This window comes from Mytilus edulis, chromosome 3 (genome assembly GCF_963676685.1).
Source record: "Mytilus edulis chromosome 3, xbMytEdul2.2, whole genome shotgun sequence".
NCBI classification, from domain to species: Eukaryota; Metazoa; Mollusca; class Bivalvia; order Mytilida; family Mytilidae; genus Mytilus; species Mytilus edulis.
Genome location: NC_092346.1, coordinates 5570676 through 5642764, shown reverse-complemented (window position 1 = coordinate 5642764; position 72089 = coordinate 5570676). Strand labels below are relative to the sequence as shown.

At 32.3% G+C, this 72089-nt stretch overlaps 3 protein-coding genes across 3 annotated transcripts; 2 read left to right on the top strand and 1 right to left on the bottom strand.

Moving 5' to 3' along the window:
- The first annotated feature begins 796 nt into the window (after positions 1-796).
- LOC139514743 (uncharacterized) lies at positions 797-2470 on the top strand. Its single transcript, XM_071304383.1, has one exon. It carries the CDS (start codon positions 797-799, stop codon positions 2468-2470), a length of 1674 nt encoding a protein of 557 aa, XP_071160484.1.
- A 16120-nt stretch (positions 2471-18590) lies between these two features.
- On the bottom strand, positions 18591-37462 carry LOC139514126 (equilibrative nucleoside transporter 3-like). Its single transcript, XM_071302876.1, has 14 exons — positions 37186-37462; positions 33840-33921; positions 32824-32984; positions 31826-31923; positions 31100-31150; positions 30208-30293; positions 29728-29874; positions 28279-28309; positions 26910-27073; positions 26489-26594; positions 24352-24437; positions 23038-23240; positions 20410-22038; positions 18591-19466 (listed from the first exon to the last, which is right to left on the bottom strand). Exons 1-13 carry the CDS (start codon positions 37233-37235, stop codon positions 21927-21929), a joined length of 1377 nt encoding a protein of 458 aa, XP_071158977.1. The 5' UTR covers positions 37236-37462; the 3' UTR covers positions 18591-19466; positions 20410-21926.
- Positions 37455-55444, top strand: LOC139514125 (WD repeat-containing protein 43-like). Its single transcript, XM_071302874.1, has 17 exons — positions 37455-37677; positions 38316-38459; positions 39368-39489; positions 39851-39968; positions 41836-41963; positions 42479-42578; positions 44814-44878; positions 45400-45562; positions 46133-46219; positions 46813-46929; positions 47443-47577; positions 49991-50109; positions 50466-50529; positions 51043-51156; positions 51794-51863; positions 52098-52156; positions 52643-55444. Exons 1-17 carry the CDS (start codon positions 37468-37470, stop codon positions 52790-52792), a joined length of 1965 nt encoding a protein of 654 aa, XP_071158975.1. The 5' UTR covers positions 37455-37467; the 3' UTR covers positions 52793-55444.
- The last annotated feature ends 16645 nt before the right edge of the window (positions 55445-72089 follow it).

Sequence of the window (72089 nt, the reverse complement as noted above, 5' to 3'; positions counted from 1 at the left end):
CTGGAACTAAGTGTCTTAGCTGTTTTTTGCTGTCAGTGTAAACGTGTAATTTTGACTGCCAAAAACTAAGTTTATACATTACTGAAATATAAGGGAAAATGCAGAAAAAATATTTTCTTCATATGCCATTTCTGGATATTGACAAATCTTTTCATGACATTCTGTCCAAGTATTGTGAATTCTTTAAGTCAAGATATGAGGCAGACTTAAATGTATCTGTAGTATCCTTTATCTCTAGTTCGATAGGATACATTCGTTCATCATTATCACCAAATTTTGTATTATTTATTGAGAGAACATCATCTAAATAGCGGAACGTAAAGTTAAAGGATATTGCTAACTTCTTATTTTTCTTCCTAAGAAGTTCCTGTATTAAGTCAGCCTCATAATAATAAAGAAACAAGTCGACATGAGGGGCACAATTGGTTGGTCTGTTGAAAATCACTTCCTCCAAACGTAGTAAATATGTTGTCAATCAAAAAATCAAATAAAGGCGTTACTGACAGATTACATTATATATTGTTTGTATATTTATATATAAGCCTCAATAAAAATAAACAAATATTAACTCTAATATGTGTCAGACTAAATGGAATTGACCATACTTCACAAACAAACAAAAGTATACTCGTTTAAAGACGTGTGCATCAAAACAGATCAAAGATAGGTATGATCAGGTATGTTTAAATTCAATGAATAATGAATAACAAATGATTTTTTCAGCGTTGATATAGATAATTAAAACTGTTCAATCTGGACCATGATTTTCAGGTTATATTTTATATGTATATAGGTTATGGCATCCAGTAAAACTATACCATGTGGACCTTGTCAAGAAAGAAAAGTAAACACTAAAGCTGATATCTGGTGTTACAACTGTGATGAAGGATTATGTTCAATATGTTCTGGTCATCACAAAAGATCTAAGTTGACACATAATCACAAAACTATTGATATTAAACTTCTTAAACCCTCTAAGCATGCTATCAAAACCGTATGTGACAAACATAGCCAACAGCTTAATTTGTACTGCCCCAGTCATTTAATGCCTTGCTGTGATAAATGTATTTCCATTAGTCATTCAAAATGTACTGGAATTAAAAGTTTAGCTGGTGTGGTGGACGTAACAAAAATAGATAACTCCAAGGAATCTTTAGATAAAGATATCTGTTCCACCTTGAACATCTTGAATAAAATGGTGAACGACAAATCAGAAAACATCAGCAGAGGGGAACAACAATGCGACAACATAAAGGGCGGGATTGCAGAATTCCGGATGAAAATAAATAAACATTTAGACCATCTAGAGGCGAAACTTTACCATGGAATAGACACCATCTTGAATCAGCAAAAATCCAAGACATCAAATTTGATAACTGAAATCAAAGAAAAGAAAGAAAAACTTAATGAATTGAAAGACCAACTAGATGCAGTGACAACACATAGTTCCAAACTCCACTCATTTCTAGAGGTACATAAGATTGAACAACAAGTACATCAATGTCAACGATATGTTGAACTTCTTGAAGATGGTGACAGGGCCAAAGAATTTGACATCAAAATGAAACAAAATGATGAAATAGAGAAGATACTAAGTAAGTTAGGTTCAATGGAATCATTAGGAGAATTTTTTGTGGATAAAACCGAAACATCAGTGGAAAGAGAAACAAGTGTGAGAAGAGAAGCACAGGTAGAATCACAAGAACAATCCAACATAAACAACATGATAATGAATATTGAGACAAAGATCAAGATCAACATACAGAGGTATATCAATGACATGATTTGTGTAATTGATGGAAGATTTATAATAGTTGAACAAAACGGTACAGTAAACCTACTCACTTCTGATGGCAAACTACAGAAAAAATTACCTATACCTGGTAAAGCAAGGAGTGTAACACAAATCAATCAGGACACTATTGCCATAATTGATAGTGAGAGAGCCGTAAACATTTTCAATATGAAGAAGGAAACCGTTACTAAAGTAATCAAATTAGACAAAATATGCTGGGGATTATCATTCTCAAATAATTCTTTTGCTGTAGGTTTGGATAACAATGAATTCCGTATTATAGACTTGGAAGGAAATACGCTGAAGTCAATACCAATTCAGAGTAAAACCATATTGGATTTCTTTGTTTACTATGATGACAGATTTATCTATAGTGACTTTGAAGCTGTATACTGTGTTGATGAATCAGGTACACAGATCTGGAAATATAAACAGGATATGTTTTATCCAGCAGGACTTTGTACAGATTCATATGGTAACATTTTTGTTGCAGACTATTTATCAAATAGAATAAAAGTTATATCAAAAGATGGAAAGAATAGTAAAGTACTGATTAATGAAGAGGATGGACCGAAGACCCCTTGTTGTATTTGTTTTAAACATAATGAGTCATCTGGTTTTATTTGTGATGACCTTGGCACATATTTAACAAAATTCAATTTATCTTGTAGATAAAATATAGACTGAGGATTCGAATGATATAGCATTAAATGAAATATAATGAAGTGTCTACTAGTCTTTTTTTATTTTGTTTTTAACCAAATTATAGTTTCATATTCCACTGTTCCATAATAAACTGTAGAGAATTATAAAAACAATAATAACTGGTGAAAAACTGTTATAGAAATCATAAGAGTTTGCTTAACGGTATCAAAAGACTTTTTGAATTTGATTTCCTTTGGTGGACGATTTTTAAACATCGCGGATCTTCCACGCCATCTTATCTCGGTTATAGAATCGCCCTTGGGATCCTATACCGTTATTCTGTGGGTAATTATCAGGAAACAATTTTCTGTCGACATTTTCTCATCGTGTTCCTTCTGCTTCTGTAGTTACATCTTCATCACTATCCCCGTCTTCAACTTCAAATATGCCGCTGGACTGGTTTGAAATCCTTAGCGAGGTCCTTCTCTCAAACTCTTAAGCATTCTTCCAACATTGAATTATTAACCGCCTCCTGCAGGGTATTAGGTCTGGATCGCTTGACAGCAACGTGAAAATCCTCTGATAGTCCGCACTTGTCAAGGAACGCGTTAATAGAGTTCTCCACTACAATCTCAGGATTCCCGGATACGCTCTACGGAACAAATCCTCTATAGATGGACCGAAGTCTCTCAAAGATTCTTCCGGTTTTTTCTTTCTCAGTTTTGCGTCTGTCACATACCTTTCCTTCATCGGCGTATGTCCAAATCTCTCTTCCATCTTTCCTTTAAGTCGATTATAATCTCTCTGTATTATTACTGGCATCCCGCATTTATACGTTTCAGCTTGTCCCCTAAGAGTACTAAGTAGGACTCTTCGTGACTTTTCATTGTTCCATATACTAGTATTTAACTCCGATATATTCTCGAAGTATTGGATAAATTCATTCCAAACGTCATTGCTCACTCCAGAAAACGTTCTACGGACAGGATATTCGCTTGCTGGTCGAACATTCTTCACACGAAAACACCTGATTTTCAGCATATCCGTAGTTAATTAATTTAACCGATTATGAAAATCTGGCGATTGAATTTGTTTTGTCGGTGTGCTCTTGTTTTCCGATTCTTGCCCTGATATCTCCATTTCCGTGTGCCTTTGCCCGTTAATAACAGGGCTATTAGGACTAGGACAGGAGTAAGAGTGCATTTTATCTGAATCATAGGGCGTATCGCTTTCATCCATTATGGTACGAGCCGGAGTACTATAAATATACTTTCTACGAATGTCACCAGGTCTTCGTCTCTTCCCAGACCATGTTTGTGAAGCGTTGTCAAATTCCTGACCATTAAGAACGAAATTCCATATTAATTTCAGAACAATTATACAAATTAATAGTCCTTTTAAAACTATAAGTCCAGTCATAACGTATTCCTGAGACTTCTTTACAACTTGGTTGTTAGGAAAATAAATCCATGCTGTTGCGACGAGGCCGATACTGAGAATAAGAAAACTAACCCATATTTGCCAAAATTTCTTCCAACCATTTTCTTTTCCACTTTGCGTATTGCTCATCTCCTGGACAGCTCTATCCTAATTGTTCTTCGGTGAACAATGCCCGATTCCCCGGCGATACCGGATATCTGGCATAGTCTCCGTGTGGACATCACGGTGAGTACCAGTTGCAGGCGAACTACCTAACCCAGAATCTCCTGGGGAAAACATCTGGCTTCTTATGCAATTCTGCCTTACCTGAGAGAGCGTTGGAGGCTGAGTTGATGTCCTTATTGCTCTTCTTATATATTATTACTAGTTCGTTAAGGTCACACACAGTAAATCCCACCGCTGCCACCAATGTGACGAATGCCAAATATACTCTTTAAACAGGGTTACCCTGAAAATCTACTGGTAGGATGATTAAGGGAATCCTGGTCACATAAATAATAAATGGATCCTGGTGTAGTCAGAACGAAGTCTAGCAAGTTAATATGAACACAAAGTCGATTAAAAGTTCAAAACTGTATTATTCAAAATCCAGAGTACATGGAACAGTAATACAAGTTTACAACATCTAAACTGTAGACTCAACAATACGGTGGTATAATTGTAAATATCCTAAGTACACTCCTCTCGTACACAAAGTCGTCCTCCTCGTATCTACAACTATTTCTCTCTTTTATACTACTCTAGTAACCTGATTACAATATAGATAAATGACTCTGAACAAAGAAATATTCTACAGGAGCTATATTACATGAGCCCGGAGCTAAGGTCAACAGAAGATGAGGTCAACCGAGGCACCTGTATAAACATAGCAACGGGGCACCAGCTGATTAACATGATTGATTTGACATTTAACATATACACTCTGATTAAAGGCGATAAAAAAATACATTGAAATGAATTACTTTATAACGGTTAATGAGAATAAGTAATCTGATTGTACAATGATAATAAAACCCACTGATGCATGTTATTAACGAAAAACGTTGTTTTTCTGTTTGTCTTTTTTATTTTTAGCCATGGCGTTGTCAGTTTGTTTTAGATTTATGAGTTTGACTGTCCCTTTGGTATCTTTCGTCCCTCTTTTACAGTAATTACAATACAAAAAAATCAATACAAAAGAATAAACTAATTCGAATAAATAAAATCCTAGTATGCTACGGTGGAAAAAAAGAGAAACTAGTATAGTTCATGTTTTGTTTAAAGTCCAAAAAATGATAACACATTTATTTCAAGGGAATATTTGTCCCTTAATCATTATACATTACTTTAAAAGGTATATAAATCAAAATCTGTTTAGATTTTTTATAAAGAATTGTTAGTATTTAATTCACAAAATTTTGTGATATTCTCATCAATGGAGAAAACTGTGATTGGACAGGTTTTGCAAACATTATATTCCCATTTTAAATTTGGATAGCATTATATGATGTAATGTTTGCTTATATGATCTTTATAAGGCTTGTTTACTAATATTTTTTATCATTACAATTCATTTGGAGAGCTCATTTGTCTTGATATGTTCTATATTGCTACTGTGTTTAGTACTAGTAAATTTACCGATATCATTTAATTTTTTATATAATCACAGCATTAGAAACATGTTACAAAGATTTGTTCAAGTAAGACACCTAAATGAAGAATTCCGACGAAGGGTTAAATTCGCTTTTTTGAATCCACACATGATAACAGTATTAACAGTTGTATATTACGACTATGGTTCAAATAACACTGATTAATTAAAAACTTAAAATAACGTCCTGGGAAAGTATGACTGTTAATATAAACATTATAAGAACAATCATCGTTCAGACTGTCATCCTAAACTTTAAATTTAAGGTAATTTGGAAAGAAAAAAACTATTGTTAATAGTATGTAAATTATATAATTTCTGTCATACTTTTGAAGTATCCTTTTTATATGTATATGTATATGTATGGATGCATAATCTTATCTATATTTGTATATGCAAACTTGTATTTCATGATTCTAGCATGACATGCAAGATGAAGTTTACAATTTCTATTCGTCTGCAGTAAATCAAAAATGATATTGGTAGTAATAATCTTCTATTACGTATAAGAATGTAAATACAACCAAGAAAACTAGAAACTTCCAAACTTGATAAATCATTATTTTTCAAAATGTCACTTTTATTTCAAACAGAATAATTATGACAGAAAATCAATCAGTCTTGATAAAATTATGTAAATTCATAAATATATCAACATTGCCATATGTGTCCCAAGTAAACATTTATTTCGGAACAAAGTTTGTATTCTTTCTTTTTATTATGTAAATATTGTACATTAGTGTCTTTTGTATGCCTATAAATGGTTTATTAGGAATAAAGATATCTAATCTTTTGAATATATATTGTGCCTAGCTAATGAGTTGCTACTATTTAAAGAACATCAGCAACACCATAACGTATACTTTTGCAATGGTTGAAAAAAAATTATGACAGACATCGGATATTTAACTTATGTCGTAACTATAGTTCTGTTCCTTTTTTTCACGAATGTGACCTACCGAATTAGACTATTTACCTGGTTTGTAATAACATGAGCAACCCGACGGGTGCCGCATGTGGAGCAATATCTGCTTACCCTTTTGGAACATCTGAGATACCCCCCCTCCCCCCTTCCGCAGTTTTTCCTGGGGTTCGAGTTGCTTAGTCTTAGGTTTTTATGTTGTATCTTGTGTACTTTTATATTTCTTGTTGTCTCTTTCTTTTTACGCCATGGCGTTGTCAGTTTATTTTCTATCTATGAGTTTGGATGTCCCTCTGGTATTTTTAGTCCCTCTTTTTCAACATTATCAATTATCCGTTTAAATAAGGTCAAAGTCAATTGAACAATGATCCACAAACGGGTACACTTTGAAATAATTCCGTACTCAAATACAATTATATTTGCTCATAGCATCTGAGAAACAGACCTTATTACAAAAACTGAACATTGAAAAATGAACCTTAGAATTAGTTAAAGGTCAAAGAACCCTGTTGGATAACATGTGTACCGTGCAATTATTCCATACTTAAAATAAAGTTGATCCATGGCTTACATATCTAACAAACAAAACCATAAACACTTGACCATCACATACGAACCAAGAAATTGCAGTCAAGATCAAATGCAACGTACCAAATACACATGGTCATCTTTCAGTCATCCTGTATAGACAATATAGTGACCATTTTACTTATAGTATTTAAGAATCAGAAACAACAGGAAAACGAAGACTAAACATGACTGAATAATTCATGGTTCATAATACTTTTGATTGAGTTTTAGATCAAAATGATTGTTTAAGACTACAATTCATTCAATAGTGCTTGTTCTGATGTCATTATACTAATGCTCCATATACTACTGTGGTTTAATTTTATTCATAAGATAACAGAATAATATAAGCAACCCAAAACAACTTCCGAAAGTTAATAGTCCGCCTAAAATAGTGGTGGGCACCCTGTTATTTGTTTTGAGTCTCCGTCAAATGTTTCAATGGTTATTTCATCCATTTGCATGTTAGTTTCATTTCAGATTAATTTTGGTTGAAAATAGTTTCGGTTGCACACTTTCTAAAATATGCCAAAGCAGGGTCTTTATCCAGTTCGTTTTCTTTCACTGAATATTGAGATGTAAAGGTGCATGAGATAATGGTGCCATACTTGACACATTCTTGATTCTAAATTTTACTAGAGGCAAAACAAAAAGCTTCCCATATTGTAGACAATTGTCTACTGTTGATCTTTTTTTGTTTGTCGTTGTCTCATTGACCAATATCCCGTTTAATTGTTTCATTCAACTCTTGATATACTAGGTAATATAAGAATAATCTGAAGTATTGGAGGATAACAAAGTTTATCTCATTTTAGCTAGCTACAAAACCAGGTTTAACCCACCATTTTCTTCGTAGTTGTTTTTCACTTGTTTCTATGGTCAATTTTTTAATTTGCCTTGGAGTTCGATAATTTTGTTATATTTTTTTCCATTACTATCTCAAATTAAAAAAAATAATCGGGAAACTAAAAGTGACGTTAATTTTTGTTTGCAATCAAGAAGCTAAAAAATAGGTCAAATTGACACCATTTAACTTGATAAGATTTCAATCAACTAAAAGATTTGTCTAAATCCATCATTACATGCTTTCAGGCTGAACTATTTTGAGAGAAATAGAAGATATTTTATAAGATTTAACACCAAAGTATTTACTAAGTGAAGTAGCATAAAATGTTAGTCAGAACTACCTACTTTTTGTAGGACACCGTTCAAATATCCTGGACACATCCTAACATTTCTTTGTCACATTATAAATATTTATATAATATTATATCTCTAAGTATCTCGGCTATCATTCTTTGTCAATATGAAAAATAAGGAGATATGGTATAATTGCCAATACTATTACTATCAACTAGACACCAAAGAACTAACATATACGCAACTACAGATCAAAGTGACTTATATCCATCTTGAAGCATACAAAATACTAAAAACAAAATTACAGAATATCTGAAACCTTAACTTGAACCAAATACATTCAAAGGTAATCAATCTTGTAAAGCAGGTAGTAGTGATCATATTTCATTTGAAAGTTATTATACTGCAATGAATCACCAAGTTATATCTCGCTTAAAAGGTTAAGGAAATCAATGAATTAAATGAATTAATGAATAATATGCAATTAAAACAAATTTATGAGCATTTTAAAATTTTATTTAGAAATGAGAATTGACAATTGACAATTCAAATTCAGCATGCAGATTACAAATTACTTGGAAAGTAACTGTAGATAAATCTTCATATTTCATAAAGAGTGGGTAAATATAATAAACAGGACGAAAATGAAATGTTTGCTTACAGCTTAATTATTTCATAAATATTGTACTTTGTGCATAAAACTTAACTTTGCCTCTTTGTAACAATTCCATTGCTGTGCTGTAACAGGGCATGAAAAACCCACAAATCTTACAAGTTGACAATAAATGTATTTCTACATGTAATAAAGCTTTCAGTATATTTACAGTTTTCTTAATTCAAATATTTATTATTGAGATATTGTAGTGGCTACAAAAAAAGCTATAAGGAGCATGTTTTTGATTATATTTAAATTTGCTATAGACAAAATACAATTTTATCAGCAGCAATAAACAACATAATCATAAAGCTTAATTCAATATCATTCTTTCATTTAAAATCATTAACTTCGACTTTGATTATAAATGTATTGGCAGAAAACTCTATCACAGATCTATGAAATATACAGTAATGTTTCAAGAAGGTACATATTCTGCTCTATATGAATTTTTTTTCTTGAAAAAAGAAGACAAAGGTTGATATTTAGGAATATAAAGCGCTTTTCACTAATTCTGCTGATCCTTACACTTTAAGTTCAAAATCTTTTGTTAGTACAGCCCGTAACAGAGAAGTGATCGAATTGGTGTTTCTTTACCGTCAAAATTAGCTACGTTATCGACGCAATAATTTTTGAATTTACAGTACATTTTAGTATGTCTGAAATACTTAATGTGAATTATAAGAAATGTCACTTATCCATTTGCCTCTAATTTATCATTTATCACACTAGACAAAGAATGCTGGGGTTTATCATTCTCTGATAATTCTTTGGCTGTTGGTTTGAGTGAAAACAAAATCCGTTTTATAGACCTGGAAGGAATTACACTGAAGTCAATTCACGGTCGGAGCGAATCCTTACTGGATTTCCTTATTCACTGTAATGATAACATTATTTATAGTGACTATAATGGTAATGCCATATACTGTGTTGATGGATCAGGTGCACAGATCTGGAAATATAGACAGGATGGATCTTATCCAAATGGACTTTGTACAGATTCTTGTGGAGTACTGATCAGTAAACAGGATGATCTGAAGAATCCTAGATGTATTTGTTTTAATCCGGACCATTTTGATAATGAGTCATCAGGTTTTATTTGTGATTTTCACGGAACATATTTAGCAAAATTCAATTTATCTTATGTCAACTGAAAGGAGAAACAAGGAAGTGTCTTATTGTCTCTTTTATTTTGATGTTGTAAAAGATAATAGGTGTTTTATTCAATGTTCCTTTATAAACTGTAGATTATTCTAGAAATAACTTAAGGTACGAAAAATAGCTGTCATAACTTTTAGAGTTGCATTAACTGGTAATCTATTGATCGCCGATTTGACTAAAATTTTCATATGTGATTCAATCGATATCGAATTTATTTTGACCAAATTGAACTCAAGTGACTGCTTATAGCGCAATAGTATTTCAATTTTACGCCTTTTCTATAGAGTTTATATATACCAAAATGGTTTGCCTTTGTTGACATATTTTTATTTGTTTTTATAGAATTTTAGATTATAACACAATGTTGATTGATGTACCCTTCTTTTGACATTTTTACATATGATGTCTGTTCGTTTTGCTCAGACATTGTTGTCATTATAATGGAATTTAACTCGACTCTAATACAAATGGAAGGTTAATCTAAACAACCAGGTTTAACCTACTATTTTCTTCATAAGTGAGTGACTTAGCCAAGTTAAAAACATGACAATAGTTTTCCATTCGAGCTTTTGATTTTGCCATTTGTTTAGGGAATTTCCGTTTTAAAGTTTCCTTGCAGTTCGGTATATTTGTTATTTTCTTTTTGTGTGTCCTTAATTATTACATTATCTTTAATATACAGGGGCGGATCCAGGATTTTAGATTAGGGGGGCGCAATGTTAAAATTTCGCCTCGCTCCGCTCGGCGAAATTTTTTTTTAGGTATAATTATCGAAATTATTGGAATATTCTTCTAAAGTGGGTGCAATGTAGATATCTTGCATTGCAAGCAAAACGTGGCGAATATTTGTGTTAAAATAAGCGAGAAATTAAAGTTTCAAGCTAAAACCGCATAAATCCACCCCTGTCAATCTACAATCACCATAATTAACAAGAAATGTGCGAGTTTCAATTCATTGACTCAACAATAGCTCAACTGACCAATATTATATTTAAAAGAAAACGGTCTACTTTTGCCAGCGATTTTTCATTGTCTTTTCACAATTTTTTATTATTATTATTTTTTGTTGTTTTCGGAGGTCGTGCCAAACTTTTTATGTACATTTTTTTTTACAGCAAAGCACTAAATTCAAAATGAGATCTTTATTTTCATGGGATCCTATATGTAATACGGAAATACGAGTTGGAGCCTTGATCGTTTATGCATGCTTCGGCAAACTTTACAGGTTGCAATTAAGTGAGAAACATATATTGATACAGATATATTAATATTGATACAAATTAATAAAAACTAACCTTTCGCTTGAACCAGTATTTCTATCTTTCATTAAGAAAGAATTTAACCAGTTACCTTGACTGTTTTCTTCGCTGTGCAATGATGAAATACCCAACCCAACCGCGGGTAGGGCACTTTCACCTACTTCGTTGGAAAGTGAGTTAGTGATGTTTTGGAGTTTCGATTATCAAAGAAATTGTTTATAATTTATAAATTGTTTTACATTAACTGCCAATTAAAGCCTATGATATGTGTCATCAAACGCAGTACCGCGTTTGACACCTTTCTTTGAAGTATACCATATTTATGATAGAACTTATAGATGAACCGTAGGTCAGTATATTAGTAATCACATTGGTTCTGTTAAACTTACTATACTTCTTTGAATGATAAAACAGATTGCAATGCGACGACATTATTTTTCGTCGTCTATTCAGATACTTTATTGAGCTGGGGACAACCCATGCTTTGCAAATTTTAGGGGGGCGCACGCCCGCCACGCCCCCGCCTAAATTCGCCCCTGATATCTGTATAAAAATTATATTTCCAAATGTAATATGTGCTCAAATAGATATTACATTTTTGTGTGTAAAGTGTAAAAATGCTCAAAACAACAAATTTGAAGAAGATGTCAAAGTAAATTGGATTTTTTTCAACTGTGACTGAAAAAACAAAATTCAAAAACAATTTCAAAACTGTAATAACATTTTTTTTATATTGATTTTATGGGTCCTTACATTGAATTTTTATAAAAAAAAAAAAACCAACATTACATCCTGAAGATAATTCTATATTGACATTAAACAAGGTCATCTCAAGAGAATCAATTAGTAAATGTTAAACAACTGTCATATTCCTGACTGAGTACAACCATTTACTCATGATTTTATAGCTGCAAAAAATTTATAATTGCCTTTAGTATTTTGTGAAACAAAATTGACAGTGGCAATTATTCCCATTTTTTTATAGTTAAAATATCATACCAGTCTTGAAAAACTGATTTAATTTATAAAGAAAAAATTTGTAAGGGTTCCGCGGAACCCAGTGTCTCGCCTATTTTTGCTGTAAATTGCAGACTCAACAACAATGAGGGAAAAAATCAATGAAAATATTCCTCTTGTTATATGTACTATTTTATGATTGCAAGAAAATCTAAGTCCATTTAAAAGTAAATTACAGAAAAAACTGAGTAATCTTTTTACAAATGTTACTTCTGGATACAATATTATGATCATAGATAAGCTTCTGTCCAAGTTTGGTACAAACCCAGGATAGTTTAAGAAAGTTATTAAAATTTTTAAAACTTTAACCACAGAGTGAATGTAATGGTTCCCTGGAGAAAAACTAAGTCCATTTAAAAGTAAAATATGGAAAAAATGGATTTATTTATTTACAAAATTTACTTCTGGATACTATCTTATGATCATAAACAAGCTTCTGTCCAAATTTGGTACAAACCCAGGATAGTTTAAGAAAGTTCTAAAAACTTTAACCACAGAGTGAATGTAATGTTTCTCCGCAGAAAAAACTAAGTCCATTTATAAGTAAAATATGGAAAAAATGGAATTTTATTTTTTCAAAATTTACTTCTGGATATTATCTTATGATCATAAACAAGCTTCTGTGCAAGTTTAGTACAAACCCAGGATAGTTTGAGAAAGTTATTAAAATTCTAAAAACTTTAACTACAGAGTGAATGTTTTGTTTCCTCGCAGAAAAAACTAAGTCCATTTATAGTAAAATACGGAAAAAATGGAATTTTATTTTTACAAAATTTACTTTTGGATACTACCTTATGATCATAAACAAGCTTCTGTCAAAGTTTGGTAGAAATCCAGTATAGTTTAAGAAAGTTATTAAAATTTCAAAAACTTTAACCACAGAGTGAATATTTGTTGACGCCGCCGACGACGCCGACGACGACGGAATGTAGGATCGCTTAGTCTCGCTTTTTCGACTAAAGTCGAAGGCTCGACAAAAATGTATATATATATGTTCCTGGTTTAAATTGGACTGCATGTAATGTATAAGCAATTTTGTAAAGGTTGTTTTATTGTAAATATTGTACATACATGTCTTATCTTAACCTATGCATATGCTTTATTAGGATTAAAACATATATTCTTTTGAATATTGTCCTCTATTGATGAATATAATTAGATTTACATTATGAAAAGAACAACATGTATCTTATTTACTCTTTTGATAATAAGAGTGAATTTTCAAATGTTTTTAAAGGTTCATTTTTTTTTGCATTATCCTAATGCATTAGCTTATCTTATTTGCATTTTAAAAAACTTTTAAGAAATTTTTTATCTTTAATTGGCTCTTCAACTTCGTTTTTTGTAGACGAAACGCGCGGGTCTGTCGCAAATATGAAATTTCAATCCTGACATCTATAATGTGTTTATTCTAAAACTAATATTCATTAAATAATACTTGTTCTGATGTCATTATCACTGGTAATTACCGTAACTGGAATTAAGACTATCCCAATATGGCGACGGCATATATAGGTAAAATCTTTACAGTCATTTTTCTCAAATGTAGCATGTTTTTGAAAATTGTTACTCAGCTGCAAGGTTTTTCAATACCATTACGTCATATTTGAATCGTAACGGTGCACTGGAATTGTCTAATCGCTTTGAAAATTGCCGTTGAAAATATTCGGGATGATAATCGTAACTCGGAAAAAAGATAATCGTAACTATGGAAATAAAAAATGAGACGATAATCGTAACTGGATAGTGTTTTATTGATATTGACACTAAAAACGTATATCTGATAGCATATGATGAAATTATGGTAATGAATTAATCACGAAAACGTTCCAACATCTTATGACATTTCTTTTTGTGAATATATTATTAATAGTTCTTATAAAAAACAGCTACATACTAGTATATCATAAAATTGGAAAGGTGAACAAGCTTCAAGAAATTTGGAAATGGGGAAAACACGAGCTATGTAAGAATACATAAAACTCCAAAAACTAGGAATGTCACAAAATATGAATGAGCGAAGAGGCAATTTTAAAGGAAGTAACGATATATGGTAATAATTGTCGGGCGAATCGCATGTGTCACCCTACATAAGATTTGTGATTAAGACGGTTAAAAAACACTGATTTATCCTGAATAAAAACATAGTAAATGTAGTAAATATTGTTTTAATTCATTTATTGCAGGTGGCTTTATGTGCTTTTTCTGCACCCCCCCCCCCCCCCCTTTGTGAAGTCACTGCTGATTCAATTCTAGCCCATACCCTATTATGTCATAATGAAGTAGGAAAAACGTTAATTATTCGCCAGAGACAGTTTGATGAGAAATTAGGAACTACAGTTTTCATGTCACTTCATTTTTCTTGGTTTATTTCACAACTTAAAGTCATATGAAACGAGTGACTCGTGAAAAATAATGTTTATCCAATTCTTGAACCAATGCATGTATATATCATAAACTTAGTCTTCTGTGCACGATTTTTATCATTTATTACGCAAACATATCGTATAATCGTCATTTTTTTTCTTTGTGTCTGTTATGATTGAACAAAATATCGCAGCTCATATTAAATGCCGTGTTTTGACTCCGAGGTTTACCGATTGTCACCTTATAGTAAACAATCAACAAAAAGCATGGATATTGAGCACGTGTTTAGCATGTAGAATCAGATATAAATAGTTTATTTCAGTGACAGATCCATGCGTATTGCCATCACCGGATTTTTACGAGAAGGTTCATGCTAAGGTCACTTTGCATACAGAAAATATGTCGGCGAATTGCTTCCTGGAAGCAAGCATTTAAAAAAAGTAAACTTCTTCTTAATGTGGACAAATTAAAGAATTGTCTTCAGAAAAAAGTATATGTACATAAGTTTAATAATGAAAACTATCCATTGTGTTATAAAAAAAACACCATATGCATCCTTTTCTTTTTAAACAGGTTGACGCACACACACAAGAATGTAATAAAAGAAGTTTATTTCACAACTTAAAAATTGAGATATATAAGTAAATTTGTCCAAGATATTAACTTGTAAGTTTCTTCATTTATTTTTATTTTGCGTTAATGTCATCGTTTAACTGAACATTTGCATTTTAACACACAAAATACCATTGAAAAGCTGAAAGACACATTTATTATTTTTCAGTTACTAATATCCGATAAAGAAATTACGATTATCAAACAAGAAAAATGCCATAGAGTTACGATTATCATCCCAAATTTTTCAACGGCAATTTTCACAGCGCTTAGACGATTCCGGTGCACCGTTACGGTTCATATATGATGTAATAGTATAGAAAAACCTTGCCGCTGAGTAACTATGGACAAAAACATGCTACATTTTAGAAAATGACTGTAAAGATTTTACCTATATCTGCCGTCGCCATATTGGGATAGTAGAAATTCTAGCTACGGTTATCAGTTTAATACCAGTGATTATACCGATGCCACATAAACTACTGTTGTTTAATTTGATTCATGAGACAGGAACATAACAAAATGATATTAGCAACTGAGAACAACTTAAATTTAACAGCCCCGCTCACAATAGGGGTAGGCACCATGTTATTTGGTTTGTATCTTCGTCCATTGTTTAACAGGTTAATTCATCAATGTTATGTATTTCTGAATTAATTTGTGTTCGAAGATAGTTTCATCTCGAAGGTGTGGTAACATAAACTAGAAAGTTAGTTAGCATATTCGTTACGATGCACACTTTTTTTCAAAATACGATAAAAGGATAATTTTGATCCGGACCGTCATTTCACTAAACAGGGAAATGTGAGTGTAAGCGGAATATGGTGTCCTATTGACACATTCGTGTTTCTATATTTTACTAGAACCATAATAGAGTTACAAGTATGGTATACACTTGTCTTCTGTTGACCACTAGACTTTGTTTGATTATTTTTGTTATTGGGTTGCTGTCTCATTGACATCATCCCCATGTCTTGTTGCATTCAGTTCTAGATTAAGTATGTAATATAATAACAATCAGATGTATTCGGTGATAAAGTTGAACAACTTTTAGCTTTCTATACAACCAGATTTTCTTTTAATTTGAGGACAGTTTGTATTTACTTGTCCCTTTGGTCGATAGCGTTTGATCTTGTCAGCATTTATGGACTTTTCTTTTTGAATATTCCTTGGAGTTCGGTACTTTTTTCCCTAACTGTTAATGAAATTTAATAAATTAATCAAGACAACGTATAGTGATGTTTATTTTTGTATGCAGAAACAGAATAGAAACATGAACTGAACTCTAATCAAATGGCAAAAATCAAAAGCTCAAACACATCAAACAATTATACTGCACTCGTTCTATTTGAGCAGTCAAAATGCGTTGACCGTATATTTCTATGGCATATGCAGTCACTGACATGATATCACTTTTCCTCATGAATATTTAAATAGACATTGCCGAAATTATAATTAATTATTCATACGACCTATTCAACCTGTTCTTGTTTTCAATGTATATATATACAATGACTTAAACTTATTTCTTTTGCAATTTATATAAAAAACATATTTAACTTGTTAATTGTTTTGGTCTGCAAACTATAAATCATTATGTTTTATGCTTATTGTTGATAATTGAGTTCATTTTCAAACAAATTCGTTCACCATCGATTGCGAATTTCAACAATTAAAATACATTTCATCGTATTGCTTATTTCTCCTACTGCATGATATGAAGCCTTTTTATAAAAGGGGGAAGTTCCCCAATAATTAAATCAAAAGATAAAATTAACACATTAAACAACAATTGAAAATGGTTTTTTTTTAGATTGCAGTATAAAGACAATAATAGTGCATTGACTTGACATATCAACGATATAAGGATTTGGCCCGAAACGGGGGAAAAGCTCGAAAGAGTCTCGCATTTCCCCGTTTCTAAGCCTCATCCTTATGTTGTTGATATGTCAAACCAATGCACTATTATTGTCTATATAACATAAGAAGATATATATTCAAAATTTAACATCAAAGACATCAAAGTAGGAAAGTGTAACTTGAAATTTTGGTATCAGTTAATTAAATTTGGTCGACGACTCATATATACTCTCTTAGATGCATCCCATTACGTACATTTATACATTTATATATATATAATTTTACATCACTTGATATCTATCTTTACCAATACAAAAATAAGGATATATGGTACAATTGCCAATCAGATTACTACCAACTACAGGCCAAATGACTAAAATATATGTAACAACAGATCATAATAATCAAAGTCTTTTAACAGTGAAATGAGTGACTTGTAGCCACATGGAAGCTTACAGTTCTCAAAAATAAATTACAGGATATTTAACATCTGAACTTATTTATTTACTTTTTAACTTAATTATCCATCCCTTATTTTTATTAACTATGTATTTGCATTGCATCACAGATCAAATGTATTCGTTCATTGTGTAAATTTGTGTTACTATGTTTCTTGATTGGGTTAAGCCTTCCAATTGATATTTTATAGTGTGTCTTTCTATGGTGTGATGTTATAGGGTTTGTACCATTAAAATGTTTAATCCCGCTGCAATGGTTTGCACCTGTCCTAAGTCACGAAACTGATGTTCTGTGGTTGTCGTCTGTTTATGTGGTTCATAAGAGTTTCTCATTTTTCTATAGATTAGACCATTGGTTTTCCCGTTTGAATGGTTTTACAATAGTAATTTTTGGGGCCTTTTATAGCTTGCTGTTCGTTGTGAGCCAAGGCTCTGTGTTGAATGCTGTATAATACCAATAATGGTTTACTTTTATAAATTGTTACTCATACCACATCTCCCCATATCTATTAAACAAATTAACCAAAGATAATATTAATCAAGCTTGTAATGTAGGTAGTAGTGATCATATTTCATCGGGAATATATCATACTCCTATAAATGCACCAAAGTTATATCTCATTTAAATTTTAAACAAAGAAAATTCAGTTATGATAAATAGGGTATTCATTTTGTATCCGGTCAATAAATTTCTATCTTATAAATAGTTATCTCATTGGCACTCATACCACATCTTATTTATATGTAGGTGAAACAAGTTGACAAAGCCCTTGATTGATTGAAGGTTAACTAACATACACTTGCAAATACAACATGCACTATCAGGACAATAATATTTTAATGATATATTTATATATTCTGCTAAACGCTTCACTGACAACTTGAATTAAAGTTTTAACTTTCTAGCTGAAATAAGAAATTTAGCCATATGACATATCACCTACATAGACACATTAATCCATCTCTGAGATAAGCAGTTAAAGATAAAACTGATTTAACCCAAGGCCTCATACATTCTTTTAAAATTTCGGATAAAATTATGCAAATAAAACGCAGTAATGAGCATATCTTAAATTTTATTGTAAATGCGAATTGGTAATACAAATTCAGCATACATATTTAAGTTATATGGAAAGTAAATGAGGATAAATCTTTAGATAACATAAAGAGCAAATAAATATAATAAACAGGATGAACATGAAATGTTCGCTTGCAGCTTAACTATTTAACGTATATATATATATATATATTGCACTTTGTGCATAATACTTTTAAAGTGTTACTTCTTTGTTACAAATCACAAGTTAAGAACAATATCAGTACTATACCATGACGGGAAATAACCATGTGGGATATCACTTGACAGGACATAACCATATAAAGATGACAAATAATAAGTCAATAGCTATCAAAATGACAATCAATGTATTTCTACATGTAATACAGGTTTTCTTTAAGTATATTTACAGTTTATTTAATCCACTATTTTTGAATTGACATATTGTAATGTCTACAAATAATCTATTAAGAGAATGTTCGGATGATATCTAATTTTGTTATAGAAAATAAACTACCTAAGTAATCAGCATTAAGAAACATGGAATAGAATAAATAGAATCCTAAAGCTAAATTCATCTTGATTATTTCAGTTGAAAATCATCAACAACTATTTTGATTATAAATATATTGGCAGATCACTCTATCACAGATCTATAAAATGTACAGTAAATATGTAAGAAGAAGCCTGCTCTATATAGTTTTGTCATTCACGCAACATTTTGAAAGGGACAACAAATTTTGCTGTTAAAGAATGTAATGGACTTTTTCTGTAATTCTATCTTCTGAAAGGCAGCTCTTTCTTAGAAGACTTGAACATAAGTTAAAATTGAGAATGTAGAAAGGTGATACATGTACAATTCATGATATATCTGTTTTCTATATACAGTTAACTCTTGTTGTCTCGAACTCGGTTGACTCGAAATTTCGGATGAGTCGAAGTTTTCACGTGGTCCCGAACTTTATTCCATACAAAAGTATGTAATTCGACTCCTGATGAGTCGAAATTGGATGAGTCGAAATCTCGGTTGAGTCGAACTAAATTTACGGTCCCAAAGTTAACAAAAGCATTCAACATTCATTTTTTTATCTCGAACTAATACACATATGTCAAAACATGACCTCCGGGATTTAAATGGATTGAAGAGTTAATCTGACAATACACGTGTAATTAAATTTCCGGTCACTGACCACTGTATTGATTTATGACATGCTATTTCCATGAGTGTTTACCTAAGATTATCTTTTATAGAATTTTTGTAAATAATTAGTGATACATTGTTAATGTTCATGAAAAAGTATTTAAATTGTTTACAAAACAATTAATTTGTGATTTACACTAATGAGCTTGGGTGTGTATAAAGTGAGGATTATGGCTTTCGTTGATGATCACCTAAAAACTACTCAAACGGCGTCTTTAATCTTGTTATATATTCTTTTGAAAAGAAAGAGTGAGATAAAACAAAATGAATAGAAATCAAAATTTTCTTAACTCTCTTGTATCCAAGAATAAACCATTTTGTCAGCTATTAGCGACCTGAATTACGAAACTGTCGATTGGAAATTACTCTCTTGGAAAAGCCATAGGATTTTTATTTTATTGAAACAATTGAATAAATAAAAATGAAAGTCATTATAATAATAAATGGTACTAGAATATCGATCCCCTTGCCATATTCACCCGGATTTATTTTAGCTTTACCAAGCTAAGCAAGAGTTGTGTCCCTTAGATTTTCGAACTTCCGGTGTTCGTTTGAGTCGAACTACGTGTATCTCGAAATATTTCTCTGGTCCGGCTGACTTCGACATAACGAGAGTCGACTGTATATATATATATATGAAGTTAAACTTATTGTAAAATGTTAAGAAATCTGTGAAAATTGCAAAATTTGGTTGAATAGATTGGGATTTTGAATTGCTGGTAGGGGGCACTTTGAAAGGGGATTTTTCTGTAAATCTGTTGTTCCTTATAAAAATGCAATTATCAAAACACTTTTAAGTTAAGTATGCCAAAAACTGGTCACAAACACTTTGTATGTTTTGTAAAATAACCCAATATGCATTAGATTCTTAAACCTTGAATTTGCAAGAGCTGTCTCCTTTTACCAAAAAAGTTAGTACATTCAGAGTTCAGTATTTTTGTGATTTTCCTTTTTTTTTTTGGTAATTTTTTTTATTCAAAGACCTCAGAGATCTATCAAACAAAACAAAAATATTGTAGTCTTTTGTAAAATTGAAAAACAAAAATCATAACAAAATAAAAATGAAGTTTCAGCATATACAATATCTAACATTACACTTATATTTGATAAGTTTTAGCAGGCATCTCTCTTGGTATACTGGTTTATACATGAGAAAATTTCAAACCGTATCCCAAACTTTTATTTAGGAAACCAAAATATATATCTTTTGGATTACTGTAGAGACAGCTGTTTTAGATGAGATCAGATCAAATGAATATCATGATTTGATGTCTGATATATACAAACAATTATCCTCCTTTACCCTGAAATAAGGTCTATTCCCATTAGACCTTGCGTTTTAAATTATTGAACGCTATCTTTTTGCTTGTACTATAATAAGCATAATCAGATGTATATTCTATACGTTATACATATTTGCATTTATTAAATAAAAACAAACTATGAAAAATAACAAAACAACCTGAGTATTTAGTTGAATTATAGAACAAATTAAAAATGGAACTATTTACATCTTAAATTAGAAAATTAACTATTACGAAAAGCAATATGACGTCCACTGTGCTGAAGGCTGGTCAAGTAAATATTCTAATCACATGATTTTATAGGTAGTTCTGATGTACAAGTCACCAACATTCTCAACAGTTACTAATTTGACACTTATGAAGAAAAATACTTCAGTTAGTCTACCTATCTATGGTAATTAATGGGTAGCATTTCATTACAAACGTCATTTAAATGGATCAAGAATGTAAATATTTAAATAATTTGAAGAAGCACTTATGATAAAAATCATTAATACACTAAATTTTAATCATATAATTGCCTTTTTCTCTGGTACACAATTTCATCCCTTTAAAAAGCTTCTATTATATGCTTAAATATTTCAAAAACTCAGATGGGTCTTCAGTTCAGAAAAGATGACCTGATTGCAATTGGTCTACTGTCCAAAACATTGTCTTATCATTTTCTGGACATCATTGACAAAAATGCTTGACATAAGATGACAAATGCTTGATTACAAATGTTTGGCACATAATAACAAGTGTTTGTCAAATGTGACAAATGCTTGACAAATGAATACAAACACTTAGAAAAATCCAGGACAAATATTTGAAACATGACTTAACACAGAAGACTAAACTATTTTTACAAGTAGCAGTCCAAACAATGATCCCAATGCTAAACCAACAGTCATACACACAGACATCGTAGCTCCTGTAAACTCTGCATACTGAGGAAAGACCTTCCTGAAAATAGTAAAAAAAATATATTATGGTAAACTCTATCTACCGAGGGAATACCTTCATAAAAATAGAAAATACAACATATTATGGTAAATTACCGAGGGAATACTTTCATAAAAATAGAGATATACAACATGTTTTATGACCAATCCCTACAGAGGGCATGGAAAATTAAAATTAAAATTGAACATTAATGTATTATAATATTGCCAGGAAGTAATAGGAGTGTAAGAGGAGTATGTTTTCATGGTGTGGTTATGTGACTGAAAAAGCCTTGTGACCAAGTGATTGGAATGTATTATGACCAAGTTACAAATACTAACTAGGCACATTACATTACAGGTTCAGGACTGATTAGATACTAATCAGAAAATACAATTTGGTGATTCATTATGTCTAATCCAGAGCGTCTTGTGATCAGGTAAATGGATATTAGTATCAAGTATACTTACTCAAGACCATATGTTACATGTAGTGCTTTATAATAAAAGAAATAAAGAAGAGATTATACTATCATGTAATGAGACAGTGGAGGGAGAGTTTTGGTACTTAAATAGTTTTCATGAGCTATTTATTTATGCAGCTTTTAAAATAAGAAAAAAAATATATAAATATATTACAAATAGGACAAACTTCATGAACTTGCACTAACTAAATTAAAATAATCACCAAAATAAATAAAATAAATTACTGCAAAAAGAGCAAATCAAAATAATTTTAATCATACTACTTACTAAGGAACAATAAAACATTAGATATGCCCAGTTGTTAAACAACTCAGACAAAAAATAGTGATGTGTCTAAGAGATTACTAATTATTATGAAAGAGGACCATACATAACACACAGTGCACTTAGACAACCATTGAAAAATCCCAGCAGTAAGATGTATATTGAAGACTTTGACCTATAATGGGTTTTTTTTATACAAATTGTGATTTGGATGGAGAGTTGTCTCATTGGCACACATACTACATCTTCTCATATCTATATATGTACTTACTTTGGACCATACATTACACACAGTGTACTTAAATAACCATTTGAAATGCCCAGCAGTATGATGAACGCAAGTGGATACATGTCGCTATTGAACACAAGTGTTGTATTATGTCTCGGCATTACATTGCAGAACATCAACAGTGGTATAAACACAAAACGTAGAACAGACAATGTTAACATCAACTTAGTCTGGTTTGGCCGAGGCTGAAAGTAAATACATAATTCATGAAATATATATATAGACAATAATAGTGCATTGACTTGACATATCAACGATATAAGGATGAGGTTAAGAAACGGGGAAATGCGAGGCTGTGCCGAGCATTTTCCCCGTTTCGGGCCGAATCCTTATATCGTTGATATGTCAAGTCAATGCACTATTATTGTCTTTATACTGCAATCTAAAAAATACATTTTCAATTGTTGTTTATTGTGTTAATGTTATTTTTTTTATTTAAATATTGGGAAAAATCCCTCTTTAAAAAGGCCTCATATCACACAGACGGAGAAATATAAAACACGATGAAATGTACATCATTACCGCAATCAATGATGAACGAATTCGTTGCAGACTAAAATATCATCAATAAACATAAAACATAATGATTTATAGGTTGCAAACAAAAAAATATTAATAAGTGAAATATGTTTTCCCAAAAATTGCAAAAGAAACAAGTTTGAGTCGTTAAACGCATCGTTGTTTACATTGGAACTTGAACAAGAACAGGTTGAAGAGGTCGTATGAATAATTAAATATAATTTCGACAATTTCTATTTAAATATTCATGAGGAAAAGTGATATCAGGTCAGTGACCGTATATGGCATAGAAATATACAGTCAACGCATTTTGACTGCTCAAATAGAACGAGTGCAGTATAAATTAAATTTGTTCCATACAATGAGGTTCTGATTCACTGAATATCAATTGAAAAATCATTTAAAGCATAATCAATCAATGCCTTTTTTCACCCACTAATCAGTATATTTATAATGGTGCCAATTTTGAAGATTGTATTTTGTTGATACATGTATTACATACTTGATTTTTGTGATATTTTATCTCTGTACACGGATACAGAACATTTTTGTAAAAATTTTGAACGGCTAAGGGACATTTTAGTGCTGACATAAGCTAAAGTTGGCATAGAGCATACAGAAAATTTATACTTCTTTGAACATTTGCATTTGTGATTAACTTCTACCTACAATATTAATAAAATTGGTATCCCACAAGTAATAATGAATCACAGTATTTGCCACAAAGCAGCAGTGAGTCACAACTATACAGGATATGTTACTTCAGTTATTACTAACAAAATGAACAATTCCAGTAAAAGATCTTCCTGTCCAATCTCCAACATTATATAACAGGAAACAGATTACAGGAGTGAAATATTTTACTGAAAATAAGAAAAATAAAATTCAATATAATTCAATTTAGTTCAATATACAATACAGTCAAACCTGCAATAAAGGTCACCTTTTTAAGGGAAAAAAGGCTTTACTGTTTCCACTGTTATAATTGTAAAGCATGTTAACCACATTTCAAAGGTATTCACTCTTATACGTCAGTTATTTCTGGTTTAAGGTGGCTCGGGCCTATTCGAAGTTTCTATCAGAAGTGCCGTATTTTTGGTTATTTTATTCTTTAAACAAAATGAATCAAATTGGTCGAAAAAATAGGGAGTCACGGACCATTTAAGCTCAAAATTTTACTTTTAAACAGGTATGTTAAAGGGACCATTTTTCAATGAAATGATAGGGAAAATGGAGGTGTTGACATATTTTTATCGGAATATCAAAAAAAACGTTCTATGACAATTGGTCCAAATCTGCAATATGAAAAGCTGGAATATAGCTTCAAAGAATGAGCCAATAAAAAACATAGGTCACCGATAAGCAAAAAAAAATATTTTGCCTTAAAACCCAAATTTTGGCGAGAAAATGGTGAAAATGGGTGAAATGTCACTTTGACACTTTAAAAAATATGGATAATAACGAAAATATTCTTTTAGTCACATAACAACAATGATTTAAGATTTCTAATCAATCAAAATATTTAGAAAAATTATGTCGAATTTACGACAAATACTTTTGCAATTCATGCGTGAAATTATGCACAGTCGAATAGTCCCGAGCCACCTTAAGGAATGACCTTCAACCATTATACATGTTTAACTGCACATGGTAAAAAGAATTACACTTTTACCCTTTTTACCAATTTGATGCTGTATTTGGATATACCACAAAAGTGATACAACTTCCAATGCAGTGTCTTTGTTAATAAATTTTCGGGTCACATGAGACGGAATAACCACATCTTATCTAGAACATGAAAAAAATTTGAAATTTTTAGTTATTACAATAGTAGCAACGAATTACCATGATTTCCCATTGAAAAAAGAAACCTAATATTTTGCATGAAAACTCAATAGTTTCCCTCCTCATACATTGATAGGTGTTGTCATGACGTTGTTGATGATGTTGCATCATAACAAACTTTAAATCCACGTCAATGTAATTAAAAGAATAACTAATTGAAGAACTAAAATATTGAAAAATATTCAACTCATTACCAATTAACATTGATAATTAACAAATTTGCCAATTAATATGTTGTTTAGTCACTTAGTGAATATTTTTTTTTCTTTCATTTTTTAATTCATTAAAAAGTTATTTTTTAATTACCATTGGCCCTTAACATGTATTTGGTAATGTCTGATACCTTTGTTACTATAACTCATGTCACTTTTCTGTACCTCTAATTTATCATAAGCTTTTTATGTGATCCATCCTAGCATGATGATGAGTTTATTTGATATCTAATTTTCTAACAAATATTTTTTTGAGTAGAAATTCTAAAAGGGAAAACACTTTATGTAATTAAAAAAAGAACTTAAGATGTTTCTGCCTCAAGAATTTGTCAGTTTCTCTGTTATTTGTCTAAACTTCTCCATAGTTCAGTCTTACTTATCATTTATTTTTTTAGATCCTTTGTAATGTTTGGAATTTATAGTAACTTTATAATAACATGATGTCACAATCCTTTTTTATATAAATGAAAGTCAAAGTACTAACAATAAGTGAGTGAAGTTGTGTCTTCTTAAAGAATGCTGCATCCTTGAAATACTTTTGGTGTGCAGAAATTCAAAATGGGAACATACTTTACATTTTTGTTATATGAGAACTAAATTTCAGACATTTTTGGCTCTTCATTTCTTCAGTTTATTGAATTTTTAATAGCCGTATTATAATGTTTTCTTCCTTATAAACAGAAAATAATCAGATGTACTGTGAGATATTTACGCCTACAAGGCTACATATATTAAGGAGGTTGACTAAGTAGCTCAGAAAAATATGATGAACATATATCCTGTATGTTCATAACATTTAAACAAAACAAGTTTTTAGGGTGGTGTAATTCTGAACATAACAACAAATAATGACATACATCTCCAGTCCCCACTATCACATGACTGTATACTTGATGCCAGGGCAGGAAAACAGGCTAGGGTCACTAAGAATACCAAACATACACTAATTCCCTCTGACCAAATCTGAAAATTAATAACAAATGTCACATCTATGCAAAAAAGTTTACATAGTTCTACATTTATGATTTTTTAAAGTATAACTTGATTTGGTAGCAAAATTGTACCTGAAAATATTGTATAGCTCGTACTAAAATGCATGTGATACAGTCAAGAAGAATCATTAGAAACTAATATTAATTCAGTGCAGTAGTTTTGCAATTAAAAAGAAAATAATCATGCTGTTTTTTTCTGTAGCAAATATAATTTATCATTAAAAAAATGTTTGTGATTTACCAATTAAGGATGCATTTTAACTAGAATTTAAAAAAAAAATCTTACCTTTTTAAACACATCATGGTGATAAGAGAAAGGTTTTAATTCTACACTTTCACTAATGACATCATCTTTAATAAGAGGCTCTTTCTCATTTTCATCTTCATAACTATATGAATTATTTACAGATTTGTCACCTCCAACTGTCACAGTTTCAGCAGTTTTATTTGCTGAAAACAATATTAGAAAAGATATCACCTTATTATACAATCTCTAATTCATACAAGTAAATTTCCTAATGGCCATATATAAATAAAATGCCAGTTGTTTTTACCAACTGTAAATTCAGAATTATTTGCCATAATTTTGCAAGAAAAAAAAAATATTTTAAATTTTAAAGAGAGTGTTTTACATTCTGACAGCATCAGAAGTTCTGTATATAGCATTAACTGATCTCACATGTTTTTCCCTTGTTGAATAATTGAATCATAGCTACATTTAGGTCATTTCTGAACACTTTCTGAAAGTCAAATTTAAATCAGTATCAGATTTGCTCATCTAGTTTTCTCATACTAAATCATATGAACTTATAGCAATATGTAACCTGAGAGCTATCATTAGGATCTAAAGTATGCTAATGTTTATTTTATTTGATATGTCTTTATTGTATAAAGAAGCCTCCATGGCCAAATGGTCTAAGTAGTAACTATTGTAATCACTAGCCAGACAACACTGGGGTTGTGAGTTCGAGCCCCGCTCATTGGGGTGCGCTCGACTCCAATATTAATTGACTAGGTTTGTCAGTTTTCCTATTGGTTTTCTCAGGCAATAAAAAATGGCCACCAAGAAAAAGCCTAAATGCAGTGCTTAAAATTGGCGTTAAAACACCAAAAATAAAAAAATAAAATTTATTGAATAAAATTAAATGATGCTTTAGCACTTAATAAACAGATCTGTTGTTTCATAATTAGATCAAATATGGCATGAGAAATCTTTGGAAAACCAGGTTTGCATTTCAAACTTTGATACTTTATAAACAGTGGTATTTTTTATGACCTTCAAGGAAACAGTAGACATAGCCTTATCGTCATTCAAATTTTGGAGTAGGATTATCAATCTCAGACTGAGAAATCAACCAATCAAATAGGGATATTTGTCATAAATGTGTACTGAGTACTCGTTCAAATTGTTTTCTTGGTACCAAATTAGTATAATGAGTACATTTTTTTGTACTTTTTAGATACTGAGTAAAGTTTTAAGACTGCAAAATCTGGTATATAGATTTAATTACCCCCCCCCCCCCCAAAAAAAAAAAAGATATAACATTATAAAAGTATTGGTAACTTATAGGTTAACTATTATATCTTTTCTATTTTAATAAAAACTTTTAAGTAATATTTTTTTTCAAAACTACCATAACTTTGTAAACACAAACCTTGTTTATTTAAATAATATCTTGAAAATTCCTGAAAAAATAAGACAACAAGTTATTAAGTTTTTCAGTAGATATTCATTTTCATTCATAGGATACTCATTTGTAAAACTTTGGAAAGAGGATGAAGAGCAAGAATGGTTGAGCTTTTCTTCAGTTTCTTAAAATAAAAATTTATTTCCAAACCTTCAGACATTTAGTAGGGGCCTTCTATAGTATTTTATGTGTTATTTTTTATTTACTTGACTCATTGTTGAAGGAAGTATTTTGACCTATATTATTTTATATAACTTTCAGGTTATACAGTTCAGCATGATTATTCTGGGAATTGAAACATGTTAATCTAATCAAATTAATGCATCAATCCATAAAGGGTTGTTATTTTACACACATTTTGTGTTTTTTCATCATAGCAAAATCCCACATATCTGAGATATCAACATAAGGGTTTCTATAGTATTGTAGATTTACAATGGGAAACAATTGTACCCCTCTTCTTGACGACTTGTTCCTTTATCATTATGAGGCTGACTTCATACAGGAATTAAGAAAGAAAAATAAGAAGTTAGCAATATCCTTCAATTTTATTTTCCGCTCATTAAATAATTAAAGATTTGGTGACTATGTTGAACCCATCTATCCCATTGAACTAGAGATAAAAGATACACCAGATACATGTACATTTAAGTCTGTCTCATATCAGTATCTTGACTTAAATCTAAAAATTAACAATGAGGGTAGGTTGAAAACAAAACTTTACGACGATAGAGATGACTTCAGCTTCCCAATTGTGAACTTTCCAAGTTTCTATGTAGCAACATTCCAGCAGCTCCTGCATACGGAGTATATATCTCCCGATTGATACAATTAAATACTGAGCTTGTATTTTCTATCATGATTTCCTTGATAGACAGTTGCTGCTCACAAGAAAGCTATTAAACCAAGAGTTCTAAATGGTGCAGCTGAAATCAGCCCTCCGTAAATTTTACGTAAGGCATCACAAGTAAGTTGACAGTTATAAAATAACCGTTTCACAGATGATATCACATATGTTCTTTATGTCTTAACTACAATCGCCTTCCCTTTTCACGAATGAGACCTACTAATAAAGACTATTTACCGGGTTTTAATAACATGAGTAACATGATGGGTGCCACATGTGGAGCAGGATCTGTTTACCCTTCCAGAATTGAGATCACCCTGACTTTTTGGTGTGGGTTGTGTTGCTTAGTCTTTAGTTTTCTATGTTACGTACTGTGTACTTTTGTTTGTTTGTTTGTCTTTTTCTTTGTTGGCCATAGTGTTGTCAGTTTATTTTCTATGAGTTTGACTGTCCCTCTGGTATCAAATAATCTTTCACCCCTATTCTTTTACAAAGAGTTGCTCCACTGATTTCAATAATTAAATGTTTTCGACAGGATTTTTAAAAGAATATTTTTTTATTAAACTTACATTACTATAAAGAGATAAATATCCTAGCAATGTTATTAGAGTCCATCCTGTTGCTATTAAAAAGAAGATAAAAGCACTTTCAGATACGTCAGTCCCTACAGCTATCGTTACTATATTAGCTACAGCAGCAAATATACCTCCTACTGCCTGAAATATACATAATATAAATATAAATTGTTATTTATTTTATACTTCTTAATAATTACAAAGAAATGTTATATATCTAATAAAATAATTCATCCTTGGTGATAATAAATGTGGAATGTGTCCATATATAGGGGAACAGATGATGCCCAGCTAGCATATAACATAATAAAGGGACATAACTCAAGAACTTGCATTTCATGTTTTGTTGTTTTCCTCTCATAGTTGATGTGTTTCCCTTGGTCTTAGTTTGTTACCCGGGTTTATGTCTTTTGAACAGCGGTATACTTCTGTTGCCTTTATTTGCTTAAATCATAATATGAAAAAAAAACTAACCTGACCACTCATGCTGGCTTGCATGTATCTGTGTGGTAATACACCAGCTAATCCAAACAATGATGTTGTAAATATTGAACTACAGGCTGTGAAATGTAAAAAATAATTATTACTGCAAATGCAGAAAGTATTACAAGATTGTTTTATAATATGGATTATACGACTGATTTGCTATAATTCACATTCTGATTTCTGATACATATTTACGTATGCAGTTTTTTCTAAAATCTCAATAATTATCCTTGCATTTTTGTCCATTCTTGAAAAGCATATAATAAATGTATGCGATCATTTCTGAATTTACAAAGTTAAGATTAACCCTGCCACGTTTACACCTGTCCCAAACAGGAGCCTCTGGTCTCTGTAAGTCTTGTATGTTTTTTAATTTTAGTTCATGTATATGATTTGGAGTTTAGTATGATGTCTATTTGCACTAAACTAGTCCACATTTTTATTTAGTGGCCAGCTGAGGACCAACTCTGGGTGCCAGATTTTCTCCCTGCACTTAAGACCCATTAGTTGCCTTCGGCTGTTATCTGCTCTTTGTGCAACTGAAATTAGTAAAAGGTACTTTTCATGCAACATATTTTATTTCACTGGGCAGGAAACATGCATTTAACTTTTACATATATCCTGTGTTGCTTAACAGAATCAATTAAAACGAACTCCTATAGTGATTTATTGTTTGGTGTCTAATGTCACTTTCACCATTATTATGATATTTCATGGCAGTCAGTTTTTGTTGGTGAAGGAAGGCCCCATCAGATACCACAGGCTTTCATTAGGAAAACTCCTATAGTAGAGCCTTTACAAAAATACTTCATTTCTTTCTAATATACTGATTATAACTATTCGCTCATCATATCTGGATATTAGTATTTAGAAAACTTACCATTTAATATGACAACAGACACTATTGTAAAGGCATAAAATCCGGTTTGCCCTACAATGAAAGTAAAAACATCTACATAATAGTAAAATTTATAAAATAAATATGTTGACTTGAAAATAAGAGGCATGAGATTTTGATTGCATAATAGTCACATTATTGAATAAAAAATTGACCAGGGTTATAGTCTTTGAAACTATTTGACTGGCAAATAGTCTATGGAATGAAATAGCACAAATAGCACATTCTTTTTATATGGAAAAAACATACTGAGGTATAATAATAACCAACTATTGCAGCGAGAGTGTACACACAAAAATGTCTCTTATTCTTTACTAACCATTGTTATCATGTTGGTTGTCCTTAGCATTAAGCTTAATTACAACTATCACATAAACTTAACATGATACAAGCAAATGAGGTCAAGGTGAGATAAACCAAACAAGAAATACATGCACACCTTAAAATCATTCAATACACTAAATATAGTTCCCCATTTCCATTTTCAATTTGACCTATTGCTTATAGTATTTAAGAAACAAACTTAACCATGAAAACTTAACATTGACCAACGGACCACCAAAATGAGGTCAAGGTCAGATGTTACCTACCAGACAGACATATATACAGCTTACTATCCTTCCATACAACACATATAGTTGACCTATTGCTTATAGTTTAAGAAAAACAGACAAAAACAGACAAAATGTGATAAAATTGAAAACTTACAATATTGTGTGTCCTTGTCCTTGGCAAATACGACTGTTAATATAAACATTACAAGAACAATCATTGTAGAGACAGTCATTCTAAACTTTAAAGGTAAGCTGTAAAGAAAACGCAACTATTTGTTAATCTTATAATTTCAGTTATACTTTTTTAAGTATTTGTTATATATATGTAGTTGTATGAGTGCATAATCTTATCTACATTTGTATATTTGATGTATATGCAAACTGGCATTCCAAGGTTCCAACATGATATGCGAGATGACATTTTTAATTTCTATTTGTATTCTGTGTAACTCAAATGCTTCCATACTTCAAAGAACAGAAAACTTTTCTACTGGTTAATTTTTTAATTTGTAAGATGGTCATTTAAAAAAAGTTCAAAGTCAAATGAAAACTTCTAGACATACATGTACATCTAACTATCATAAAAAAAAATAAAGCCGACCATTGATTATAGTACCTGAGAAATAGGCAAAACCACAAAACTATAGCATTGGCCAATGAAGCTTTAAAATGAGTTCAAGGTCAGATGAAACCTGTAAGTCAGATATAAACACCTTACAATAATTCTATTCAATACACCTAGTTGACTTTTTGATTGTAGTACAATGTATTTGAAATCATGAATTTATTTTACAATAATTCTATTCAATACACCTAGTTGACCTTTTGATTGTAGTACAATGTATTTGAAATCATGAATTTATTTTACAATAATTCTATTCAATACACCTAGTTGACCTTTTGATTGTAGTACAATGTATTTGAAATCATGAATTTATTTTACAATAATTCTATTCAATACACCTAGTTGACCTTTTGATTGTAGTACAATGTATTTGAAATCATGAATTTATTTTAAGTGTGTAATATACTAATTATGTAAACACACTTTGCTCCTTGAGGGTACCTTTTATGGAAATAAAAGATATTTTATTCTGTTCTATTCTATTTTATACTAATTTATCCTTAAGTGTGTTATATACTAATACCTACCGCTGAGTACATAATGCAGTGACAAAATTAAATATAAGATTAGGAACCATGGAGGATACAGCAATAGAGCTCTCAAAAATCAGCTGATACTCTGTCTGGAACCGAGTATCTTTGTAATCTTTTTCTGGTACAGAAGTGTTACGTAACTTAAATTCAAAGTACTGAAAAAGAAAGATATATGTGTGTATTTATGACATGACAATTGGAAAATTGGACTTATAATGTTTGGATCATATCAATGACATACAGTGACTTATACCTGTCTCAAGTCAGGAAACTCATCAGTTGTTGCCTCGTAATGTTTTTGAAATTTGGAGAATTTTTTGTTTTCTTGTTGAAGGCCCAACAGTTAGTTCCCTACAATTGCTGACAATCAGATGAATTCATTTGCACTTTGACAGAAAGTTGTCTCATTGGCTATCATACCACATCTCCTTATTTTTATCCTTAATTTAGTGACAACTTGTTTGTATCCAAGTGATGAAAAGTGTTTCACCATGTTCAAATTTGGAAGACACTCATCTCTTGTTGGACTGAATGTTGACCTCCAGTTGTGATTTGTTTTGTTTTGCTAGGTTGCTGTCTCATTGACATATACCCCTTCCAGCTTCTCTTTGTATATTTTATGTACAAATTATGATTTGTATTTTTGTACAAAATTTGACTATATCATAGATTGGTAAATCAGACTATACGCAGAGGCGGATTTAGAGGGGGGCCAGGGGGATTATATAGGGATTCACTGAAGCATGACCGGAATGGGCCCCCTCTTAGGCAGTCAGTGGGCTCCCACTTATGAAAATTTCTGAATCACCCACTGATATGTATCGTCTTCAGTCAACCTTATTTATTTAAAACCACTTTTAATGGAAATGATGACATATAAAAATAATTTCAATTTATTTTAAAGCAACAAAATTGTCCATGTGTTAATCTGTCTCCCTGATCTGTTATCATAGTTTTTCACCAAGATTCACTTTAGATATAATTTACAGAAACTAAGAGAGATAACTTACATCTTTGGCTGTTATGAAAAAATTCCATGGCAACAATGAACCGATTCCCAAAACATAAAATATAATGTAAACAATATTCAACCTGCAAGTAGAAACATAAGTTTGTTAAAATTCAAAAATATAGTTGTTTTAAATATAAGATACATGTAAATAAACTCAATGTACTCCAGGTAGCTAGGTATTCATTTAGATAAAATATTATATATATTCACAATATTGTTTCTCTACTCAGTAGTTTTGATCTATAGATGATATGGGTTCTCACTAAGTATTTTTGAAGGAGAGTCCTGGGACTCTTAATTTTTGGCCATGGTTAGTCCAACAGTAAGATAAGATATTCTATTGCAATATAATTTATTATTTTATACTCCATGACCTAATAGAGCAACGAAATGACATATGCATTAAATTCAGATTACTTTTAAACTTTTGCTATAAAATGATGATACATGTGTTTAGTTTATACAAAATTTTACAATATTGATTCATTTCTGGGCTTAATAATTTAGTCTAAGATGCATGATTTTTTTATTAGTTGTTAGTGGCTTTGAACTAGCTAGCTGTCAGTAACTGCAAGTACTCTCAGATCTGTACTTAGTGTCTTTTTGTTGTTGGGATGTACAAGTAAATGGCGATGTCCACTTGTATTTGTAGTATTTGTATTTTTATCCATCTCATGAGTTAAGCCTTTTTCTACTGATTTTTCAAGTTTATTCTTATGTTTTAGTGTTACACCACTGTCTCAGGTTAGAGGAGGGCTGGCCATGGGATCCCACTAAAATGTTTAACCCCGACACATTCTGCTTGTCTGTGCCTGTCCCAAGTCAGGGGCCTGTAATTCAGAGGTTGCTGTTTGTTTGTGTGTTACATATTTGTATATTGTTCATTTTTTGTACATAAATTAGGCCGTTAGTTTTCTCGTTTGAATTTTTTACATTTTCATATCAGGGCCTTTTATAGCTGACTATGCAGTATGGGCTGTGCTCATGGTTGAAGGCCATGCGATGCCTAAAGTTGTTAATTTCTGTGTCATTTGGTCTCTTGTGGTCTGGAGAGTTGTCTTATTGGCAATCATACCACATCTTCTTTTTTTATAATCACCAGTTTTGAAAATGGTGAGTCCAGACAGATTTTCATGAATCCGGACTCATGGACTCGCCTTAGTGAGAAACCAGTTACATCAACTTCATTCAAACTTTAGCCAATAGTTGTATTTTTGACAATAATAACACATCTCCTTATTTTTATAATGTTACATATAGGTAAAATGCATATATATACTATAATACATGATATAGATGATGATTGACTCACAAGGTACTCAGTAAGGATTTTCCAGGGACTCATAATTTTTAACCAGAGCAAGTCAAAAGTTTTGTAAAGAAAAAATATCATGAATATCTATGCCATTAGCTAGTTATTAGGTGTGTGAACATGTATAAAAGAAAACGCAAATCAAATTCAGGAATATAATTTTTACTTTTAGGACATACAATGTATATCTGAAAATTGTAGACTTATCTATAAAAGCAGAAATACTACTGCATATACAGAAAAGTTTTCGGGTAATTTTCTATCAGTTCTAAGGTTCATATATATTGCGTATTTGGAAGTTCTTGGGGAAATAGTTGTACCCTTTAAACATCTATGGCTATTTATTGACCTGATATGCTCATTTGAATTGTGATACACTTGCGATTTCTGGGCCTTTAATAGCCGACTTTGCGGTATGGGCTTTGCTCATTGTTGAAGGCCACACAGTGACCTATAGCTGTTAATTCTGTGCCATTTGGTCTTTGTGGAGAGTTGTCTCATTGGCAATCATAACCACACCTTTTTTTATATATACTATTTGGAAATCTGTGCAATCTCATACTACATACACATGTGACTGAGGGGGATAGGACCTTAATCGGGTCTCAGGTGTTTTTAAGCTGGAGATTTCAGGATGGATCATTTTGGGATACTGTAATTCTTTTTTCGAATTTCGGGATTTAAATTTCTTTAAATTCAGGACCTCAGGATTTTAAGCCAGGGATTTCGGGATCAGGAAATCTGTTCTGGTTGACCCTAGAATTTGCGTCTCTTGAAATTTGATGTCACACAACTATCAGTTTTCCATTGTGGCATCAAAATTATACTGAAAACCTTTGTTATGTCAAGTAACGGCACATACTATAAGTTATCTACGTTCATATCCGTAGATATGGATATTTTAACACCCTGAAGTACCCCAGTACATCATGAGGCGAAGCCGAAGGGTGTACAGGGTACTGAAGGGTGTTAAAATATCCATATCTACGGATATGAACGTAGATAACTTATAGTATGTGCCGTTACTTGACATAACAAAGGTTTTCAGTATAATTTTGATGCCACAATGGAAAACTGATAGTTGTGTGACATCAAATTTCAAGAGACGCAAATTCTAGGGTCAACCAGAACAGATTTCCTGATCCCGAAATCCCTGGCTTAAAATCCTGAGGTCCTGAATTTAAAGAAATTTAAATCCCGAAATTTTGACTGCCACATTTCCTAGGAAAGACCGGGGATAAATTCGTTATCTACGTTCATTAGATATGAACGTAGATAACGAATTTATCCCCGGTCTTAGTCCGAATCGGGCGAGTTTTATGGAAATTCGGGTACAAAGTGTAACGTGAAAACAACGTTTTTTTCATTATCTAAAAAAGTTTTATTGAAATTTGGAAATTTTACATATTTTTTACGGGGTGTAGGGTACTACCTTTGGTAGAACCCTACAGGTAGTGAAATATAAGACGTTTTTAATACGGAGACCGAGAAACTGGATTGAGTCAAATTTGGCGCTCAATGTTGTGAGAGTTACGTCATAGATGGTGTGACGTCAACGTGGGTCATTTGCATAGACGTCCCATTCCTAGGAAATGTGGCAGTCAAGTGATGCATTTAATGAAATTAGTGTACATGATCGGAATAATATAGGACAAACCCGTTAATGAATTAAATATTTAATTACAAACATCATGGATACTCTACAGAATTCAATATTTCACAAGGAGCAATCATGGAACTAAGGGAAACTTGCGCGGAGTTCCCCGGGATAATGGTTAGCAACGTCCGGGGATATGGGTTAGCAACACCCAGGGGCTATGGGTTTTGTAACGACGTGCGTTAACCAATCAAAATCCTAGATATATACTAAGCCGGGGATAAATGTACATAGCCATAAGGTGTATATAATGCACCCCGCACCCCTTTTTCAGAAAAAGGAACACCATGAATTGATATAAAACACATTTCCAATAAGCAATAACTGCATTAAAAACACTTTTCATTTTGTTCAATCGAATTGCACTTGTGATACCTATCTTTTGGTTCAGCATTTCGATCAGGTGGTGGTACTTGAGATTCCATATTTACAAGTGCTTGTCTAGAACTGCAGTTCAAAAAACTTTTGTCATAGCAAATAAGGGTGCGGCATGTGAGTTAGACCCGATGATTGCATTCTAATTTAAGTTAAAACTTTGATAAAAACTTGATCGTTTACTGAACTAATGTCACGTAAACTTTTTTATATTTTGTAAACAACAAGTCAGCTGAAAGTGAAACAAGCAGGAAACGGAAATAACCTTTAGAAAATTGACGCATGCGTATATTAGAACACGTGTTGAAAATGGCACTTTCCACACCAGTATCTTTTTCTTCAAATGGAGAATATTGCATGTATTCAAGTCCTGACGGCGTTCTTAAAGTATATGATACATCGACCTCAAAAATCAGTCAACAGTATACTCCAAGTTCACACCTGACAGCAACGTGTACTTGTTTATCATGGGGTCCTAAGAGACCCAGTGCTGTAAGTCAGAGATAAATTCAAAATCAGCAGTATTTATTTTTTAAACAGATATACTCAAGTTAGAAGTTGAACCAATTTTCTTACATAAGAATGATTGACCTAAGGTTATCATTATATTAACTATTCATGAAGCAATTGAAAAAAGATATTGGATTTTTATTGGCAACCTGGAAATATTGAAAATATGTTTTGTAGGAATCTAATTAAACCATGACCATATGCACCATCATATAACTATCCATCAGTGGGATGTGTCATGATTCCTGTCATCAGATTTAGACTGAATTAGTGATTCAAAAAATTGCTGCCATTTGTCCCTTGTGCCAGTTGTGGCTTGTGCTACTGCAAGGGGAATATGGTCAACATGTGCCACAATACTCTGCGATCACTGTCATTGACATAAAGTTTGCATACTATTTGTCATCTTATTCTCTTCACGATATCTAATGTCAACATTTTTATTTGGCCATTTGTTGGAGTTGAGGGACTTTGACCTTCTTTTTAATTATTTATGACACCTTTTGTTTCAAGGATGAGTTTTCCCCAAATATAAATTGATCTGACATGATATTTACTTCAAAATGAAAGTAAAAATGTAAATTGCTTGTCAACATGATTTTATCTTTTTATATTTTAAGAAAACACCAAAGAAAAAGAAAAAAAGGAAATCATTATCAGAAGATTCAGCTGAACAAGAGAAAAATGATATTGTTGCAATAGGAACCAGTTCTGGAAATATTTTATTGTACAGTATTGTAAAAGCAGATATACAGAGTCAGTTGGTAGGTACTAATATGTAATTGTAGCATTTAGCATCAACAAAATTATATCCTTAACCATTCAATGACGGTAGTACATGTAGTATTTCACTTAATGTACATGATGTATGACTTAAAGTTGACAGGTTGGGACAACCCATAAAATTGGGAAGTTTACAAAATAAATTTGAAAAACTATCCATCTAATGAGGAATTCTATTCTAGCAGTGTTTAAAATTTTATTTTTAAATCCACATTTTATTCCATGAAAAATGTAGCATTTTTATGCCCCACCTACGATAGTAGAGGGGCATTGTGTTTTCTGGTCTGTGTGTCCGTTTGTTCGTCCGTCTGTCCCGCTTCAGGTTAAAGTTTTTGGTCAAGGTAGTTTTTGATGAAGTTGAAGTCCAATCAATTTGAAACTTAGTATACATGTGCCCTATGATATGATCTTTCTAATTTTAATGCCAAATTAGAGTTTTTACCCCAATTTTACGGTTCAATTAACATAGAAAATGATAGTGCAAATTTCAGGTTAAAGTTTTTGGTCAAGGTAGTTTTTGATAAAGTAGAAGTCCAATCAACTTGAAACTTAGTATACATGTTTCCATTGATAAGATCATTCTAATTTTAATGCCAAATTAGAGAATTTACTCCAATTTCACGGCCCACTAAACATAGAAAATGATAGTGCAAGTGGGGCATCCGTGTACTGTGGACACATTCTTGTTTTTATTGTTTTTTTTAGGTTAAAGCAAAATTAGTAGTTGATTACTTTGAAAACTGTAAACCAAATAATTTTTATGGCTGAGGAAAAAAAGGGAATATTTTCCCTTGTATATTAAAAAAGACTAGTAAGAAAATCCTCAAAAATGATGTGGAGTAGAAGGTGCCCAATTTATATTCATACCTATTTGGAAATTTCTTTTCAGGATAAAGGTCACAGTGAATCAGTAAATGACCTGTGTTGGGATGAAAATCAAGGTTATTTGTACAGTTGTAGCAACGACCACAATGTCATCCAATGGGATGTTTCTACAGCTAGTGTTAGACAGTAGGTAGCTTTAGGGATGTCATAACAGTCCAGTATAATGCAGACGTTTATCCTCTTTAGCCCAGCTAATTTTATGAAATTGCATTATTTGAAGAAGAAATTTCCAGTCTTGTTCAAATCTTCTCACGAAATGAATAACAGATTCTAAAAACAGGTTCTGAAATCAAATTAAGAATGAGTTATGAAACTGGAAAATGATTTACCTGAGTGTATGGATCTATAAGGAGAATTTTTGTAAGTCTCAATTGATGAAAAACATATATGAATAATTATGTCTTAATTGTAATATTTAGTAAGACAACAAGATATAATTTTACATGGTTTATCATATCATTTTTAAACACTTTATACTTTTTTTCAGCAAATGGAAAGCTGATAAAGGAAGTGTGCATTCAATGTGTCTTTGTTCCTCCAATCATTTGTTAACTGCTGGTAGATCAATAAAACTGTGGAATGTAGAAACTAAAGAATTGTTAAAGGTAATATTGGTCCCAAAAGGAAACATTTTAAAACAATTTAATATTTTTATTTTAAATCACCTATTGTAACACCAAACATTTAAACGAAAAAGACAGAATTGTTTCCACACACTTTTCTTTTTAGCATATATTAGATTTAAAAATCACTTTCTATTTAAATTAAGACACATAAGTTCGATTAGTTTGCGCTGAAAAGCTACTAGCGACCAACATACAAAAAATTGAGATTTAAATGAGTTTAATGTTGAATTTGCATGGTTTTGATGGTTTAGAGAGAAAAAAAACATTCAATATAACCACTGTGCATAATAAGGAGTAGTGTTACACTGTTACTAAATGTATTCCAAATCCTATTTACTTCAGATCAAATGAACCTCTAAATAATGACGACTTCAGTATGTATACTAAAGAAATTTATCCTGTAGAACTTACTTTAAATAAAGCTAATGATAACAATGACCACTGCCCTTTCCTCGATCTTGATATCTATATCATAAACGGGAAGCTTAATACAAAAATTTATGATAAAAGAGATGATTTTTCATTTCCTATTGTTAATTATCCATTTTTAGATGGTGACGTTCCCTTGTCACCATCTTATGGTGTTTATATATCTCAACTTGTACGATTCGCTCGTGTATGTAACAATGTATTAGATTTTAGCGAGAGAAATTTATGTATTACTGAAAAATTATTACACCAGGGTTTTCGATATCACAAACTGGTCAAAACATTTACTAAATTTTATCACCGGTATAAGGAAATAATTCGTAAATATAACTCAACATGCAGACATCTTATACGTTCAGGTATTTCACATCCAAAATTTTATGGAAATATTCTTTATAAAGCACAAAAATGTCAGTATTCTCCTCAGAAACTAACAAAACCTTTAAATAGACTTATTAAAAGGGGATATAGTTACGATACTGTTGTCAGGTCATTAAAGATTGCATATTTTGGCTTTAACATTGATTCACTGATAGGGTCTTTGCATCGGAACTAAACACATTTATTTCTAAAAAAACAGTTGTTGGCATGACACGGGTTATGTTCTTCTCATATATTTTATGATAGTATGATACTAAACCCCTAACGGGAGGGATTGTACCTGATATTCATATGATGAAGACATAATCTTTCAATCAGTTTAATTGAGGTCTGGAGCTGGCATGTCAGTTAACTGCTAGTAGTCTGTTGTTATTCATGTATTATTGTCATTTTATTTATTTTCTTTTGTTACATCTTTTGACATCAGACTCGGACTTCTCTTGAACTGAATTTTAATGTGCGTATTGTTATTGTTTTACTTTTCTACATTGGCTAGAGGTATAGGGGGAGGGTTGAGATCTCATAAACATGTTTAACCCCGCCGCAATTTTGCGCCTGTCCCAAGTCAGGAGCCTCTGGCCTTTGTTAGTCTTGTATGATTTTAAATTTTAGTTTCTTGTGTATAATTCGGAGTTTAGTATGACGTCCATTATCACTGTACTATTATGCATATTTTAGGGGCCAGCTGAAGGACACCTACGGGTGCGGGAATTCTCGCTACATTGAAGACCCGTTGGTTGCCTTCGGCTGTTGTTTGCTCTATGGTCGGGTGGTTGTCGCTTTGACATATTCACCATTTCCTTTCTCAATTCTATTCATATGTATTAATGCTAAACAATTCCCACAGTTGTTAGATGAAAGCCTGCTCTACATTTCTTTTCTGTAAAAGATTTGAACATTAACATGTATGAATCAAATTCCTATTGATATATTTTTATTGTATCTAGAAAAGAGTGTTTTGCATTGTTTTGTCTATAATCTGATTTTACAGAATGAAATGTGGATTTGATTTTAACCATTTTGTTTTCTCTTTCAGACATTTACTGGTCATAAAACAGAGATTTTCCGTCTCCTTCCGTTACCACTGTCAGCAGATGCGTCAGATTCACCAGAAAATATGTATTTTTTATCGGCTGCTCAGAATGATAGAATCATTAATGCATGGTGTGTATACTAGTTTTAATTTTGCATATTACTGATAGCAAATGTTTATAAGACATGAATAGACTAGTAATTTAATTTTTATGAACATGGAGAGAAGGGATAAGGTTCAAAAATTCATAACACAAACTCCCTTTACAATCCCGTGAATCACTAATGAAAGAATTAGCACTTTTATCGTTGTTCTTTATCTTTGTCTCTTTATCATAAGCTTAAACCAAGCTGCAGGATAAAGATGGTCCACTGTCACTAGTTGAATTGATTTTGTTAATTATTTATAATGTATTGCATATCAATTTTGATTTTGATAAATCCTTTCAAAGGCTTTTGATATAGCTTACTGGTTACAAATATCCTCGAAAAATACTATGTTTCCTCTTGTCAGTCAATTTATAATTGATAGTCACAAATATGAATGAATCTACATTTAATGGATTTCATATCAATTTCGATTAAAATTTTCCTTCCAAGACTTTTGTTATAATTACTGGTTTAATATTAAACATGTTTTATTCCAGGCAAATAAACACATCATCTTCTGATAAGAACTCAATTACTTCATTTTCACTGCCTGAAGAACCAACGTTATTAGATGTTTGTCAGCAGTCAACAGAACAGGTACTGTAGATATCTTCTCAAAATTAGAGGCCTCTTAGTTATATGAGTTCACACACACACTCATGAGTTCACATGCACACTCATTTGAAATTCATTACTTGATACATATTACAGAAGAATAAGACTTAAAAAGTAAACAGTGTCGTTCTTTAGTTCAATACTGTTGATTATTTATAAATTTACAGCTTGAAGGACCTTACTTCTAGTCTAAAACAAAATATATCCTGCAGTACAGAACATCAAATCTGAACAATTATCTGATTCCATTTTGTAGTTTGTACATTGTAATTAAATGCTGAAATTTAATAATAGGAAATTTGTAATGAAGCAGTTATTTTTAGCTCACCTCGTCCGTCGTTAGCTTTTACAAAAATCTTCTCCTCTGAAACTACTGGGCCAATTTTTACCAAACTTGGCCTCATTATTAGGGTATCTAGTTTAAAAATTGTGTCCGGTGACCCGGCCAACCAACCAAGATGGCCGCCATGGCTAAAAATAGAACATAGGGGTAAAATGCAGTTTTTGGCTTATAACTCAAAAACCAAAGCATTTAGAGCAAATCTGACATAGGGTAAAATTGTTAATCAGGTGAAGATCTATCTGCCCTGAAATTTTGAGATGAATCGGACAACCCGTTGATAGGTTGCTGCCCCTGAATTGGTAATTTTAAGGAAATTTTGCTGTTTTTGGTTATTATCTTGAATATTATCATAGATAGAGATAAACTGTACACAGCAAAAATGTTCAGTAAAGTAAGATCTACAAATAAGTCAACATGACCAAAATGGTCTGTTGACCCCTTTAGGAGTTATTGCCCTTTATAGTCAATTTTTAACCATTTTACGTAAATCTTAGTCATCTTTTACAAAAATCTTCTCCTCTGAAACTACTTGGCCAAATTAAACCAAACTTGACCACAATCATCATTGGGGTATCTAGTTAAAAAATTGTGTCCGGTGACCTGGCCAACCAACCAAGATGGCTGCCATGGCTAAAAATAGAACATAGGGGTAAAATGCAGTTTTTGGCTTATCACTCAAAAACCAAAGCATTTAGAGCAAATCTGACATCGGGTAAAATTGTTTATCAGGTCAAGATCTATCTGCCCTGAAATTTTGAGATGAATTGGACAACCCGTTGATAGGTTGCTGCCCCTGAATTGGTAATTTGAAGGACATTTTGCTGTTTTTGGTTATTATCTTGAATATTGTTATAGATAGAGATAAACTGTAAACAGCAAAAATGTTCAGCAAAGTAAGATCTACAAAGAAGTCAACAAGACTAAAATGGTCTATTGATTTCTTTAGGAGTTATTGTCCTTTATAGTCAATTTTTAACCATTTTTTGTAAATCTTGGTTCTCTTTTACAAAAATCTTCTCCTCTGAAACTACTGGGCCAAATTAAACCAAACTTAGCCACAATCATCATTGGGGTATCTAGTTTAAAAATTGTGTCCCGTGACCTGGCCAACCATCCAAGATGGCCGCCATTGCTAAAAATAGAACATAGGGGTGAAATGTAGATTTTGGCTTAAAACTCTGAAACCGCAGCCTTTAGAGCAAATCTGACATGGGGTAAAATTGTTTATCAGGTCAAGATCTATCTGCCCTGAAATTTTCAGATGAATCTGACAACCTGTTGTTGGGTTGCTGCCCCTGAATTGGTAATTTTAAGGAAATTTAAAATTTTACAAATAAGTCAACATGACGGAAATGGTCAATTGACCCCTAAGGAGTTATTGTCCTTTATAGTCAATTTTTAACAATTTTCATAAAATTTGTTAATTTTAACTAACATTTTCCACTGAAACTACTGGGACAAGTACATTATAGATAGAGATAATTGTAAGTAGCAAGAATGTTCAGTAAAGTAAGATGTACAAACACATCACCATTACCAAAACACAATTTTGTCATGAATCCATCTGCTTCCTTCGTTTAATATTCACATAGACCAAGGTGAGCGACACAGGCTCTTTAGAGCCTCTAGTTTTTTTATATTATCATTAAATATTGGATTATTTAATGCATATTGAACTGAATGGGTTAAATTATTAATAGAGTAATTGAAACAGCAGGATACAAACAAACATCACAAAATCAAGTTTTACCTTTATAATATGCATAAAGTTACCTGTAGTGCCTATGCCCGTTAATTTTAGTATTTGATTTTAAACAAGGCAGACAATTAGAGGCCCAATTTGTTAATTTATACATACTTATAATTTTTTTCAGGTTGTAATGTTGTGTGCTGTAACAAGAAGTGGCCAGGTTGTAATATTTGAGCACAAATTAAATGGGTAAGGCTTGGGAATACTTTAATTCAACAACAGAAAAGTGTCAATGTTGGGCTTAGAATTGCCTTTAGTACACAAGCTGTGAATATAATTTAAACAGAGCATATGAAAGGATGTCATCATTGCAAAAAAATCCAAACAACATTTGACACGAAAACCCACTGGATCATAAAAATGTTGCCCAGTTTTTGAAGAAAATAAATATATACAATGTTGTGTAAAATAAAAATTTTGTGCTGTGTAGGTTCAAAATATACCTGAATACAATAAAATAAAAAAACTTAAGACTGTATTATCATGCACTATTCTTGTTAATGTCAGCTTTCACACCAAATTTTTTTTTCTTCAGATCCTTATAATCTTGAGCTAAAAATAACTACACAATTTCAGTCTACAAAGCTTGAATACAACAAAAACTCAAGTAAATAAAACTGAATCAATAAATCGAAATTCCTAAGAGCAAGCTTATGATAATAATTATAAAAGGGATTTTGAACAATTTGTTTTTATTGCTCTTCTTTCAGGAGATTGAAAAAGCCATTAAAACCTAAAGTTCTCCTTCAAGTATCAACATCAGGTGCCAAGGACAGCTTACCGTTACCTATACCTATACTGGCAGCACAGATTTGTGATCAAGACATTCTAATTGTACATGGAAACTTCCTTAAACCGACATTTGAAAGAGTGGTAAGTAACATCACACTCAAATTTTAGTTTAATTCTATTTCATTTCTATTCACATAATTCACATGTGAATTTAAAATTTCCAATTATAATATTCATGTATTTAATAAACTTGAAATATTTTTTATCCAGTTGAACATGTTTTAAAAAGGAGTAAACTAATAAAATTGCAGAAGATAATACAACACCTAGGCAGCTCAAACCTTAATAAAATACACATCCTGTGTGAAAGCTTTGCTTCAAGGATTGAAAGGAGATAACATAGTGTTCAAAGCCTTGACATATGATCTGTACAACAATGGAAACAACAAATTCCACTGAAATTTTTTTTTTACATGTGATTCACCTTTAAAATTGCAAGTATATTCACACTTTTATATGTAACATGCCATTTAGTTTTGCAGTGCAATCTAAGGAACAAGAAAAAAAATTCATACAAAGTTTCGTAATTTTTGCAAAATGAAAACTCATGCTGAATCAACCTTTTCATATGTGCTTAAGACCTAGCTATTTTTTTCTAAATCAGTAAAACTATAACATGTCTAGTATCAACTATAATTTATTTATTTACAGGGATATAATTCTGCTGATCCCGTACAGTGTTTAATCAGAGAAGATCCCAGGAAAGTCTCACTACAAACAGATAGAAGTTTGTCAAAGGTAAATAATGTTATACAGAACATTCTGTTTCTCTTTCATCTTTCTGGATATACCCACCTTGGGCTCATAGTCAATATATGGAAAGACTAAGATAAATATACAAATTGAGAGCTAATACCATTAGACTTTGCAACAGTCAAACCTTTGTTTAAGGTCACCCACATTTTAGAAAAAAATTGTCAGGTAACACTGTTCTTGACCCGCTATAGTAATACATGTGCTTTTTTAACCTTGATTCAAAGGCCTTCTCTTATAAGGTAATTTTTCTCTTGTCTGAAGGGGGATCTTTTTATACAAGTTTGACTTATTAAAACCTCCAATGTCATTGGACATTTGTAAAGTTTCATTGTTAAAAAGCAAACAATAACTTATTACAACTGTATAAAACTTAATAATATAATGCAAAATGATCTATATACAGTTGGTTAATCTATATCTTTTTATGCCCCACGGTCCACTTAACATAGAAAATGATAGTGCGGATGGGGCATTTGTGTACTGGGGACACATTCTTGTTTAATGTTTACATTGTACTAGAAATATTTTAATAATATCTGTTACTTATATTAATAATTTCTCTTTTCCCTAACCAGATACAAACCCCAGATGTTTCCAAAGATTCTACAGTGTTGGTACCTGGTCTTATGGCACCCAGTGGTCCTTCACAGGAACCAGGAAGAAGGTCCAAAAGGAAACCCTCAATTACAGATGTAAGTATCATCTATTATGACTGTTCCCAGGTCCATAACAGGAATCTGGTCAAAAATTCCAAGAAAAAAGATTTCATGAATGTTTATTGTTTTCTTTAATTCATTGCCAATTGAATTTGGACTTGTCTTAAAAATCTGTCAAATTTTAAATAATTCATTGTGTGCTTGATCACAGCTCTAAAATTTTCTTATTTTCCATGAATTTTCAAGTCAATGAAAGATGGTGATCATATCATAGTGTCTCAGATATAATACAATTTACAAGTTTGCAGAAATATCTGCCTACAATTGATCTAAGGTCAGAAGAGAAACAAATTCTGGTAACAGTTCCATATGGCACCACCACTCTGCATTATAATCACAATAAGTCCTTTCAGTTTATTCTGAGGGGGTGCCATATGGAATCTTTCCCAGTTTCTCCCATTAGTATGATAATTGTAGGCAAATTATACTTAAATTTAATCATCTTCAAAACACTCCTCAAGATAAATCTTGTTTCTGTTTCTATTACAGATGAGTATGGAAGAAAGATTGAATGCTATCAGTGTAGATCATCCTAGTCACCCTACAAGAGAACCACCCCAGGCCGACACGTTGGCTAGACTGTTAACACAGGGATTACAGAGTCAAGATAAAAAATTAATAAACGTAAGTATTTTTAGAACTTGAGTCATTTTAATAAAGGACTTTTAAGGCCAGGTGAAAAAGAAATATAGAAATACAAAGTACTATAAACTGTCTTATTTTCATGAGCTATTTATTTACATGATGTGATTCAATTATAAATCCAGCTGAATATGTCAAAATTTGATATCTATTAATTTATACACATACATCAACAATGAAAAATATGAAAACAGATTGCTGTGAAGCTGGTTAGCTCTTATCTAAAGTACAGCCAAATTAAAACAGTTAAATGTTATAGTTAACCCTTACTGCAAGATTGACTAGTGGATATAAATATGTTCATCCCTGAAGGTTTAAACCCTTCAGGGCTTTCAATAGAAGGCGGTAGGCGGCGATTTTCGTGGTCTACTTGAAGGAAATCCGCCGCCTACTTTGCTCAAAATTGTAAAATTAAAAAATCAATAAAAATGACTGAAGGGGAAATTTACGCTGTTGACACAACCAGGGGATTTCCGATAAAGTGTGGTTGATATTTATAAACTTTCCCTATCTACGTGAAGTGACCCGAGTAGTCACGAACGCCTAGGCTGGGATCGCTATCAACAAGGAGAGTAAGACGAAAACTACTGAAAGTAGAAACCAGCAGAAGGCACCCGAACACCGTCCGTAAACAGACTCCTGATTGGTCGATTTACAACCGGTTTTCTTAAACGACCTACGATTGGTGTAATTAATAGGCGTGTACGAAAATGAGTAAACGAAAACAAAGTGACATCAGTCAATGGATTAGAAAAATACAAAAACAAGGTGCTTTATAAATATTGAATGGAAATACAACTTACTAGTATTCAAAGGAGAACACTGTATATTTTCACAATGTTAAAATAAAATAAAAAACTCCAATATAAACAACGTACAGCCACTGACCCACGTGTTCGCAAGGACACCGATCCCAAGTTTGTTTTAGATTCAAATCCTATTACATAGAGTGAACTACATGGACATGTTCCTTTATAACTATGTTGGCTTTGTATTAGAAATTAAATAAATCGGTGTCGCAATCTTCTTTTCTTTGTATCTGTAAAGCATCACTGTCAAATTTGGGGCCACTTTAGGGTCTTCTGACTTCAATGCACAATACAACGATGTACCCACACTCAATGCCCATGTCAAGGATCATATAATTTATTATCCTGTTAAGGATTTGTCTGCCTCTGTTGTATCTACTGAACTGAATGTTAACTGCCGTAGCAATACTCAGGATGATAGCAACTTTGACTTTTAGAAACAACAATGTTAAGCCAATTAAAAATACAAGATTTTAATCAATATCAATTATATTTTTCTTTAATTAAGCAGATCCATCATCTGACATAATCATTATCACCATGGGCTTTGCTCATTGTTGAAGGCTGTACAGTGACCTATAGTTGTTAATGTCTGTGTCATTTTGGTCTCTTGTGGATAGTTGTTTCATTGGCAATCATGCCACATCTTCTTTTTTTTATATGTTTACCTTGACTTGTCTGTGAATGTTCATAATTGATCATAGACTAGTTCAAATTACAAATTTACATAAAGTCTTGGGATAATTTATAATTTACCTTCCAAGTAAAAAGTATTTAGGGTACATCAAATTTTACTCATTATATATAATTTACTAGAGTTGAATTCATACAGTTTTGGTAATATTAGGCAGTAAAACATAAGATGAAAAATTGATACTTTTCAGTTTTTCACTCTTTATACCTGAAATGAAAATCAATACAAATCAACTCAAGAAGTTCAAGCATAATATCAAGTATAATAAAATTTTATTAATGAATAAATATGATCTTTCCCTATATTATCACCATGTCATTGCTATTCTCAAACAACTTCAAATACAAGCTTTAAGTTGAAGTCTGGATCAAATGCATATATAAATGTAATCTGTATTTACAGAAAATCCAACCATGCTACAAATTTTAATCAAACATTTACATTATCTTCATTAAAAAAATGATGTTTTGAGAGGACTGAAACAGGGTCCAGGAGACTCCCAGAATGCAGGATTTTGCACCATTTTAAAAAAAAATTCTGGGGCCCTTGAGCGGGCCCCAGACCCCCGGCCGTAGGTTAGACGAGCAAGCTCGTCGCCGCGGCCGGCTTCGCCGTCCGCATTGATGGGACTCCTATTTTTTGGTTTTATCCTCCTACTTCTAAACTTATTGAAAGCCCTGCCCTTGCTATTAAAGTAGAGAATCTTTAAATCTGTAACCTAATCCTGTCAGAATTAGGGAAGTTAATCTAAGTCTTTGTGTAATGTAGGAAGTCCTTGTGCCACAATTCTTTTCGGGGTCTGTAGGTGGCATATTAATTGTTAATTTGTCTTGTGAGAATCAATTAAATATTTTCCACTGTACATTAAGCAATTGTTTTCTTGTAATTTTAGAATGTGCTGATGCAAGCTTCAGAAAAAGTTGTACAGAATACAGTGCGGAAGTTACCTATACAGGCTATTATTCCATTGGTTCAGGAATTATCATCGAGAATGCATACCCATGCTCAAAGGTAAGTACTTGTTGGTCATCTTAGTTATCATACTGGTTCATGAACTATTATCTATTATAATAATAAATGTCAATTAGACAGCAACCCAAGGAATTACATAACCAAGAGATTCTAGAGGGCAACATACTGTCTTCAATAATAGAAGGGTGTCTTAGAAAATATTTAACGCTCAAAATCTGTTTCAGTTGTTGAAAGTTTATGAATAAAATAATCAATGAATTTCTTTTAACACTTGCAATTATGTTTGTATTTATTATTTTCTCGGTTTAATAATTTTTCCGAATTTTAAATGTTTTTCCATATTTTTCATAAAATGTATGATTATGTTTCTTATAAGATTTGTTTATGTTTTTCAGTTCATCGAAGATTCTCAGATGGATAAAAACACTGCTTACAATTCATACTTCATATCTTATGACAGTAAGTAAAATACTGACACTTTAGAAAATATCAAGAGGAGTTAGTCAAGAAATTGTGAGGGAGGGAGCAGGAGGGTTTTAAAATTACAGCACCAAAAAAAATGTGTAAAAGCAGAATTTTATGATATAGATTTGTGGGTGGATTTTAAAAGATTAAAGATCCAAGTTTTCATGAGCCTTTTAGTTTTATTTCTGATTCATGTATTCATTTTTTTCTTTGGATTTTTATCTAAGAAATTTATATCAGCAATATATTAAGCAAGTTCAAAAATGAGCTCAGATTTTACAGGAATAATACCCTTGGAAATGGAAACAATATTAAAAATAATTGTAGTGTAAGCTATCTTCCATGTTTATTTCTTGGAAAATTATATGGCCCACATAAATATAATTGACAATTATTGTAGTTGCCCCTTTGGAGAAAATATGTGCTGTGGCGGAGGACATTGGAATGTGCTACTTTCTTATTGTTGATTGGTAAATTTTAATGTTCCTGTATATTTAATATTTGTAGTTTCCTGATATGGTTGAAAATTTAAGTACCTTATACCAGATGATGGATTCAAGAACAATGATGTTTAACAAGCTGTCTCGCTTACAGGGAAAATTAGACCTGGTTTTATCACAGGTAAATATAGGAAAGAAACCTATATATATTTACAGCTGATTGCATTGAGTGTGTAGGTAAAGCCTACAAATGGTAATATCTTTTGTTAGCTTGTTTGCTAGCTGAACCGTGAGGTCATTAATAGGTAAGGTAAACTACCCTCCTTTAAAAGTAGACTAGTCTGACAAATAATCTATCTGTAGGACTAGGCTACTTCAAAAGGAGGGTAGTATACCTTACCTAATAATGACTTCACAGTTCAGCTAGCAAACATGCTAACCAAAGATATTACCTTTACTTGCACACTCAATACAATCAGCTGTAAAAAAATGTAAGGTCTTTGAAAATCTATTTTAAATTCCAGCCTAATTTGAATAATTAATAGATGTTTAGAAGTCAACAGTGGGGTAGGGGTATCATTTGATTATGGACTTTCCATTTTGAATTTACTCTGAGTTTTGTAATTTTGTTCTTTTACTTTTTTCAAGTGTATAATTTTGTATAGAAAGTTATTCTTGGGGGGGGGGGGCACTTTTCTGTACAGATTCATTATTTGATAATTTACAAATAGCATGGTTTCTAGTGAATGCTTTGTAACTTCAGATAGCTAAATGATTGCAAGGTTCAAAATGTTGATCTTTTTCCTCATATATTTTAGGTTACAGCACAAGACCAACCAGAAGTAGAAACTGAATCATTAGAACAGCCATTATTAATGTATCAAGAAGGTAGACAATATTTTGCTTTATTTATTCAAGTCCCTTTTGGTCAAATAGCTCCTTATTTATTTAAGTACTAAACCATCCATTGCTCTCAAAAACTTAGGTTCAAACAGTACTAATAAAGGTTGATAAAAAATAATCATTTAGGACAATGTAATTGTTATACCTGCTATAATGTGTTCAAACATTTCTTTACCCTATTATTGACTTAGCATAAGAATAATTTCCCTTGTATTACAGAATCTTCGGATGAAGACTTTGGATTGGATGATTTTGCTCCAACACAGTCAGATACAGAGGTAAGATTTGTTTACAATGGTTATACTTTGTAAAGTTGTGTACTCTGTCTCATCAGATTAAAATGGAAAATAAAAAGAAACTGTATGACTCATTCTTCTGGCTTTCAGGTCAGATTAGAGGAACTGGTTTTATTTGGTAAAATAAACAACAGTAGAGCTTATTAAAGCTTAATGTATGGTGTAGATCTTTACATTCTCAATATATACTGGTTTTAAGTGGATAGTTGTTTCATTGGGTAAATCTTATTTCTAAATATTCAAGAAATATTCTGTCTTGAATTGCAATACAATAAAGTTTTGATTTTTGTGGAGTGCTAGTTTTACCATTTATTTTACAACAGAAAAAGGTTACCATGAAGGAACAGTAAATTATACCTTAAAACCATATAATGAAATGAACACTCACAAATACAAATTACATTGCAAGTAAGAAATAATTGTTATATGAATGATATATTGAGAAATATTTTTATTTGATACTTTTAGGATAATGTAGATTTATTTGATGACATTGAAGAGAGTGATAAGACACCAGACCAACAGAATGGGGATGAGGAAGAGAAAAATTCTGATGATGACGATGAAATGGAAGATTCTCCCATGGAAAATGGTGATGAAGAAATGGAGTCTGAATAATTAATGAGAAACAATAATGAAATGGTGCAATACAAATGGCTTCCCAAGCTGACTGACTCTGCTCCACAGAACTGGAATAGATTCTGGCTTCATGTTCAAAGGAAGTGTATTCAAGGGCAGATAACTATTCTAAATATAGAATGTTTCTGCCAGAACTGTTCTTTGTAAAGTCAGAAGCGTTCATTAAAAAGTGACTGATATCATTACTTACTTAAAGAACATTCTTTTCCTGGAATGATATAAAATTGTGAACTCAGGGGTTACCTTGTTCAATGAAATTTTAAATTAAAGGTAAAGAAGGATTTTATTATATTTTACGAATGCAAAACCAATTTGTGTGGTATGAAAATGTAAAGTTTTTACCTCAGAATTCATTTTTCAGTGGTGCACAAGTGTTTGTCTAGAGTTGCTTCCCTTTACAAATGAAATTGTCTTTTGTCCATGGATAATGGGAGGATAAGTATGCATATGCTTGTTAAGAGGTTGTAAATTGATATAAAAAAAAATCATAAAATTGATTTATATATAATTTGACAGCCTGATCAAACAGAAACCATACTTCCCAATGCAAAGGTTTCAGCGTCTGCAACTAAATGCATTTTCCAGAACTTTGACTTGTAAGCTACTGTGCAAACATTACAGAAACATTAAGATTAAATCAAATTATAAACAATAGTTTGTCTGTATGAAATTTTTTAAACAAATAAAAAGGTCACTTTGCTTGGATCATTTTGCTAAATTGTCAAAGTGCTATTATTATGTGCATATTACCATTAATCATAAATCTAGAATTAAGGGTTTCTTGAAGTATTTCTTATCAGGTTCTTTGAGAAGTATTGTAGTAAATTGTATGTATTTTTCTATTAAAGAAATGTAATTATGAAATTTTCTTCTAGCTGCTCTATTTATTAGTGTTTTGAAAATTATCTTTATTTGCATTTAAAAAAATATAAGACATTAGCTGATTCAGTTTCAAGGAGTGTTTACCGTACAAACTATGATAATAAAGAACACCCTTACTGAATGTTGTTACTCAGTCAAAGGTCAAGGTCAAAGCAACAGTTAAAAGTCTGAAATTTGCTTAAAATTCTGGTTTCCATAAAAATTAATACACAGATAGTTTTCAGCATGAAGGAGAAAGAATACAATTCAGTTTTGATGTGTTTATTGCCTCATGATAGGTGTTTGAATACAAATACTTGTATTTACCATATATATTTATAGTTGGTGACAATACTGTGAAAATGAGAGGGGTTTTATATGCATTTAGTTTGTCTCTGATGGTTATTAATTATAACTGGCTTTAGATATGATAGTGGAAAAGATGTTTCATAAGTTTATGCATTTATTTTTAATGATTAGGAATGGGATATTTGTTTTCTGTAAGCTTTGTAAATTGGCACTTGTTAATTTTCTATTGTTCTCAAGGTGCTAGATGATTGAAATAATTCTTGTTATTGGTGCATAATATATACCTGAATTGTATATATGACTACAAATGCATGTGGTCACAAATATACAGGTCTATAAAAAGAATTTTATGGGTGTCTTGTCTGTCAAATACATGTACTTAGTATTCAGGCAGGTATAGTACTAAGTATGTCTCCCACCAGTTCATACTGGACTACAAAATGTTTGTGTTGGATCAGTTTATTGTAGAATTATTTGTGAAAGAATTCAAATATGGAAAAATTCCAAGAATTTATTTGCATAGCATGTGTGAGAATTTTAGTGTTGTTCAGTCATAAATTTGGACTAGTTATTCTTTTTTGTTACATTGACATTGTCCTTAAAAACCTTTTTCTATGCATTCTCAGTTAGGTTTGATCACATTAACCATGTCCTGACGTCGCCAATGAATGAATGACGTCCGGGGAGTGAAGTTATCAGTTTATTTATTTTCTTTAACAACATGATTCCACCAATATGTGGGCCACCTTGTGTTGATTTAAACCTACATATGCATTTGTAACATTCATTTCTTGACAGGAGAATAAATAAGAATGGGGCATTTATACCCTTAGAAGATAGGAGAGAATTTTTATAGGTTGTTTTGGGTTTGTTTTTACTTCTGAACAAAGAGAATCCTGTATATGTTAACTTTTTGTATATATAAGTAATTGATAGTCTGAATGCCGCTATGTTAATTTTTTTTACAGCCAAAATAATATAAGCATTCACCACTTTTCTTCTAAGAAGTAAATTCTATTTTTATTTTGTTATGACTTTTTATGTTTAAAGTATGTAAACCATAATTGCTGAAGAAGAAAACTGGTAAATTGATGGTTAAATTACCAGAGCATTATTAATTGCAATATACAAAAAATAATAAAATATTTACAGGTAAAATTGTAATTGAACTGACCAGAAAAATTTATTAAACCGTGTGCGCAAGTTTGAGTGTATAGTTTAAATATATGGACTGCAAATAAAAGTCAATCATGGCCACTGATCATACTTTGATGAAATAAAAATTGTCATGTCCTTGATCATGTTATAAATAGTCAGACATTTTTTTATGAATGAATTAGTATGTAATAAAAGTTTTATTGTTATTGTTGATGTGTACATTTTGTTAATGATGATGTAAAATACATATATAAATCATGCTAAAATATTGAGTTAAAAAGTCAATAAAAATATTCAGATGAATGTTTGTTATTATTTAAATGGAAACCAAACAAAAGAAGTTTTCAGGAAAGGGATAGATTTTGAGACACTCAAAAGCCACAAATAGTAGAATAGTCAACATTTATTTAATGGCAAAAAACAAAGACAAATAATAGTTTACAAAACATTGTATATGCAGTATAAGATATATATTGGTGTATGGAATGATTGTAAGGTGTACATGTCTAGCTGACAGGTGTCATCTGACCTTGACCTCATTTTCATTGTTCAATGGTCAAAGTTAAGTTTTTGAGTTTTAGTCTATTTTTTCGAGTACTATATTAAATAGGTCAACATTTGGTGTATGGAAATATTTTATGGTTTAAATGTCAGTCATACAGGTCTTATTTGACCTTGACCTCTTTTTTACGGTTCATTGCTAAGTGTAAAGTATTTGTGTTTTGGTCTTTTTCTTAATTTATAAGCAATAGGTCAACTATATTTGCTGTATGGAAGAATTGTTAGCTGTAAATGTCTGCCTGGCATGGTTCATCTGACCTTGACCTCATTTTCATGGTTCATTGATCAATGTCTTAAGATTTCTTGGTTAATGTTGAGCTTATTTGACAGTTGTAATAAAGCTTTATATTTAGGACTATCAACATAATATCAATGATTAGTAAGGCGAGACATTTCTTCGTGTGCACTCTTGCTCAGTGATTTCCCTGTTTTTACCTTATATCCTACACATCAAATTTTTTTATTTGTCATCACTTTTAACAACAAAAAATGTCAACTATAGAAGATAAAACAAAGCTTCATGATTGAAACCAACAACTCTATAAAAAATCTTCATGGGGGATTTTTTGCAAATAGACCTCATGCTCCTCTTATCTTGTCATAAGTGTTCTAAGTCACTTTAGTGTTTGAATGTTTCCAAAAAGCAGGGAAAAAAACAATGCCACCAAGTATGTATGTGCTAAATACCTTTTTTAACTGTTTTAAAGTCCTCGGTTCATATTTTGAAATTCGGGCTAATGCCTCTCATTGTGTTAGTTGTCAGGTCACGGTGCTGAAGAACAATTCTGGCTCATTGATTCAGTCATTGGGCTAACATTGAAACAAATTTAGTGTGAACCCTTTTGAAAATCATGGATCTGGCTATGAAAGCTGTTCTAGTGTATAATTATTTCAATGAAAGAGTTATGACCCTTGGAAACATTAATAATAAATGGTAAATTGCATTGGTAGGGCTTTCAAGTGTACAATTTTTGCCAGAAATTTATGAAACATATAGATTGATATCTTTGACGATTTCGAAAATCAGTGCCGATCAATGATATTTTTTTTAAAGATTTATGTTTTGTGGAAATATTAATTATATGGGAAATTGCAGTTACTGTTCTCATGAATGCAATCCTTGTCAGATTTTTATGAAATATGCATGTCATACAATACAATAATAAAAATAAGATGTGGTATGATTAATAGTTTCTAGTAACTTTCCATCAAAGACCGAGGGACAATGCTAGAAATGTCTTAAAAGTTTGTTTTTTTTTTTTCTTTCTTCCAAACACTTTGAAACAAAACTGCTGGAAGGCCTAATCAATTACAATCTTCAAAACTAAAAGAATCTAAAGTTATACCAAAGTTTGCTATAACTATGCACGAGTTTGGAAAAAAATGTTTCAAATTATGAGTATATTTATATTTTAAATTTAGTCCTGATATCTATGATGAGTTTATTTACAATAAACTCATCATAGATACCAGGACTGAATTTAGTATATACGCTAGACGCGCGTTTCGTCTACAAAAGACTCATCAGTGACGCTCGAATCCAAAAAAATTTAAAAAGGCCAAATAAAGTACGAAGTTGAAGAGCATTGAGGACCAAAATTCCTAAAAGTTTTGTCAAATACAGCTATGGTAATCTATGGCTGAGGTAGAAAAGCCTCAGTATTTCAAAAAGTTCAAAAATTTGTAGACAGTAAATTTATAAATAAAACCTTATCAATGACAATTCATGTCAGCACAAAAAGTGCTGACTACTGAGCTTGTGATACCCTCGGGGAAATAAATCTCCACCATTACAGATTAAACCATCCTTATATTTTTTAATGATATTGCACATCCAATATTTCTAAAACGAATTTGCTTAATTGATCTATATTTCACTAAGTTTTGGTTATGACAAACAAAATCTATACGTGACTTCGTTCAACCAACTCATCTTCATTACCGAGTTAAGATGCAATTGTTTTCTATAGACATCTTTTCAAACCACTAGTTCCTGTTCTACCCTCTTGGGGATGAACATGACCCTCGGCAGTGGAATATCGTAAATGCAATTAACGTTTTGTACTATGTTAAATGTGAATCATTTTTAGAAACATACGTATATAATAATTTTTTTGAGGTGGGATATATTTGCAAAAAAATCCTTATGAATAAAAAAAAAATATGCTGTAAGTGAAGGCAACAGTAGTTTACCGCTGTTCTAAATCGATTGCCGAAGATAAAAACAAATCCGGGTTGCACACTAAAAGCTATAAAAACACACTAACTATAAGAGGATAACAAATGAATAACAGGAACAATGAAGTGCAACAAAACAAACGCCAACATATATAGAAACGAACTATTTAATAACAACTGCCATATTTCTGACTTGGATATTCTAAGGGAAAATGGTTGGCTGAACCTGGTTTAATAATGGCTAGCCCAACCTCCTGCTTATATGGCTGTGTTAAAAAAAAAGGTTATGGTTAAAAGTGCTACTGATGACATGTTTCCCTTATAGAAGTAGAAAGTGTGTAAAGTGTGTAAATAGTATGTTTAAATGGCACGTTGGTATGGCTTGGTGCATGTTATTTTACCACAGTATAATTTGATAGTATGAACTATTATAGTTCTAAGGGAATCCAGACAATGGTAAACATCAAACATGTATTTCTTGTTTGGTTTAAATAAGATGAGGCTAATTTATTATGTCACGTAAATGTGTAGACTGAAGACTGACCGTGATTGTTACAAAATATATCATCGTTTATAGTTTCTACGTTGTTGAAATTAATCTGGTGTAGTATCATACATAAATGATTAATAAATTCAAATTAAAAAAAAAGAGCAAAGCAACATGATTGAGCAAATATCTAAACGTTGACTCTACATGGCAGTGGTTTGTTTTTCCCGACAAAGCAAGAAATTATGGTCAATGGGTGGAAAGCAAGCAACAATTATAAATGTTTTGTTTACTTGCTTGCTTTATTGTCTTTATCTTGCTTAAGCACTGTAAATTAGATTGACATCTGCAATCAAAAGATAGCCGGGGCTTCATCTTGTTCACGTTACTAGTATGCTCAGCATTGTACTTAACATTGAATAACATTTAAGGATAGCGTGTACAAGCTGAAGCGCCGCCTATCTTGATTGCAGATGTCAATCTTTGTTACCATGGTTGAGCAAACATTTAGACAAGTAAAGCAAGCAAGCCAACCAAACCTTAAAACTACAAGCATTAGGAAATCAGCCCTTATTGATTACTTTTATGACGTTGTAGTATAGGTAAAGAATACATTTTGATCCCTTATGTGTCTGGTGAGTGACCAGTACAAGTTAGGGAAACAGATTTATTCCAGAGAGACAGAGAACAGATGATAATGCAATAACTATTACTTACACGAATAAATAAATGACCAATAAATAAAAAAGAACGCATGTTGAAGTTTATCTATAAACGTGGTCTCTACATTACAGTTGATTTCCCCGACAAATCATGATATTATAGTCACTGGATAGAAAGCAAGCAACATTTAGAAATTGATGTTTGAACTTGCCAGCTGGAGTAATTTTTATAACTTAGACTAGTACAAAAATGTAATTAATTCAAAATATTAGAACTATTTTCCAAATGCTTTTAGTTTGCTTGTTGACTTGTTTGCTTTATTTGTATTAATATTTGCTCGGGCATTGCAATTAAGATTGACATCAGCAATCACTAGATTGGCGTGGCTATTATCAATGTTCAAAAACTGAAAAATAGTTGAAAACGGCTGCTGAACATCAAATCGAAACAAGGTAACAAAGTACCAACTAATAAAATTACAAAAGACACAAGATATAGATCTAAGCATGTTCTCAGTAACTGACATATATACCTTAATTACAGTGTTTCCACTGCTCATCTGGTTCCGTCATCAGGTGGATCCCCTCTCCTCGACTGTTTCGGTGCTGTCCACGACAATCTCCAGGGGGTGAACCGACTGAGTTGATCAAGTTCAACCAGGAACCAGCTAGCTCTTCCACTGCTCTTATCTCCTTCTCCATACCCAAACCAGAAGCTGCCTCTGCCTGTCTCCAAACTTTTCTTACTGGTCCAGTTGGTCATAGGAACACCAAGGCTCTCCAAATACATTTGAGAAACAAAGCCTCCACAGCCTTCCTCCACTGGAAAATACCATATCCTCAAATTCTTCCATTCATGTTCCTGGAACTTGGCAATGTGTCTCTCATGGGCTTCTTCCTGCCTTGTTTCCCATGACACTGTTAGCTCTACAAGAATGACCTGTCCGCTGATTCTGGAAAACAGCACAATGTCAGGTAATAGGGTTGTTGTTAAAATCGGTCTTGGGAATGCAGTCTTCCCCCAATGTCGGCTTGCATCTCCAAGTAATTTGCTGTTGCTAGAATACCCCTGGATTTGCTGTATGTGATTCTTGATGACTCTCCACCTCCTTTGATGAAGTTAGTGAACTTTGGCGCCTTCTCTATCTTAGTCTTCTTCCCCCTCTGTTTGTCCAAGACATGTCTGTGTTTTTTCGCGACGGACTTGGTAATGGCGCCATGTATATCTACCATCCTTCAGAGCTGTCCTGCAAGACGACAAAATATGTTCTAGGTTTGCTGGTTTACCGCACAACTTACAAATAATGTCTTTAATCAGTTTCGACATTGTAAGGTTTTTCGTTTTTGGTAGTACGTCGTACACTGATCTTAGTAAGAAGCTTATCTTCTGACCGTCCATTCCCTTTATTTCATGCAACTGATCTTTCTTGGTCTTGTCATTTCCCATTTCATATATTGCCTTTGTTGTTTCATACTGACGGTTCTTACTTGTTTTTCTACTTCCTCACGACGAACTTCTTGCTGAACAAGTTCTCCTTCTATGTTTTGTATTTGCTGACTGCCATAATGGTTGCTGAATGTTGCCAAAACCAAGTCGCCCTGATGTTACCGTGACCACTATGTCCCTATATGCCTTAATCTGCTATCTGCATCTTCAACAGCGCTTTTGGTTTTGGCGATTTTAAACTCCCCTATAATAGTAGACAGTTGTAGTTGAAGGTTTGAACTTGTGCTGTTACAAAAACTCGTTGGAGTCCCAATCCATATGCGTAAGTGTATGTTGAACATCCTATCTAAACTTTCAACCTTGGTTAGAGGTACTTCGTTCATCAATAGAGGCCATGTGATCTTTTGTAATATTCTATGCTGATAACACCACGCCTTGTACTTCCCGGGTAAACCAGACTTGTCAATAATGTCCATCCGCTTTTCTGCCTGTGATACCTTCTCATCTACACTTTCTCTGTCGTTCAAGGAGTCTAAAAAAACACTTACCCAAGCTTTTGACTAGTTCTACATGGTTGTTGGAATGATGTCTCCTCCAATTCTGATCTTCCTGTCCTGCACCTTTCCTTTCTTTAATATCAGACTCCTTGACTTTGATGGCTTGAACTTCAAACGTGCCCAGTCTATAAGCTCACCTAGATCTTGCAACATCCACTCGCCTTCCAGAGCTGACTTTGCTGTTATTGTCATGTCATCCATGAATGCTCTTGTTGGTGGCTGACTGACCCAAGCTGACATTACAGGTCTTTTGCACATCTTCTCTGCTGTATTTATAAGGTTCGGTTTCATTCATTCATCACAAAATCAGTTGTAATACCAGTGAAAACAATATTCAAAGATATAATAACGATGGTGAATTGGTAACCTTTTAGAATAAGTTCATTTAAATGATTAATAAGTCTAACGTATCGCATCTAAATGTACAGGCTCTGTAAAGACCATGATGGTAACATTAGGATGTGCTTTTACGTTAGAAATAAGTGTTCTTCAGGTACAGCCAACCTTTCAACCCAAATATTTGTAAATCTATTGAAGAAAATAGTAAAGGTTTATAGTCATTTGCGGTAACGAAATCCCTGACGCTCGGTGAATTATCATTTTTTCATATTTTTATTTTTTAGTGTTAAGTATTCTGCAAATACGTGACTAATGTGGTGATTAAAAGTACAGATTTAACTTTTGCAGTTAATCTTTTTATTGAGGATAAACCCATCATAGATATCTGAGTTGAAATTTTATATTTACACCAGACGCGCGTTTCGTCTACAAAAGACGCTCGAATAAAAAAAATGTTAAAAAGGACAAATAAAGTACGAAGTTGAAGAGCATTGAAAATAAAAAATTCCTAAAAGTTTTGCCAAATACAGCTAAGGTATTCTATTCCTGAGGTATAAAAGCCTTAGTTTTTCAAAAAATCAAAGTTATAAAGACATAAGTTTTTTAACAGAAGAAAAATATATACTAGTAGTTTCTGCTTCATAAATATTTGTGTCGTAATTTTGAATTTCTTATACATGAGGAGTGCCGCTGCAGCTGAGACCGTGGTATACTTTGCATTACGTGTCTGAAATTCGTGTGTTTTCCTCCGGTTGTTTGATGTTCATGTGTATTTCCTCAAGGAAGATGAACTATTTTCAATGCCGGGATGTAACTGCGTCGAAAGTTAATTATAAAGAAGACACAGGTGCAAGGAAAGAAGCGGTCATTGTTGTCAAGATTACAATATTGACTACACGATATCAATTTAAAAAATAAAGTCACAATTTTGTTTTCTGAAAATATCTGTATCCTTCTTCGCTTTACGGGTTTTCTCCACAATTCTCCATTATTTATATTTAGCATCTCGTTATTCTCCACTCTTTATTATTTTATTCTTTTTTTGAAAATATAAAACAACACGTTTAATAATTTATTGCGTCCGAAGCGCTTTTCTGGATTTACCTTCATCAGGAACGCTCAAAGCCAAACATTTGAAATCCGAAGATGTATAAGTACCGAAAATCGTTGAAGAGCTATATGTTAAAAATACCTAAAATAAATAGCCAAATTCATCTAAAGCCAACTTTGCCTGAGGGAGTTGAAACCTTAGTTTCATAATAATTTCAAAATTTATAAACGGACAATTTTAGTAAAGTTTAACGTATTTATTTTTTTCATTTTTGAGCAATTACATTCACTAATTTTGTTTCCTGAAAATTATCCGTATCCTTCTCCGCTTACAGGTTGGGAAGACACATATTTTCCTGGACATGTGCTGAATTCCGACACAAAAAGGCGTTCAGGATTACCGGTAACATTGTCTAGTCATAATTAACTTCCCAATTACCGAAAGGTATGTCCGCTTTCTCCTGTATTTGTTTTATCATAATCAACTTGAGTCACAATTAACTTCTCAATTACAGAAAGCTGTATCCGCCTTCTCTTGTGTTTGTCTTGCTCACAAAGTATCGGAACAATGATGAAACCTCAAGGAATTTGATGAATCTAGATATCAAAGTACTCAAACTAGTATAATAGCCATACCTGTACTTCCAATTGAATTTTATAATAGTTTCAGAATATTTCCTATTTTTTTTCCATACATATATATTCTAGATAAGTTTGTGAATTCTTCATTTTTTTTTGCCTGGTAATTTTTCTCTATTCTATATACTTAAGCCTATAATTCTATATTATTCATATTTTAGCACATCGTTATTCTTTATTCATTTATTTTTTTATTTACCGTATTTAGTAAATCCGCATCCACACCCTTATAAGTACAAATATTTGATCAAAACTGCATTTTCTTAATATCTATAAGTTAGTCGGAATTTATTGGACAATACAAATCTTAAATTTAAAAATGCGACTGTCCGCTAAAACTGTTACTAGGGGACGCCTTGAACTCGTTCTCAGTGAAGCGACAGTGTGTGTTCCATACTGAAGGCAATGTTCAATAAGAAGAGGCTTAGCCACGGAAACATACAATGAAGTGATTTTATGTCATATCGTTTCTTTCAATTTAAAACTTTTCATTTGTCGGAATCTCTGTCATCTGTCTTTTTTAGCTCACCTGGCCCGAAGGGCCAAGTGAGCTTTTCTCATCACTTGGCGTCCGTCGTCCGTCGTCCGTCGTCGTTAACTTTTACAAAAATCTTCTCCTCTGAAACTACTGGGCCAAATTGAACTAAACTTGGCCACAATCATCATTGGGGTATCTAGTTTAAAAAATGTGTGGTGTGACTTGGCCAACCAACCAAGATGGCCGCCATGGCTAAAAATAGAACATAGGGGTAAAATGCAGTTTTTGGCTTCTAACTCAAAAACCAAAGTATTTAGAGCAAATCTGACATGAAGTAAAATTATTTATCAGGTCAAGATCTATCTGCCCTGAAATTTTCAGATGCATCTGACAACCCGTTGTTGGGTTGCTGCCCCTGAATTGGTAATTTTAGGGAATTTTTGCTGTTTTTGGTTATTATCTTGAATATTATTATAGATAGAGATAAACTGTAAACAGCAATATATGTTCAACAAAGTAAGATTTACAAATAATTCACATGACCAAAATGGTCAGTTGACCCCTTTAGGAGTTATTAACCTTTATAGTCAATTTTTAACCACTTTTCGTAAATCTTAGTAATCTTTTACAAAAATCTTCTTCTCTGAAACTACTGGGCCAAATTAATCCAAACTTGGCCACAATCATCATTGGGGTATCTAGTTTAAAAAATATGTAGGGTGACCCTGCCAACCAACCAAGATGGCCACCACGGCTATAAATAGAACATATCGGTCAAATGTAGATTTTGGCTTATAACTCAAAAACAAAAGCCTTTACAGCAAATCTGACGGAAGTAAAATTGTTTATCAGGTCAAAATCTATCTGCCCTGAAATTTTCAGATGAATGGGAAAACCCGTTGTTGGGTTGTTGCCCCTGAATCGATAATTTTAATGAAATTTTGCTGTTTTGGGTTATTATCTTGAATATTATTATAGATAGAGATAAACTGTAAACAGTTATAATGTTCAGCAAAGTAAGATATACAAATAAGTCAGCTTGACTGAAATGGTCAGTTGACCCCTTTAGGAGTTATTGCCCTTTATAGTCAATTTTTAACCATTTTTCATAAATCTTAGTAATCTTTTGGTAGGCACTTAAAGTTAACCATCGAGGGACGTTAACTACCGAGGGTAGTAATGAATATTCATCTTTACCGGATGATTGACAGTGATGTAAATAAAAACATGAGAGTGATTACCGTGTGTCAACGTCATATCAAATTAATTCAATTTAATTGTTAGAAATACTGTTTTCTTCTGAAAATTAAAAAATAAATAAAATTGAATGGAATGGAATGGAATTGAGCTATGTACAATACAGTAAATAATAGCAATTAGAATTAGACGGTAGACAAGCATATTTTGCCTATTGATTCTTTTTTGCATGCCTATTTGGTTATATTATAATGCACTAATTGTTTTGATACTGTTTAATGTTTAAATAAGACCCATATGTGAACCATTTATGCACTTTTAATATAAAGATCAGATTCACACAGGATCATACAGTTCGAGCTAACTATTTTATGTACGAGAGCTATTACTAATGTCTCAGACTAATGTAACGGTGATGCTGAGATAATCTCCCTTTGCTAGAATATGGGATGACGCAAAATGAACTATATCACTGTGCAAGAACGGAATAGCAAAGTGAATATATAAATCAAACTGTATTGGGATGATTTGGTAAACGTTTATCCAACTTACTGGATATTTTATGAAAGATTTTGCCATTTGTATAGAGGAATTATACCTTTTCAAATAAACTTGGGAGAATAATACACTAATTATAGAATTTTTGGCAACTTAAACGAACTAAACTTGTCAAATATACATCAAATTCATAGTCTTTGAATGTAAATTTGTTGCGTGCACTTGTAAATATTTAATGCGATGAGTGTCATTATAGCCTGAAATGAGACTTTGATTACAACGATTAAGAAAAAATCCTGATTAATTCAAACGCAATACTTCAAAATGCGAGTCTTAATTATTGTCGCAATAATAAAAACCTCGCATTAATTTCTGAATTTACAGACATCTGTACCGTCAGCGTACCGTGATCTGTTAGAGTTTTTTTTAATAGTTAATTCCGGTGTCACTTTGTCTCTTTTAGAGAGTTGTCTCATTGGCAATCATGCCATATCTTCTTTTTTTATATAATAAAACAAAAACCTGAACGACTTTACATTATAAATTAAAATGCATCCTAGTCGTGATGGAAACAGAGTCAAATGAACAAATGGACTAGATGAAACTGAACGAAAAAAAGAAAGAAAACACCAATTTGATCTGATAGGGGTGAATTCTATTCTTTATTCAAACTCGAGTTTGGTTTGGAACCGTATCTATTGCGATTATTACCCAAGGACAGATATTACATATCTAAACTTCGATGCTCGAATTTGAAGTTACCTATTGAGACGGGTAGATGGGCGAGGATCGCGAGGGAAAATAGAATATGTACATTATGTAATGAGGGAATAGGGGATGAGTTTCATATATTGTTTACCTGTAAAAATGCTGATGTTTCTGCTCTTAGATCAAAGTTTGTACCAAATTACTATGTAATGAATCCAAGCAAGAAGAAATTCACTGGCTTGTTGTCTATATGTAACGTACAAGTTCAAAGGAAATTATCAATTTTCGTGAAGAAAATCATAAAATACTTAATCTAATTATACCAATTGTCTTTTAAAATATACTATGTATTTGTGTTTCGTTTGTCCTGTCTCGCTATGTATTATCTTAATATGGTTGTATATATTATTATCCTCTTGTACACAAGTATGTGTCTGAGGTTATGAATAAAATCTTGAAATCTTGATACAAGAAAAGATTATATTTGCTTCGGCTTTTTCCATTTGCGCCAATCTGCACTTAATTAGCGCCTATTTTTTTTATTTCTTTGCGCCAAATTTATTTTCTTCATTTGCACAAATTAACAGGTAAACACAAGTCATGAGGCATATAAGATGTATAGAATTTATTTATATAATAACAAAAATATTCCTTCTGGCCTTTTGCCACCTGCCACTTGCTCACACGTGACGGGGAGGAGGAGGGGGATTGAAAGCAGGATAAGTTTATTGCAAGTGTACATCACTCTTGAAGTAGCACTTTATAAAATAAGATTGTAACAGTTTGACATAAAAAGCACATTTGCATATGCACAAATCTTTTTTAACTGAGTATTGTCATGCAACACTTCTGTTGAACTGCAACCTTGTGATATCTTCCCTACAATAAAGCATCCCCTTTTTTATCAAAATTTTTATAAGTTAAAGCCTGTTTTTTCTTTATGGCATCGGTTCCATATATGAAAGTAAATGTTCGGGTACCAGAAGTGTGATTAAATGATGATACCCATGATCTCAACATGTGTCTATACACACATTTATCTATATTGTAGCTTGTGTTCATTGAATTGCTGCGTTTGGTTAAACAAGTTTAATTTTATCATCTAAATTTATCAGACCTAACCTTTCGAATCAATTTGGCGCAAATTAAAAAATGTAAATGTGCGCAAATGAAAAAACATATGCTCTTTCAAAATTGGCGTAATTGTCATACGTACATTCACCGATCACATATTACTGGTTAGATTAATAGGGAATGTTACTGTTCAAATAAATGTCATCGGTCATTCAGAGTGAAGTATAGATACAAAACTTTGGACCGTCGATTGAAAATAGTTTGTTTTGATAACAACCGCCGGTAGGTATAGACAAACACGGTTGATAGACGGTATATAGGAGCACTAAATTCTATGTTAACCACCGACAGTAGGTATAAAGAAATACTATTGAAAGACGGTATATAAAGGAACACTATATTTTACGTTAACCACCGACGGTAGGTATAAAGAAATACTGTTAATAGACGGTATATAGGAGCACTATATTGTATGTTAACCACCGACGGTAGGTAAATTCAGATACTTTTGACAGACGGTATATATGAGCACTATATACGGACCATATAATTACGTTATATTGACCATCGACGGTAGGTATAAATGAAAACTGTTGATAGACGGTTTATAGGAGCACTTTATTGTATGTTAACCACCGACAGTATGTATAGACACATAATTTTAATAGACAGCACTATATTTTACGTAAACCACCGACGGTAGGTATACACAAATACTTTTGATATACGGTATATAGGAGTACTGTATTGCTTGTTAACCACCGATGGTAAGTATAAACAGGTACTGTTGATATACCGTATATAGGAGTACTATATGTAATGTTAACCACCGACGGTAGGTATAGACTAAATACTGTTGATAGACAGTATATAGGAGGACTATATTGCATGTTAACCACCGACGATAGGTATAGACAAATACTGTTGATATACGGTATATAGGTGCACTGTATTGCATGTTAACCACCGACGGTAGGTATAGACAGGTACTGTTGATATACGGTATATAGGAGTACTGTATGGCATGTTAACCACCGACGGTAGGTATAGACAAATACTGTTGATAGACGGTATATAGGAGTACTGTATGGCATGTTAACCACCGACGGTAGGTACAGACAAATACTGTTGATAGACGAAATATAGGAGTACTGTATGGCATGTTAACCATCAACGGTAGGTATAGACAAATACTGTTGATAGACAGTATATAGGAGGACTATATTGCATGTTAACCACCGACGGTAGGTATAGACAAAAACTGTTGATAGACGGTATATAGGAGCACTATATGGTATGTTAACTACCAACAGTAGGTATAGACTAAAACTCTTGATAGACGGTATATAGGAGCACTATATTGCATGTTAACTACCAACAGTAGGTATAGACTAAAACTCTTGATAAACGGTATATAGGAGCACTATATTGTATGTTAACCACCGACGGTAGGTATAGACAAATACTGTTGATAGACGGTATATACACATGTAGGAGCACTATATTGTATGTTAACTACCGACAGTAGGTATAGACAAATACTGTTGATAGACGCTATATAGGAGCACTGTATTGTATGTTAACTACCAACAGTAGGTAAAGATTAAAACTCTTGATAGACGGTATATGTAATAGCACTATATCGTATGTTAATCACCGACGGTAGGTATAGACAAATACTGGTGATAGACGGTATATAGGAGCACTATATTGTATGTTAACTACCGACAGTAGGTATAGACAAATAATGCTGATAGACAGTATATAGGAGCTCTATATTGTATGTTAACTACCGACAGTAGGTATAGACTAAAACTCTTGATAGACGGTATATAGGAGCACTATATTGTATGTTAACTACCGACAGTAGGTATAGACTAAAACTCTTGATAGACGGTATATAGGAGCACTATATTGTATGTTAACCACCGACGGTAGGTATAGACAAATACTGTTGATAGACGGTATATACATTGTAGGAGCACTATATTGTATGTTAACCACCGACGGTAGGTATAGACAAATACTGTTGATAGACGGTATAAAGAAGAACTATATTGTATGTTAACTACCGACAGTAGGTATAGACAAATACTGTTGATAGACGGTATATAGGAACACTATATTGTATGTTAACTACCGACAGTAGGTATAGACAAATACTGGTGATAGACGGTATATAGGAGCACTATATTGTATGTTAACTACCGACAGTAGGTATAGACTAAAACTCTTGATAGACGGTATATAGGAGCACTATATTGTATGTTAACCACCGACGGTAGGTATAGACAAATACTGTTGATAGACGGTATATACATTGTAGGAGCACTATATTGTATGTTAACCACCGACGGTAGGTATAGACAAATACTGTTGATAGACGGTATAAAGAAGAACTATATTGTATGTTAACTACCGACAGTAGGTATAGACTAAAACTCTTGATAGACGGTATATAGGAGCACTATATTGTATGTTAACCACCGACGGTAGGTATAGACAAATACTGTTGATAGACGGTATATACATTGTAGGAGCACTATATTGTATGTTAACCACCGACGGTAGGTATAGTCATATACTGTTGATAGATGGTATAATGAAGCACTATATTGTATGTTAACCAGCGACGGTAGGTATAGACATATACTATTGATAGATGGTATATAGGAGCACTATATTGTATGTTAACCAGCGACGGTAGGTATAGACAAATACTGCTGATAGACGGTATAAAGAAGAACTATATTGTATGTTAACCACCGACGGTAGGTATAGACAAATACTGTTGATAGACGGTATATAGGAGCACTATATTGTATGTTAACTACCGACGATAGGTATAGACAAATACTGTTGATATACGGTATATAGGTGCACTGTATTGCATGTTAACCACCGACGGTAGGTATAGACAGGTACTGTTGATATACGGTATATAGGAGTACTGTATGGCATGTTAACCAACGACGGTAGGTATAGACAAATACTGTTGATAGACGGTATATTGGAGCACTATATTGTATGTTAACCACTGACGGTAGGTAAATTCAGATACTTTTGACAGACGGTATATATGAGCACTATATACGGACCATATAATTCGTTATATTGACCATCGACGGTAGGTATAAATGAAAACTGTTAATAGACGGTTTATAGGAGCACTTTATTGTATGTTTACCACCGACAGTATGTATAGACACATGATTTTAATAGACAGCACTATATTTTACGTTAACCACCGACGGTAGGTATAGAAAAATACTTTTGATATACGGTATATAGGAGTACTGTATTGCTTGTTAACCACCGATGGTAGGTATAAACAGGTACTGTTGATATAGGGTATATAGGAGTACTATATGTCATGTTAACCACCGACGGTAGGTATAGACTAAATACTGTTGATAGACAGTATATAGAACTAAATTGCATGTTAACCACCGACGATAGGTATAGACAAATACTGTTGATATACGGTATATAGGTGCACTGTATTGCATGTTTACCACCGACGGTGGGTATAGAAACAGGTTAGAAACATAGTGTTGATAGACAGTAAATAGGAGCACTATATTGCATGTTAACCACCGATGGTAGGTTTAGAAGAATACTGATAATAGACGGTATATAGGTGCACTGTATTATATGTTAACCACCGACGGTAGGTAGAGAAAAATAGTATTGATAGACGGTATATAGGAGTACTGTAATGCTTGTTAACCACCGATGGTAGGTATAGACAGGTACTGTTGATATACGGTATATAGGAGTACTGTATGGCATGTTAACCACCGACGGTAGGTACAGACAAATACTGTTGATAGACGATATATAGGAGTACTGTATGGCATGTTAACCACCAACGGTAGGTATAGACAAATACTGTTGATAGACAGTATATAGGAGGACTATATTACATGTTAACCACCGACGGTAGGTATAGACAAATACTGTTGATAGACGGTATATAGGAGCACTATATTGTATGTTAACTACCAACAGTAGGCATAGACTAAAACTCTTGATAGACGGTATACAGGAGAACTATATTGTATGTTAACTACCAACAGTAGGTATAGACTAAAACTCTTGATAGACGGTATATAGGAGCACTATATTGTATGTTAACCACCGACGGTAGGTATAGACAAATACTGTTGATAGACGGTATATACACATGTAGGAGCACTATATTGTATGTTAACTACCGACAGTAGGTATAGACAAATACTGTTGATAGACAGTATATAGGAGCACTGTATTGTATGTTAACTACCAACAGTAGGTAAAGACTAAAACTCTTGATAGACGGTATATTTAATAGCACTATATCGTATGTTAATCACCGACGGTAGGTATAGACAAATACTGGTGATAGACGGTATATAGGAGCACTATATTGTATGTTAACTACCGACAGTAGGTATAGACAAGTAATGGTGATAGACGGTATATAGGAGCTCTATATTGTATGTTAACCACCGACGGTAGGTATAGACAAATACTGCTGATAGACGGTATATAGGAGCACTATATTGTATGTTAACCACCGACGGTAGGTATAGACAAATACTGTTAATAGACGGTATATAGGTGCACTATATTGTATGTTACCTTCCGACAGTAGGTATAGACAAAAACTGTTGATAGACGGTATATAGGAACACTATATTGTATGTTAACTACCGACAGTAGGTATAGACAAATACTGGTGATAGACGGTATATAGGAGCACTATATTGTATGTTAACTACCGACAGTAGGTATAGACTAAAACTCTTGATAGACGGTATATAGGAGCACTATATTGTATGTTAACCACCGACTGTAGGTATAGAAAAATACTGTATATAGACGGTATATAGAAGCACTATATTGTATGTTAACTACCGACAGTAGGTATAGACAAATACTGTTGATAGACGGTATATGGGAGCACTATATTGTATGTTAACCACCGACGGTAGGTAAATTCAGATACTTTTGACAGACGGTATATATGAGCACTATATACGGATCATATAATACGTTATATTGACCATCGACGGTAGGTATCAATGAAAA

Excerpts from the sequence above, each read along its gene's own strand:
- LOC139514125 (XM_071302874.1), top strand. The coding sequence starts at position 37,468 with ATGCGTATATTAGAACACGTGTTGAAAATGGCACTTTCCACACCAGTA. Across the intron at positions 44,879-45,399 it reads TTTGAGCACAAATTAAATGG|GAGATTGAAAAAGCCATTAA; the intron begins GTAAGGCTTGGG and ends CTCTTCTTTCAG. Across the intron at positions 51,864-52,097 it reads ATTATTAATGTATCAAGAAG|AATCTTCGGATGAAGACTTT; the intron begins GTAGACAATATT and ends CTTGTATTACAG.
- LOC139514126 (XM_071302876.1), bottom strand. The coding sequence starts at position 37,235 with ATGGAATCTCAAGTACCACCACCTGATCGAAATGCTGAACCAAAAGAT. Across the intron at positions 33,922-37,185 it reads AATGCTGAACCAAAAGATAG|GTTGAATATTGTTTACATTA; the intron begins GTATCACAAGTG and ends TTCTACTTGCAG. Across the intron at positions 30,294-31,099 it reads GTCTGTTGTCATATTAAATG|CCTGTAGTTCAATATTTACA; the intron begins GTAAGTTTTCTA and ends TACATTTCACAG.
- LOC139514743 (XM_071304383.1), top strand. The coding sequence starts at position 797 with ATGGCATCCAGTAAAACTATACCATGTGGACCTTGTCAAGAAAGAAAA.